General features: G+C 54.0%; 1 protein-coding gene across 1 annotated transcript; it reads left to right on the top strand.

Moving 5' to 3' along the window:
- Positions 1–33,350: 33,350 nt before the first annotated feature.
- Positions 33,351–61,873, top strand: LOC109776078 (inactive LRR receptor-like serine/threonine-protein kinase BIR2). Its single transcript, XM_073495963.1, has 3 exons — positions 33,351–33,606; positions 60,856–61,306; positions 61,364–61,873. Exons 1-3 carry the CDS (start codon positions 33,410–33,412, stop codon positions 61,502–61,504), a joined length of 789 nt encoding a protein of 262 aa, XP_073352064.1. The 5' UTR covers positions 33,351–33,409; the 3' UTR covers positions 61,505–61,873.
- The last annotated feature ends 9,250 nt before the right edge of the window (positions 61,874–71,123 follow it).

Here is a 71,123-nt window from a genome sequence, read left to right as displayed (position 1 = left end):
TTTTCAAACTGTAGTTAACAAGTCCCGGTTTGATCCTGAATTAATCCAAGTGCCTAGTATGACCAGGAGAAGCACTGTCTTTGCTCTTGACAAAGTTGTAGCTGTCTCTCTCATATGTCTTAGTTTTTCTAGCCTCATAAATCGGTGATGTGATGCATCAGCGCAGAAAGTTCTACCACTATTTTCTCTTTGGTGTTGAGTTTCGTTGACGAGTGCGGCGAATCTGCACCCGGGCTCAGCTGCACCCACGCTTACGGAAAAAATCAAAACAAATGCAAAAAAATTCAAAAAATTCCAATTTTTTTTCTGTGGTAGATAATTAGATGCGTGAGGTTCGCTGAAAAATTCAACTCGTTTGGACATTTGAGCAAGTCTGTGCAAAAAAGACAAAATCGGGGTCTGTAAAAAAGTTTACTGTTCATGAACTGTTTTGACCCGCTTTGTATTTTTTTCCGAGACCTACTCAAATATCCAAATGAGTTAAAATTTGGTGCGGATCTCACGCATCAAATTATCTACCACACAAAAAAAAATTGGAATTTTTTGAATTTTTCTAATATTTGTTTTGAATTTTTTACTGACCGGGAGCAGCTGAGCCCGGGCTCCAGGATGAATTACCGTTCGTTGACTGCTTACTTGCTTGGAGTGGGATAGTGAGCTGGTCAATCTTTATTCCTTGTGCTAGCTACTCACCCATTCAGTAGGACCCGAGGAATTAATTGGCTGAAGAAAAAGTCTGCGTTCCAGTGGAGGGGTTGCCCCTTTAAGAGCTATATATGCCCCTTCAAGTATTGCAGGTCGTAGCTTCTGCTTTGGATCGATCAACTGGTGAGTTTCTGAGTAAATTATTTCTGTTTTTTCCAAGTAGAGTGATCAAGTATTCTTACCCAAGTTTTGATCAGGTGACGCTGGAAGTTATAAGCTGCAAGATTTGGCTGACAAGTTATTTGTGTTACTCCACGTATTTTTTCAGCAGGAATCAACTTTTCTGTGTTGGAACTTGTCCACAGGATCGATCACATCAAATCACAATAAATACACAAAAACTTTTATAGCCAAGGGCCCTTGTCGTGCCCTTCTTTTATCCTTTTTATTTTCACGGTGTTTTTCTCTTCACGACTTGATACAAACCTGCCGAGGTGCTGCATATAAATATATGCAGGACCAGACCGACCTAGACGTACTTGCTGTTAGAGTTGTGTCGAATATTACGTACAACGTAGGTTACAGTTGGACTCTGAGTAGTATTGTGTTTAGATAGGATATGGAGTCGCGTCCTACTAGGACACTTGTATCCTAGATCTCTCATATATAGTGGGGGTAGACACACGATGTAACCTATGCCAACATAATAGCACAGGCACGCGGGGGAGCCGGCAACGTGTGCCGGCACCCAGGTGGCCGGGGTGCGGTATTGTAGCGGTGTCATGGGGTGGAGCGCCCGTAGTCAATGCCCCGGGGATGTAGCCATGATGGTGAACCTCGTTAACAAATCTCGATGTCGTGCTTGTGTGATTGCTTGGTCCTTGGTAGATTAACTGAGCGCCTCAGATTTATTCAAACAAGTGGTATCAGAGTCAGGTTACGAAGATGCCGTGGAAGTTGATCTTGAGGAGATGAGCGAAAAGATTTGTCAAATCGATCGTGCAGAAGTCGGACAATTGAATCGGCGGCCGCGGAAGGTCGATGGTGCGGTGTGGTTCTATTCGGGTTCCTTAAAGTGATCGAAGGCATCAGGTTCGTGCAGCGTACTCAAAGGGCCGTCTCGCGAGATCGATCAGATCGGGTACAGGCGGCGGCAACGTAAGGCAGTCGTCCGGCTTAGGATCGTCGTTCAGAATCGACAGCGGTACAAGGGCAGGCGTCATAGCCAGGCAGGCAGCGATCGTCAGGGGCCACGCTCGATGGCAGGCGGCCCAAGCAGTGCTCTAGATGCTGGTGATGGGCTGTGAATAGTTGTGCTGACCACGGGGCGGTGTGCAGCCAGGGCTGGCAGGCCAGGCCCAGGCGCTGCGCGGTTGGAGGCGTGCCGCGTGTGTGCGTGCATCGCGCGAGGGAGCTGCCCACTAGAGATGATGTGCCTTGCTGTGTTGCGGCTGTGCGTGGTGCAGTATGGAGCTGCAGACACGAGTTTTGTTGAAAAAAAGGAAGCGTCTGGACTAGTGATTGCTAGCGTTCGTTGGTGCTATTCATCATGAGCAAGGAGAGGGAGAGGCAAAGTCAAGCATACATGAAGACGTGGTGGAGTTTTGGATCTCTATGACCTCATGCATATGGAAAGGCTGCTAGATGGATTTCCTCATTGGTTCTCTTTGCTTGGTACTGAAGGAAATATGCCCTAGAGACAATAATAAAGTTATTATTTATTTCCTTATATCATGATAAATGTTTATTATTCATGCTAAAATTGTATTAAACAGAAACATGATACATGTGTGAATACATAGACAAACAGAGTGTCACTAATATGCCTCTACTTGACTAGCTCGTTGATCAAAGATGGTTATGTTTTCTAGCCATAGACATGAGTTGTCATTTGATTAACGAGATCACATCATTAGGAGAATGATGTGATTGACTTGACCCATTCCGTTAGCTTAGCACTTGATCGTTTAGTATGTTGCTATTGCTTTCTTCATGACTTATATATGTTCCTATGACTATGAGATTATGCAACTCCCGTTTACCGGAGAAACACTTTGTGTGCTACCAAACGTCACACCGTAACTGAGTGATTATAAAGGTGCTCTACAGGTGTCTCCAAAGGTACTTGTTGAGTTGGCGTATTTCGAGATTATGATTTGTCACTCCGATTGTAGGAGAGGTATCTCTGGGCCCACTCGGTAATGCACATCACTATAAGCCTTGCAAACATTATAACTAATGAGTTAGTTGCGAGATGATGTATTACGGAACGAGTAAAGAGACTTGACGGTAACGAGATTGATCTAGGTATTGAGATACCGACGATCGAATCTCGGGCAAGTAACATACCGATGACAAAGGGAACAACGTATGTTGTTATGTGGTTTGACCAATAAAGATCTTCGTAGAATATGTAGGAGCCAATATGAGCATCCAGGTTCCGCTATTGGTTATTGACCGCAGATGTGTCTCGGTCATGTCTACATAGTTCTCGAACCCGTTGGGTCTGCACGCTTAAAGTTCTGTGACGATTGGTATTATGAGTTTATGTGATTTGATGTACCGAAGGTAGTTTGGAGTCCCGGATGTGATCAGGGACATGACGAGGAGTCTCGAAATGGTCGAGACGTAAAGATCGATATATTGAACGACTATATTCGGACATCAGAAAGGTTCCGAGTGATTCGGGTATTTTCGGAGTACCGGGAGTTACGGGAATTCACCGGGAGAAGTATTGGGCCTTATTGGCCCATACGGGAATAGAGGAGAGAGGCCAAAAGGAAGAAGCCGCGTGCCCCCCTCTGGTCTGAATTGGACAAGGGGTGCAGCTCCCTTTCCCTTCTCCCTCTCCCCCTCTTTCCTTCTCTCCTACACCGGAAAGGAAAGGGGAATCCCACTAGGACTTGGGAGTCCTAGTAGGACTCCCCACACTTGGCGTGCCCCCTCTAGGGCCGGCCTCTCCCTCCCTCCTTTATATACGGGGGCAGGGGGCACCCCATAGACACAACAATTGATCTGTTGATCTCTTAGCCGTGTGCGGTGCCCCCTCCACCATAATCCACCTCGATAATATCGTAGCGGTGCTTAGGCGAAGCCCTGCGTCGGTAGAATATCATCATCGTCACCACGCCGTCGTGCTGACAAAACTCTCCCTCAAAGCTCGGCTGGATCGGAGTTCGAGGGACGTCATCGAGCTGAACGCGTGCTGAACTCGGAGGTGCCGTACGTTCGGTACTTGATCGGTCGGATCGTGAAGACGTACGACTACATCAACCGCGTTGTGCTAACGCTTCCGCTTTTGGTCTACGAGGGTACGTGGACACACTCTCCCCTCTCGTTGCTATGCATTTCCATGATCTTACGTGTGCGTAGGATTTTTTTTGAAATTACTACGTTCCGCAACAGTGGCATCCGAGCCAGGTTTTATGCGTAGATGTTATATGCACGAGTAGAACACAAAGTGAGTTGTGGGCGATATAAGTCATACTGCTTACCAGCATGTTACACTTTGGTTCGGCGGTGTTGTTGGATGAAGCGGCCCGGACCAACATTACGCGTACGTTTATGCGAGACTGGTTTTACCGCCGTGCTTTGCACACAGGTGACTAGCGGGTGTCAGTTTCTCCAACTTTAGTTGAACCGAATGTGGCTACGCCCGGTCCTTGAGAAGGTTAAAACAACACTAACTTGACAAACTATCGTTGTGGTTTTGATGCGTAGGTAAGAACGGTTCTTGCTCAGCCCGTAGCAGCCACGTAAAACTTGCAACAACAAAGTAGAGGACGTCTAACTTGTTTTTTGCAGGGCATGTTGTGATGTGATATGGTCAAGACATGATGCTACATTTTATTGTATGAAGTGATCATGTTTTGTAACCGAGTTATCGGCAACTGGCAGGAGCCATATGGTTGTCGCTTTATTGTATGCAATGCAATTGCCATGTAATTGCTTTACTTTATCACTAAGCGGTAGCGATAGTCGTAGAAGCAATAGTTGGCGAGACGACAACGATGCTACGATGGAGATCAAGGTGTCGCGCCGGTGACGATGGTGATCATGACGGTGCTTCGGAGATGGAGATCACAAGCACAAGATGATGATGGCCATATCATATCACTTAAATTGATTGCATGTGATGTTTATCTTTTATGCATCTTATTTTGCTTAGATCGACGGTAGCATTATAAGATGACCTCTCACTAAATTTCAAGGTATAAGTGTTCTCCCTGAGTATGCACCGTTGCGAAAGTTCTTCGTGCTGAGACACCACGTGATGATCGGGTGTGATAAGCTCTACGTTCAAATAAAACGGGTGCAAAACAGTTGCACACGCGGAATACTCAGGTTAAACTTGACGAGCCTAGCATATGCAGATATGGCCTCGGAACACTGAGACCGAAAGGTCCAGCGTGAATCATATAGAAGATATGATCAACATAGTGATGTTCACCATTGAAAACTACTCCATCTCACGTGATGATCGGACATGGTTTAGTTGATATAGATCATGTGATCACTTAGATGATTAGAGGGATGTCTATCTAAGTGGGAGTTCTTAAGTAATTTGATTAATTGAACTTTAATTTATCATGAACTTAGTCCTGGTAGTATTAGCATATCTATGTTGTAGATCAATAGCTCGCGTTTAGCTCCCCTATTTTAATTTTGATATGTTCCTAGAGAAAAACTAAGTTGAAAGATGTTAGTAGCAATGATGCGGATTGGATCCGTGATCTGAGGATTATCCTCATTGCTGCACAAAAGAATTATGTCCTTGATGCACCGCTAGGTGACAGACCTATTACAGGAGCAGATGCAGATGTTATGAACGTTTGGCTAGCTCAATATGATGACTACCTGATAGTTTAGTGCACCATGCTTTTTGGCTTAGAACCGGGATTTCAAAGACGTTTTGAACGTCATGGAGCATATGAGATGTTCCAAGAGTTGAAGTTAATATTTCAGACTCATGCCCGTGTCGAGAGGTATGAGACCTCTCACAAGTACTTTGCCTAAGAGATGGAGGAGAATAGCTCAAGCAGTGAGCATGTGCTCAGATTGTCTGGGTACTACAATCACTTGAATCAAGTGGGAGTTAATCTTCCAGATAAGATTGTGATTGACAGAATTCTCTAGTCACCATCACCAAGTTAGTAGAACTTCGTGATGAACTATTGTATGCAAGGGATGATGAAAACGATTCCCAAGCTCTTCGTGATGCTGAAATCGACGAAGGTAGAAATCAAGAAAGAGCATCAAGTGTTGATGATTGTAGTTTCAAGAAAAGGGCAAAGGGAAAGAAAGGGAACTTCATGTAGAATGGCAAGCAAGTTGTCACTTCCATGAAGAAGCCCAAAGCTAGACTAAAGCCTGAAACTGAGTGCTTCTACTCCAAAGGAAATGGTCACTGGGAGCGGAAATGCCCTGAATATATGGTGGATAAGAAGGATGGCAAAGTGAACAAGGGTATATTTGATATACAGGTTATTGATGTGTACATTACTAGTGTTTATAGTAGCCCCTGGGTATTTGATACTTGTTCGGTTGCTAAAAATTAGTAACTCGAAATAGGAGCTACAGAATAAACAGAGACTAGTTGAAGGTGAAGTGACGATGTGTGTTGGAAGTAGTTCCAAGATTGATATGATCATCATCGCACACTCCCTATACTTTCGGGATTAGTGTTAAACCTAAATAAATGTTATTTGGCGTTTGCGTTGAGCATGAATATGATTTGATCATGTTTATTGCAATACGGTTATTCATTTAAAGTCAGAGAATAATTGTTGTTCTGTTTACATGAATAAAACCTTCGATGGTCATACACCCAATGAAAATAGTTTGTTGGATCTCGATCGTAGTGATACACATATTCATAATATTAATGCCAAAAGATGCAAAGTTGATAATGATAGTGCAACTTATTTGTGGCACTGCCGTTTGGGTCATATCGGTGTAAAGCGCATGAAGAAACTCCGTAAAGATGGACTTTTGGAATCACTTGGTTATGAATCATTTGATGCTTGCGAACCGTGCCTTTTGGGCAAGATGACTAAAACTCCGTTCTCTGGAACAATGGAACGAGCTACTGACTTGTTGGAAATAATACATACCGATGTATGCGGTCAAATGAGTGTTGATGCTCGTGGCGGGTATCGTTATTTTCTGACCTTCACAGATGATTTGAGAAGATATTAGTATATCTACTTAATGAAGCACAAGTCTGAAACATTTGAAAAGTTCAAAGAATTTCAGAGTGAAGTGGAGAATCATCGTAACAGGAAAATAAAGTTTATACAATCTGATCGTAGAGGGGAATATTTGAGTTACAAGTTTGGCCTCATTTAAAACAATGTGGAATAGTTTCACAAACTCACGCCACCTGGAACACCACAGCGTAATGGTGTGTCCGAACGTCATAACCGTACTTTATAAGATATGGTGCGATCTATGGTGTTTCTTATCGATTTACCACTATCGTTTTGGGGTTATGCATTAGAGACAGCTGCATTCACGTTAAATAAAGGCACCATCTAAATCCATTGAGACGACACTGTATGAACTATGGTTTGGCAAGAAACCTAAGTTGTCGTATCTTTAAGTTTGGGGCTGCGATGCTTATGTGAAAAAGTTTCAACCTGATAAGCTCGAACCCAAATCAGAGAAATGCGTCTTCATAAGATACCCAAAGGAGACAGTTGGGTACACCTTCTATCAAGATCCGAAAGGCAAATTCGTTGCTTAGAGTGGATCCCTTCTAGAGAAGGAGTTTCTCTCGAAAGAAGTGAGTGGGAGGAAAATAGAACTTGATGAGGTAATTGTACCTTCTCCCGAATTGGAGAGTAGTTCATCACAGAAATCGGTTCCAGTGATGCCTACACCAATTAGTGAGGAAGTTGATGATGATCATAAAACTTCGGATCAAGTTACTACAGAACTTCGTAGATCAACCAGAGCACGATCCGCACCAGAGTGGTACGGTAATCATGTACTGGAAGTCATGTTACTAGACCATGATAAACCTACGAACTATGAGGAAGCGATGATGAGCCCAGATTCCAACAGATGGCTTGAGGCCATGAAATCTGAGATAGGATCCATGTAAGAAAACAAAGTACGGACTTTGGTGGATTTGCCCGATGATCGACAAGCCATAGAAAATAAATGGATCTTCAAGAGGAAGACAGACGGTGATAGTAGTGTTACTATCTGCAAATCTCGAATTGTCGAAAAAGGTTTTTGACAAATTCAAGGTGTTGACTACGATGAGATTTTCTCACTCGTAGCGATGCTTAAGTCTGTCCAAATCATGTTAGCAAATTGCCACATTTTATGAAATATGGCAAATGGATGTCAAAACTACATTCCTTAATGGATTTCTTAAAGAAGAGTTGTATATGATGCAACCAGAAGGTTTTGTCGATCCTAAAGGTGCTAACAAAATATGCAAGCTCCAACGATCCATCTATGGACTGGTGCAAGCATCTCGGAGTTGGAATATATGCTTTGATGAGTTGATCAAAGCATGTAGTTTTATACAGACTTGCAGTGAAGCTTGTATTTACAAGAAAGTGAGTGGGAGCACTACAACATTTCTGATAAATATATATGAATGACATATTGTTGATCGAAAATAATGTAGAATTTTCTGGAAAGCATAAAGGAGTATTTGAAAGGAGTTTTTCAAAGAAAGACCTTGGTGAAGCTGCTTACATATTAAGCATCAAGATCTATAGAGATAGTTCAAGACGCTTGGTAAGTTTTTTCAATAAGTACATACCTTGACAAGATTTTGAAGTAGTTCAAAATGTAACAGTCAAAGAAAGAGTTCTTGCCTGTGTTACAAGGTGTGAAATTGAGTAAGACTCAAAGCCCGACCACAGCAGAAGATAGAAAGAGAATGAAAGTCATTCCCTATGCCTCAGCCATAGGTTCTATAAAGTATGCCATGTTGTGTACCAGATCTATTGTATACCCTACACTGAGTTTAGCAAGGGAGTGCAATAGTGATCTAGGAGTAGATCACTGGACAACGGTCAAAATTACCCTTAGTGGAATAAGGATATGTTTCTCGATTATGGAGGTGACAAAAGGTTCGTCGTAAAGGGTTACGTAGATGAAAGTTTTGACACTGATCCAGATGACTCTAAGTCTCAATCTGGATACTATTGAAAGTGTGAGCAATTAGCTAGAGTAGCTCTGTGTAGAGCATTGTAAACATAGAAATTTGCAAAACACTTACGGATCTGAATGTGACAAACCCATTGACTAAAATTATCTCACAAGCAAAACATGATCACACCTTAGTACTCTTTGGGTGTTAATCACATAACGATGTGAACTAGATTTCTGACTCTCGTAAGCCCTTTTGTGTGTTGGTCACATGTCGATGTGAACTATGGGTGTTAACCACATAAAGATGTGAACTATTGATGTTAAATCACATGGCGATGTGAATTAGATTATTGACTCTAGTGCAAGTGGGAGACTGAAGGAAATATGCCCTAGAGGCAATAATAAAGTTATTATTTATTTCCTTATATCATGATAAATGTTTATTATTCATGCTCGAATTGTATTAACCGGAAACATGATACATGTGTGAATACATAGACAAACAGAGTGTCACTAGTATGCCTCTACTTGACTAGCTCGTTGATCAAAGATGGTTATGTTTCCTAGCCATAGACATGAGTTGTCATTTGATTAACGGGATCACATCATTAGGAGAATGATGTGATTGACTTGACCCATTCCGTTAGCTTAGCACTTGATCGTTTAGTATGTTGCTATTGCTTTCTTCATGACTTATACATGTTCCTATGAGTATGAGATTATGCAACTCCCGTTTACCGGAGGAACACTTTGTGTGCTACCAAACATCACAACGTAACTGCGTGATTATAAAGGTGCTCTATAGGTGTCTCCAAAGGTACTTGTTGAGTTGGCATATTTCGAGATTAGGATTTGTCACTCCGATTGCCGGAGAGGTATCTCTGGGCCCACTCGGTAATGCACATCACTATAAGCCTCGCAAGCATTGTAACTAATGAGTTAGTTGTGGAATGATGTATTACGGTACGAGTAAAGAGACTTGCCGGTAACGAGATTGAACTAGGTATTGAGATACCGACGATCGAATCTCGGGCAAGTGACATACCGATGACAAAGGGAACAACGTATGTTGTTATGTGGTTTGACCGATAAAGATCTTCGTAGAATATGTAGGAGCCAACATGAGCATCCAGGTTCCGCTATTCTTTATTGACCGGAGATATGTCTCGGTCATGTCTACATAGTTCTTGAACCCGTAGGGTCCGCAGGCCTAAAGTTCTGTGACGATCGGTATTATGAGTTTATGTGATTTGATGTACGGAAGGTAGTTTGGAGTCCTGGATGAGATCGGGGACATGACGAGGAGTGTCGAAATGGTCGAGACGTAAAGATCGATATATTGGATGACTATATTCGGACGTCGGAAAGGTTCTGAGTGATTCGGGTATTTTCGGAGTACCGGGGAGTTACGAGAATTCACCGGGAGAAGTATTGGGCCTTATTGGGCCATACGAAAATAGATGAGAGAGGCCAAAAGGAAGGAGGCGCCCCCCCTCTGGTCCGAATTGGACAAGGGGTGCAGCCCCCTTTTCCTTCTCCCTCTCACCCTCTTTCCTTCTCTCCTACACCGGAAAGGAAAGGGGAATCCTACTAGGACTTGGGAGTCCTAGTAGGACTCCCCACACTTGGCGCGCCCCCTCTAGGGCCGGCCTCTCCCTCCCTCCTTTATATACGGGGGCAGGGGGGCACCCCATAGACACAACAATTGATCTCTTGATCTATTAGCCATGTGCGGTGCCCCCCTCCATCATAATCCACCTCTATAATATTGTAGCGGTGCTTAGGCGAAGCCCTGCGTCGGTAGAACATCATCATCATCACCACGCCGTCGTGCTGACGGAACTCTCCCTCAAAGCTCAACTGGATCGGAGTTTGAGGGACGTCATCGAGCTGAACGTGTGCTAAACTCGGAGGTGCCGTACGTTTGGTACATGATCGGTCGGATTGTGAAGACGTACGACTACATCAACCGCGTTGTGCTAACGCTTCCGCTTTCGGTCTACGAGGGTACGTGGACATACTCTCCCCTCTCGTTGCTATGCATCACCATCCCCAACAGATACACGTACAGATCATGTACGGGATGACAACGGTTGTATGCTGCAATTAATAAAGACACGGAGTCGCAGGTCCAGATGGAGATTGCTGGTTCGATGTCGGAGTAAATGTCCATGGGTAGCCTAACCGACTCCCCCTGGCTCTTCGAAAAATTGGTTGTAGGCTAAGCATCAGCACGGAGACCCCGCAGAGCAGGACTAGGGGTGTTATCTGCACGGAGAGCCCCGACCTTGGGTAAGATCCGCCGGCGTGCATGTCTTCGCCTCATCCCGTTTCCAGGCATCGGCGATGTTTTACTGGCTCTCACAATGATAAGCCACCCATTGGCATATGTCGCACCTACCACCCGACATTCGATCAGCTACGTGTAATCAAGTGTTGCATCAAGACGTGTATGGTATTTTTCACATCATATGACCATGACGTTGGGGGAAAACAGAGAACTTTCGTAATTGGCATTTGTGGGTGAATAATTTGCTGAAGCAACGAGATGCTTGATGGTGTAGCGGGATGCCAAGTCAATAAAGATGGACCATCTGCGGCGGATGGCAGCGTGCGTATAAGGCTTGGAGGAGTCTGGAGCATGTCGTGGTAGGGATCATGCAAACACAGGGCGTCAAGCAATGCATGGAGATGTGCGGGCGGACACGACGCAAGGTGGAGTATGGTTGCAGTCGGATAGTTTCGGCTGGGTCGGACTGGACTGTCTGACGGACCGACATGGATGTTGGTCAAAGCAGAAGACGGCGGTGATTTCAGCGACGACGACATAGGAGCGTGATGCTGATGGTGGCCGACTTCTGGGGCGTGGAAACATGTGGTGCAGGCCTGAGGGCTTGTGCGACTTCGACAGACTATGGCGCAGGGTTGATTCAAGACGGTGCACATGAGAGCTTGGAGTTGACAGGGCACGGGAGGGTGGCACGTACAACCACCATGGAGTCATGTTGAAGGTGGAGTTGGAATCTGATGGAGGACTACACTCTGTGCTGATGGAGTGGCTATGGCGTAAATGCATGGAGAGTCGAAGCCTATTTCAGCGGGATAGCGAGAGACACGTGGATCGGACTGGGGCCCAATGGTCTGATGGAGATGCGATACTCGGCATCGGTCGGTGATGATCGGTGGTTCTCTCCAGTGGGTGTCGGGTGGTAGGTGCGACATATGCCAACGGGTGGCTTATCATTGTGGGTGCCAATAAGACGTCGCCGGTGCCTGGAAACGGGATGAGGCGAAGACATGCACGCCGGCGGATCTTACCTAGGTTCGGGGCTCTCCGTGGAGATAACACCCCTAGTCCTGCTTTGCGGGGTCTCCGCATGATCACTAGATCAGGAAAAGTAGCTACAATCGCTCCTAGGGCTGTTGGGTTCAAGGGAGAAGAAGAACAAGGCTAGCTCTTGCTTCTCTCTCTCTCTATGGTGTGTGTGTGCTATGCTCAGAAGCCAACCCTTTGCATGGGTGCCCCGGGGAGTTTATATAGGCCTACCCCCCGGGGGTACAATTGTAATCCGGCTGGGCACTGGTCCCAGCCGTCAGTGTCTACGCTCGTCGGCTTCTCCGCCGGCTGTTGGGGCCCGCCGACTGGTGGGTCCCGCCGGCTGCCGGCCTCTTGGTCGACAGACCGACCCCACCGCCTAGGATCTTGTCGGCGGCTACTTACTGTAGCCTCGCCCCTGATGACGAGGGCTTCGTTGAGGTAAGCGTGGCTACAGTGGGCCGCCTCGAGGGCTCTCACTGTAGCCTTACCTCGTCTTGTCTCCTTAATGTGGCACATGCTTCGAGGGAGGGGGTAGCCGACTTCTGGGGGCCGGCTACGCCCTTGGCCGACTGGGGGAGGCCGGGCCGCCTCCGTGCCTCTCTCTGGCTGAAGGGGCCCGCCGCCCGTGGGCCGTACCGACGTCTGCCGTGAGTGACATCGAGGCTAGCATGGCTACAGTGCTGAGCCGGACGGGAGATGGCCATCCCGTACGGCGCACTGTGGCCATGCCGGCCTCGGGTTTCGGGGGTAGTGGGCCGCACTGCGGACACACCCCGTCTTGTCACCGTTATGTGGCGTAGCTTTGGTGGTCGCGGTCTTGGCCGGCTTCTTGGAATCGGCGTTCTTCGGGGCCGGCTTCGGGGAAGTCAGCATCCTTTACGGCCGACTTCCCGGAGTCGGCCACCCCATGGTTATCCCGGGGGGGGGGAGGTTGCTGAGGCTGGGCCGCCTTCCATGAGTCGGCTTCAGAGGTAGCCGGCCAGGGAAGATGGTCCGATGCTTGGAGCGCTTGAAGGCCCAAAGGCCTGATAATTTTTTGGAAGAGCCAGGGGCAGTCGGTTAGGCTACCCGTGGCCATTTACTCCGACAGTAGTCCCCTAAGCTGATTGGGCTTCGAGGTTGGGTAGGAGTTGAGAAGCTCGGTCAGCTTCCTATCTTAACAAGTCGGCAGCTAGGAGCCGGCTTTGGTTAGGCGCGCCGCCTAGGTCGAAAATTCCGGAGTCGGAGGGCGGGGGCTCGCCAGTGCGTGCACCGGGCCGCGGGCCGGCCACTTGCCGTCTGCGAACCACGTGGCCCCTCTCGGCCAGAAAGCCTGCCAGCCCACGCGCGCGACGGGATGTTGCCGCAGGGCGGGGGCCCGCCACGTCCACGCCCGGGCCCAGGCGCGGATTCTCTGCAGCCCGAAACCGCCCGCACGTCTCCTTGCGGCAGTTTCGGCACGCCTTTAGGGCGTAATAATCGCGAGGCGTGGGGGGAGTGGGTGCAGTTAATCCCACGTCTCACCCCACGTCTGGCCTCCCCGGCTTCACCTCGCGAAGCTATAAGTAGGGGGAGAGGGAGGGCGGCAGGCTCTCGCACGCTCCTCCTCCTTCCACCATCTTCTTTCTCTTGCCGTTTCTTGCAACAGCGCCTCACCGCCGCGCTCTTCCACTACTCGTTCCTCCACCGCCGCGCTCGTGTTCACCATGCCTCCCGCCACGGAGCAATATGGCGGGGATTGGGATGGCTCCAATGTCCATGAAGATCACATCGAATTCCTCCGCAAGACGCGGCGGCTGCCCAGCGCGGACAAGGTGGAGGTCCGTCTCGCGCCGGCGAAGGAGCTTACGCCGGTGCCGCGGGAGGGCGAGCGGGTGGTCTTCCGCTCGCATTTCTTGCGCGGAATTGGCCTGCCTGTGAGCGCCTTCTTCCGCTCTTGGCTCGAGTTCTACCAGCTCCAGCCGCACCACCTCACCCCGAACGCGGTGGTGCTGCTGTCTGCCTTCGTCACCCTTTGCGAAGGCTACCTCGGCGTCCTCCCCACCCTCGAGCTCTGGGGGGAGTTCTTCCAATCCAAGCTGGGCACGCGCTCACGGGGCGTGCCGGCTCAGACTGGCGCCTTCATCGCGGGGCAGAGGGTGGCTGCCGACAACCCCTTCCCCATCATCACGCTGATCCAGTCGGTGAAGCTGTGGCAAAAGTCGTATTTCTACGTCAGGAGCATCGGCCCGCAGGGCGACTACATCAACCTGCCAGCTTACGGAGCTGGCCCACCGGAGGGCAGGCGGCCCCAGTGGTCCTACCGGGCCGTGACTCTAACGCCGGCTGGATCCGCAGCCGTTGCCCGAGTGCGAGCGATGACCCAGTCGGAGGGCTTGACGAGGCCCGACCTGCTGGCCGCCTTCGTCACGCGCCGGGTACTTCCGCTCCAGAGCCGCCCTCATCTGATCTGTCAGATGAGCGGCCAGCTCGATCCGAGCCGGATGTGCACCAAGGACATGCCGCACGCGGAGGTTGCCTATATGGTGAACTACCTCGCGAACTGCAAACTCTCCGAAGAGTGGCAGTTCGGCAAGGAGCCATATAGCCGAGCCAATCCACCGCCCACGGTGTGTTCTCCTTGTCTCTTCTTTTTCTCTTAGCTTTGTCGCCGAGTTCCTTTGGCCGACTCTGACTAGTCGGCTTGTCTTCGACAGAGTCCTCTCCTTCGGCCTGCCAGCGGGTCAGATGCGGAGCGCCGGTTCGTCCCCGACCATACGCAGCACGACCTGGAGGACCCCGACTTGGGGGCGGCCGCCATGGACGACAACACCGAGCCGGGTGGTGGCCAAGCCGGCGGCCAAGCAGGCGGCTCCGGGCATGGGGTCACCTTCGACGACTGGCCGGACGACGATGAGGTCGAAGTCGTCCCGCGCCGCCGGCCGGCATCTGGACGCGGCACGGGTTCCTCCGCTGCACCGCCTGCTCGGGGCGGCGGGCAAAAGCGTCGTGCCGCCCAGGGTTTGTTCGGCAGTCGGACGAAGAAACCCAGGGGCAGGGCGGCGGCGACCAGGCGGGAGGTGGCAGCCGCGAAGGCGGCTCGCTTCCGCAAGACGGTGAAGCAACCACAGACTGTGTCGGCGTAAGTTCGAATTCTTTTGTATACTCTTTTTTCTTTCTTTTCTCTGGTGGTTCCTGAACCCTTGTCTTTTTGTCCAAACAACCGAGCTCCATTGTCGCTTGTGCGGGCGGCTGCCGCCTCCGTCGTCGAGTCGCCGAGGGGGTCTGGGAGCACCACTCGCTGCGTGGACCCCCGTGCCGACCTTCAGGAAGCAACAGAACCGAACGCGCGGGAGGCGCGGGAGGCGGAGGCACGGAAGGCGGCCGCCGTCCAGGCGGCGCAGGAGGAGGAGGCGGCGAAGGCACGCGCCGACACCGCAGCCAAGGCCCAAGCGGAGGCCGCAGCTGCGGCGGCGGCGGAGGGGGCCTTCTTGGTCACCCCGCTGCATGTCGTAGCGCCTGGGGCCCCGGAGCCCTCGCCAGAAGGAGCCGCCGGCGACCAGCCAGGGCTGGAGAGGGACGACGACGTCGTCGTCCTGGAGAGGGCGCCGGTGCCGACCCCGCCGACTGGGGCGGCTCAAGGCGGCCGGCCTGATCTGCCGCCTGCGCAGTCGGCGGGGGGCGAGCCGGCCGCGAGGACTGAGCTGGCGGTCCGGATGCCGCCGAGTCGGCGCGCAGGGAAGGCTGCGTCAGAGCCACAGAAGGCCGCATCGGAGCCGCAGCCGGCCGCGGGCTCCAGCTCGTCGGCCCAGGATGTGGAGGTGGCCAGCGCTACCTCGGGGTGGACGCCGGGCGGAGGGACGGCCGTGATGAACATGGCCGCGCAGGACGTCCAGACCCGGCTCCAGGCTCATGCTACGGCGCTGAGGCAGTACACCGACGAGTTCCTTGCGACGCGGGCGGCCATCCGGGTTAGTCTTCTTATCTTGCTTCTTCTTAGTCTTGATTTCTTCTGTGGGGGCGCGTCAGCGCACCCACTGGGTGTAGTCCCCGAGTTCTGAGTCGGCTGCTGAGCAGGCGGCTTGGAACTTCTTAGTGGATTTGGCTTTGCTATTCTTGTTCTTACTTCGATCTTCTGTCTATCTTGCAGGACTACCACAATCTTCGTGCGGCCGCCTTCAACTCCCAGGCTCGGGAGCTGACCCAGAAGACCGCCGACCTTACTGAGAGCCGGGGTACGTGCTTTGTTCTTTATCTCATGTGGGGGCGCGTCAGCGCACCCACTGGGTGTAGTCCCCGATATTCGGGCCGACTGCTGAGCAGTCGGGTCGGATCTTCCTTGACGACTTCCTCTTACTGTTCTTTCTTTTTCTGCCGTTTCTGCAGCGGCCAACGCCGGTCTGAGGGCATAGCTGGGAGAGTCTCAGACTGCCCTTCGTGCCAAGGATGCCGAGCTCGCCGCCTTGGTGCAGGAACGCGACCGCCTGGCCAAGAAGTTGGCCGACCAGGAGGAAGGCCACAAGGCGGCTCTGAAGGCGGTGCAGGACCGCGAAGCCGCCCTCCAGGCCGAGTACGAGACGGAGGCGTCTGGCTGGGCTGAAGCAAGGCAAACTCTGATCTCTGGCTATGGTCAGATCGAAGATCTGGTTGACGGTAAGCCGCCTACTTCTTCGTCCTTTTTTGTCATCTGCCACTTTTGGCTCGCTTTCTGACTCGGTGTTTTTCTCTTCTTTCCTTCTTCTTTCTTGCACAGAGTATTTCCCTGGCTATTCTACCGCCGCCAACCAGATCATCGAGGCCCGCCGCCAAGCGCGAAGGCAGGCTGGCTTCGAGATTTCGCCAACCGTCGGCCGTTCGCTGGAGGAGCAGCTCTTGGCGATCCAGGCCCGCATCCAGCCGGCTCACCGACTGCTCCGCCGGCTTCAGCGTGCCGGGGTGCAAGTATTGGCCGCCCTCTGGCCCGGCCAAGTGGTTCCTCGCACCCCCAGTCGAACTGCCGACTGGCTGGAGGTGGCAGTCGGCCGCTTCGAAGCCTGGAAGGCCTCGGCGGCTCGGTCCGGCGCGAGGCGGGCGCTGGAGTTCATCAAGGCCTGGTATCCCGGCCTAAGCCTGGATCAGCTAGCTACCTGGCGGCAGCAAGCCGACACGGAGTTGGAGCCGGCGCGGCCGGCTATCATCTGGCGGGCTTCGGCGATCGCCGACTACACCGACACCAGCGTCTTCGCCCCCGAGGTAGATGACAACGGTGTCGCCCAGCCGGAGGAGTGGTTCGGGCTGAACCCGGCGGACGGTGAAGACTCGGCGGAGGAGATCGACTCCAGCGACGAGGGCAAAGAGGAGGAGGGTGAAGACGCCGAGCCGGCTGGTGGGGCAGCCGACCAGCCTCAGCCTGACCGCGCCTCCAGCACCACGTCGCGCGCGAGTGCGTCGCCTGCCACTGGTGGTGACCAAGCCGAGACCCGCTAGGCGGCCACTCTTTCAGCCGGCGACGCCGTCTCCACCGACCAGCCTGGCTCCCACATCGCGCCCTAGTCTAGTCTGCTATCTTTTGTTTTTCTGTCTTGTCACTTTTGGAACAATATTCTGTTAAGTCTGCACAATTCCACCCACTGTGGGTGTATTCGAACTATGTCGATTGCTGGCCTGTTGGGGGCTTTATATGTATATATAACTTATGCATGCATTTGGCCTTTCCTCGTACTTTGCTTTTCATCCTTCTACTGTTTCCTTTGCCGCCCTCCCTTGGTTGCCGCCTCCCCAGTCAGACAGTTGCTCTGTAATCTGTAGCTGGAGGAGTGCTTGGCCAATTGGGGGGGGGGAAGTACTCTAGCTTTGCTGGACTAAAGCTAAGTGTTTAGGAAGCCGGCCAGCCGGCTGTTCTGACAGCCGGCAAGCGTGGTTGGAGGCCGTCTTTTTGCTATATAAGTTCGTTGGTCCTTAGCCGTTTTTCGTGTGGGCATCCTTTCTGCCTTGCCTCTTGCTAGTCGGACAGTCGGTTCTTCGAGCTGCGACTTTCAGCAAGAGAGGACTCGGGAGTCGGCACACTACTTGTCTGACTTCAGGTAGAACTTTTAATATAGCTCAAGGCGGCCAGTCCCCGGGCCGACTAGTCGAACCCGGTGCCCAACAAGAAATCAAATGTAATAATACATTCATGGATATGACACTTGTCATTCATAGATAAACAAAGGCAGTCCCGGAGTACTGTTCGGGGGGCCTGTTGGTTTGTACTTAATACAAAAGGGTAGCATGATACATACTGCTTTCAACTGTAAAATCTTCTCAGGAGGTTTGCGTTCCATGATCGCTCTGACTCCTTGCCGGAGTCGTCTCTCTTGCGTGCTCTTGGTTTTTGCGCGTCGATCAGGTAGTAGGAGTCGTTGCCTAGTGCCTTGCTGATGACGAAGTGGCCTTCCCAAGGGGCCGAGAGCTTGTGCTGGCCGGCTGTTCGCTGGATCAGCCAGAGCACAAGGTCGCCCTCTTGGAAGGATCTTGGCTTGACCTTGCGGTTGTAGTAGCGGCGCAGCCCTTGCTGGTAGATGGCGGACCGGCTGAGTGCTAACAGCCGGCCTTCTTCCAGTAGGTCGACGCCGTCTTCTCTTGCTTCCTTGGCCTCCTCCTCCGTGTACATGGTGATCCGAGGCGAGTCGAACTCGATGTCTGTTGGGATGACAGCCTCGGCACCATACACGAGGAAGAATGGAGTGAAGCCGGTTGACTTGTTGGGTGTAGTGCGCAGACTCCAGAGGACGGCCGGCAGCTCATCGAGCCAGCAGCCGGCTGATCGCTCCAGTGGTACAACCAGTCGGGGCTTGATGCCGGAGAGGATGTGTCCATTTGCTCGCTCGACCTGGCCGTTTGACTGCGGGTGGGCAACGGACGCTAAGTCCAGTCGGATGCCCTGCGTCGCGCAGAAACGTGCCAGTCCTCCTTTGGCGAAGTTCGTGCCGTTGTCGGTGATGACGCTGTGCGGCACGCCGTACCGAGTAGTGATGTCAGTGATGAATGTCACGGCAGTCGGCCCGTTCAGCTTCTTGATCGGCTTTGCTTCGATCCACTTTGTGAACTTATCCACAGCGACAAGTAGATGCGTCAAGCCGCCGTGGGCTGTCTTGAAAGGGCCCACCATGTCCAGTCCCCAGACGGCAAAAGGCCAGGTGAGGGGAATGGTCTTGAGTGCAGAAGCCGGCAGGTGTTGCTTGGAACTAAAAACTTGTCATCCTCTGCAGCTCTTGACTATTTCTTTAGCATCCTCCAAGGCAGTCGGCCAAAAGAAACCATGGCGGAAAGCCTTGGCCACAAGTGATCTTGAGGCTGCGTGGTGGCCGCACTCGCCTTGGTGGATATCCTTGAGGATTGCCACTCCTTTTTCTGGCTCGACACAACGCTGGAAGACTCCAGTGACGCTGCGCTTCACAAGCTCTCTGTTGATTATTGCATATGTTGCGGCTCGTCGTTGCACTAGTCTTGCTGAGATCTCATCAGCCGACAGCTTTCTGCTGACTAGGAACTTTAGGATGGGCTGGGCCCATGACGGAGCTGTGACTTCTTCTTCTGTTAGTGTAGCCACCATGACTCGGGTGGGTGGGTTGGGTGGCGTGGAATTGGAGTCGGCCACCGCTTCTTGTGTCGTTGCAGTCCCCGGGCCGACTGTTGCAGTCCCCGGGCCAGGTTCTGAAGTCCCCGGGCCGGGTGCGACTACGACAGTCCCCGGGCCAGTTGTCGAAGTCCCCGTGCCGCCTGCGGGGTTCCTCCAGTCGGATCTGGCTGTATCTGGCGCAGGCGGTACGAAGATAGAGTCCGACTATGGAGACGGCTTGATGGACGGCTTGAGGAGGCGCTGGAGGGAGACGCCAGTCGGTATGGCTTGTCGGGTGGAGCCGATCCGTGCTAGGGCATCTGCTTGGTCGTTGTCGGCCCTTGGCACGTGGAGGAACTCGCACCCTTCGAAGTATCCGCTGATCTGTTGGACAAGGAATCGATAGCTCGCCATGTTCGCGTCTTTGGCATCCCAGTCACCAGATGACTGCTGGACCACTAAGTCTGAGTCGCCGTAACACAGGATCCGGCGTATGCCAAGTTCTTTGGCTAGCCGGAGCCCATGTACGAGCGCCTCATACTCGGCCACGTTGTTGGAGGCGGCGAAGTGGATCTGCAGCGTGTACTTGAGCTTGTCGCCTTTGGGAGAGGTGAGGACGATGCCGTCTCCCAAGCCGGTGCGCATCTTGGACCCATCAAAGTGCATCCGCCAATGGGTAGAGTCGGGAGCCGGCGGTAGGTACAGGGTCTCGGCCCAGTCGACGAGGAAGTCGGCCAATGCTTGGGACTTGATGGCGGTGCGGGGTTGGTAGAAGATTGTGTAGGGCGCCAGTGCAATAGCCCATTTAGCCACCCGGCCGGATGCATCCCGGTTGCCTATGATCTCGGCGAGCGGGGCGGTGCATACGACCGTGATGGGGTGTTCTTGGAAGTAGGACTTCAGTTTCTTGGCGGCGAAGTATAACCCATAGCACATCTTCTGGTTGTGTGGGTAGTTCTACTTTGAGCTGGACAGCACTTCGCTTAGGTAGTACACCGGCCTCTGGACTAGCTGGGCTCGACCTTCTTCCGGGCGCTGGACCACAACAACAGTACTAACTACTCGGCTAGTCGCAGCGATTTAGAGGAGCATGGGCTCCTTTTTAGTCGGCGCTGCCAGGACAGGCGGAGTGGTCAGCATTTTCTTCAACTCATGGAAGGCTTGGTCGGCTTGGTCGTTCCACTCGAAGTGAGTGGACTTCTTCATGAGTCAGTACAGGGGGAGAGCCTTCTTTCCTAGACGGCTGATAAAACGATTCAGGGAGGCCAAGCAGCCGGTGAACTTCTGCACATCTCGCAGTTTGGTGGGAATCTCCATCCTCTCGATGCCCTTGATCTTGACGGGGTTGCACTCGATGCCGCGTTCGGAGACCAGGAAGCCTAGCAGCTGGCCGGCTGGTACTCCGAACACGCACTTCTCGGGGTTGAGCTTGATTTGGAATCGGCGCAAGTTGGCGAATGTCTCTTTCAGGTCTTCCAGCAAGGTACCACGCTTCTCTGTCTTCACCACAATGTCGTCTACATAGACGTGGGCATTTCTGCCGAGTTGTTTCAAGAGGCATTTCTGCATGCAACGCTGAAAAGTGGCACCGGCATTCCTCAAGCCGAATGTCATAGTCAGGTAGCAGAAAGCTCCAAAGGGTGTGATGAAGGCAGTCTTCAGGCGGTCAGCTGGGTCCAACTTGATCTGATGGTACCCTGAGTATGCATCCAAAAAACTCAACAGCTCGCATCCGGCTGTGGAGTCTATCACTTGGTCAATCCGTGGCAGAGCAAACGGATCCTTTGGGCAGGCCTTGTTCAGGCTGGTGTAGTCTATACACATACGCCACTTGTTATTCTTCTTCAGAACCAGAACTGGGTTGGCAAGCCACTCTGGAAAGAACACTTCCATGATAAAGCCAGCGGCAAGGAGCCGGGCTATCTCTTCTCCCACGATTCTTCGCTTCTCTTCTGACAGTCGGCGGAGGGGTTGCTTGACCGGCTTCGCGTCGGCGCGGACATGTAATTTGTGCTCGGCGAAATCCTTCGGGACACCGGGCATGTCCTTTGGGGACCATGCAAAAATGTCTCGATTCTCACCTAGGAAGTCGACGAGCTCGCCTTCCTATTTACTGTCCAAGTTCGCCCCGATGACAGCGAACCTCTCCGGGTTCTCCGGGTCCAGAGGTATCTTCTTCGTCTCTTTGGCAGGCTGGAAGGAGCCCTGCGCATCACAATCTTTGGGGTTGGGGGACAGGGCCGGCTGCTTGCCGGCCATGGCCACAACCCGCTCCAGCATCTTCTTCTCTTCTGCCACCACGAGGGACTCGGCCAGCCGGCTGCTGGCCATGGCACACTCGATGGACTTCTTGTAGTCGCCGGCTACCGTGATGATTCCCTTCGAGCTCGGCATCTTCATCTTCAGGTAGGCGTAGTGGGGCACGACCATGAACTTGGCCAGAGCAGGTCGGCCAAGCAGAGCATGATAGGGGCTCTCCAAATCCACTACCTCGAACCAGATTGCTTCTCGGCGAAAATGATCTTTGTCTCCGAAGAGAACATCCATTTTAATCTTGCCGATTGGGGAGCAAGACAAGCCGGGGACGATACCATGGAAGACGGTGTGGCTCGGCATAAGCTGCTTTGCTTTGATGTTCAGCTTCTCCATGGTATCGCGGTACAGTATGTTGATACTGCTTCCGCCATCTATCAGGACGCGGGAGAATCGGGCAGCTCGCCTCTCCGTCGCGAGGGTGACATCCAAGACCATTGCATAGGAGCCAGGAGAGGGCATCACCTCTGGGTGGTCGGCCTGGCTCCAGCTGATTGGCTTCTCTGACCAGTGCATGATCTCGGGGGCGCTAGAGGCGACTGCATTAACTTCTTGATGCTGTCGGCGCCGACTGCGCTTGTCGTCGGCTTGACTGGTGAAGACGACGTAGGCGGCGTGCTCTTCAGGGAATTCGTCTTGGATGGCACCGACCGCCAGCCGAGCCGCCGGCTGTTGGGGGACTGGAGGCGGCGGGCCGGGAGGCGGAGGCGGCAGCAATCCCTCGCCCTTGGTGATTCGCGTGAGCCAGTGGCATTTTTGGGTCGTGTGGTTAGACGGCTTCGCGCCGCTGTGGAACTTGCAGGGGGCGTCAAGAGCCTGCTCGTAAGAGAAAGCCGGCTACCAGGCCGGCCTGCCGCCCTTCTTCTTGGGAGCAGGCCGCTCTTCGGGCTGCTCATCTTCAACTGTGGCCACCTGCCGACTGGTGGAAGTCGGCATGGGGGCCTTGCGCTTGTGATCGTTCTGGTAGGGGCGCCGATTAGGGTCGCCAGCCGGCGTCTTGGGAGCCGGAGCAATCACCTTTCCCGAGGCGTCTACTCGAAGCTCGGTCTTCATCGAGGAGTCGGCCGTGGCGTACTTGTCCGCGATGACCAGCAACTCGTCGAGGGTAGCCGGCTCGTCGCAGAGGAGTCGGTGCTTGAGGAGGGTGCCCACTCGGCACCCGGCGGTAAAGTACTCGATGACCTGAACCTCGTGCACCCCCTCGCAGGAGTTGCGGAGCTCGGCCCACCGCGTGAGGTAGTCGCGGGTCGACTCGTTGGGTCCTTGGACGCAGAGGGAGAGCTGGCGAGGCTTGGGAGGCCGCTTGTAGGTGCTGGTGAAGTTGCGGACGAAGACTTCCGTGAAGTCCAGCCAACTGTTGATGCCATAGGGCTTGAGGCTGTTGAGCCATGTGCGCGCCGTGCCTTGCAGCATGAGGGGGACGTACTTCACGGCGACGCGCCGATTGCCGTTGGCTATGCTGACGGCCGTGGAGTAGTCGATGAGCCAATCTTTCAGCTTCACTGAGCCGTTGTACTTGGGCATGTCTCTGGGGAGCGAGAACCCTTTGGGGAAGGGCTCGTCGCGGATGTGGGGGCAAAACATGGCGGGCCGACATCGTCTTCTTCTTCTAACGCCAAGGATCGAGCAAGGCGGTCGATCCGGTGGCAGGCGTCATTCTCGCCGACTCCTTCTCGGCGGCCGAGTCGGTCACCAAGAGTCGGGTGCGTGATAGGCGGCAGGGTGAGATGTCTTTCTCTTCGAGGCGGGGGAGGAGGCAGATTTCCTTGGTGCTCCACCGCTCGCGGGCGGCCTTCCCCGTCGCGCTCGATGGTGATGCGAGTCCGGCTGCGGCTAGCAGCCGGCTCCTTGTCTTTCTTCTGGCAGGCGCCGCTCGCAGTCGGCGAGTGGGATGTCGCGGTGTGCTCCCGGCGCGGGGGATGACTATCAGCACGGGCGCCGGCTTCGTGCCGTTCTGCAGCCGCGTCGATCAACTGCTGGATCCGTCTTGTCATGTAGGGGAGCTCATCGGCTCCCAGCCCATTGAGCTCTTCTGCGGCCGCCTGAGCGGCTCGCAGTTTCTTGAGCGGGGTGGCGTAGACGGGGCGATCTGCCCCCAGCATGCTGGCGACGGCCGCGCCGCGCTTCTGGACGGAGCCGGCTCGGCTCGGGCCGCTAGGCGGCGGCGTACCGAAGGCGGCGCGGTCGACTTCGCGCTGGTGGGCCTCGGTGAGGCGTCTCATGGAGGCTATCTTCTGGCCTTCCGCGATGAGGGCGAGGCGGCGTGCCTCCAGGGTCTCGGCGTCGGCATTGGCCGGGATGGGGACGGAGAGGTCGTGCATCGCCGCTTGCAGGGCGTCGTGGGCGTTCTCGCCCGAGTTGGCAACGTGGCTGATGACCAACACTTCGGTGACAGCGCTGCTGCCGCTGTCAGCTCGAGGGAGAGGATCGTCGAAGACCACCACGTCGGAGGGGTAAGCGTCGAGCGATGCCGTGTCGGAGTCGACGAGCATCGGGTCGGTGGAGCCGACTGACTCCACATCTGCAGCAGGCTCGCTGGAGACGTGAAGCTGGTCGAGGAGGCTGACGAGGCGACTCTCGGGGTAGTCCGTGCCTGCGTCGGACGCAGGCTCGTCGGAGATGCGAGTCTCGCCGAGCAGATCGGCGAGGCAACTCGCTGCGCAGGCGTCGTCGACGCCTTGCAGCGCGTCGAGGCAAACGCCATCGGGCGCAGCAGGCTGGCTGCGCTCGCGGGGGAGGAAGAGGGTTCCCGTCCAGAACAGGTCTCCGGACGACGGTGCACCTGGCCCCATGGTGGGCGCCAAATGTCGGGTGGTAGGTGCGACATATGCCAACGGGTGGCGTATCATTGTGGGTGCCAATAAGACGTCGCCGGTGCCTGGAAACGGGATGAGGCAAAGACATGCACGCCGGCGGATCTTACCCAGGTTCGGGGCTCTCCGAGGAGATAACACCCCTAGTTCTGCTCTGCGGGGTCTCCGCATGATCACTAGATCAGGAAAAGTAGCTACAATCGCTCCTAGAGCTGTTGGGTTCAAGGGAGAAGAAGAACAAGGCTAGCTCTTGCTTCTCTCTCTCTCTATGGTGTGTGTGTGTGCTATGCTCAGAAGCCAACCCTTTGCATGGGTGCCCCGGGGAGTTTATATAGGCCTACCCCCCGGGGGTACAATTGTAATCCGGCTGGGCACTGGTCCCAGCCGTCAGTGTCTACGCTCGCCGGCTTCTCCGCCGGCTGTTGGGGCCCGCCGACTGGTGGGTCCCGCCGGCTGCCGGCCTCTTGGTCGACAGACCGACCCCACCGCCTAGGATCTTGTCGGCGGCTGCTTACTGTAGCCTCGCCCCTGATGACGAAGGCTTCGTTGAGGTAAGCGTGGCTACAGTGGGCCGCCTCGAGGGCTCTCACTGTAGCCTTACCTCGTCTTGTCTCCTTAATGTGGCACATGCTTCGAGGGAGGGGGTAGCCGACTTCTGGGGGCCGACTACGCCCTTGGCCGACTGGGGGAGGCCAGGGCGCCTCCGTGCCTCTCTCTGGCTGAAGGGGCCCGCCGCCCATGGGCCGTACCGGCGTCTGCCGTGAGTGACATCGAGGCTAGCATGGCTACAGTGCCGAGCCGGACGGGAGATGGCCGTCCCGTACGGCGTCTTGTGGCCATGCCTGCCTTGGGTTTCGGGGGTAGTGGGCCGCACTGCGGACACACCCCGTCTTGTCACCGTTATGTGGCATAGCTTTGGTGGTCGCGGTCTTGGCCGGCTTCTTGGAATCGGCGTTCTTCGGGGCCGGCTTCGGGGAAGTCGGCATCCTTTACGGCCGACTTCCCGGAGTCAGCCACCCCATGGTTATCCCGGGGGGGAGGTTGCTGAGGCTGGGCCGCCTTCCGTGAGTCGGCTTCAGAGGTAGCCGGCCAGGGAAGATGGTCCGATGCTTGGAGCGCTTGAAGGCCCAAAGGCCTGATAATTTTTTGGAAGAGCCAGGGGCAGTCGGTTAGGCTACCCGTGGCCATTTACTCCGACAGTGGGGGTTGAGGCAGTGTGGGCAAGCTACCCGGGAGACTCGACCAGGACAGCAGAGGCTCGACGCGGTGATAGCGGCGAGGCGTGCGGTAAGCACGGGACATAGCGACATGCCAAGGCACTGGTTGTCAGACATGTGGTCAGATAAATTGTGCAGGCGGTGCTGAAGCAATGTTGACGAGTACCAGATTCAAGTTGGTGACTGGGTCTATCGGTGGTAGTTGATGGACAAGAGTTGAGCATGGAGAATCTGATAAAGTGGCGGAAAGTCTGAATTTGTCAAAAGCTGAGAGAGTACATCGCCGTATATTCTGTGGTGTTCAGTGCACATGGCAAAGTGCAGATGACAAGTACAGACGAAGACATAGTGCTATAGCTATGCGACATGTCAGAGACTATCCGGAAAAAGGGTTAGACTACTGTGAATTTGACTCAGGGTGGCACAGGGCGACGGTGAAATTCCTTCAAGTTTCAGACGGACGGTCATGAAAGAGGCGATGTTGAGTTCAGGTAACTCTTATAAGTGGCGTCCAATATGTGAGTTGTTCATTTTCATGCAGACGGTGATCGGTGTGTGATAGCGTTGAACGGATACTCCGGAAGTTGGGAGCACAAGGTAGAGTAACGAGGAACTTAATTTTCCTCCAGTGTTGACTGCGAAGAAGAAAAGAAGGGACTACAAGTTACAGGTGGAGCCATATGGAGTCTCTGAAGTAGCAGCGGTGCTCACGGGATAAGATTAAGTCCAATGTACATGGAAGTTTGATGCATTGACGAACTCAAGGTGGTGGAGAATATTCGCCAAGGTGGAGTTTGTTAGAGTTGTGTCGAATATTATGTACAAGGTAGGTTACAGTTGGACTCTGAGTAGTATTGTGTTTAGATAGGATATGGAGTCGTGTCCTAGTAGGACACTTGTATCCTAGACCTGTCATATATAGTGTGACACCCAAGTTTTTATTTGGATTTTTCAAAAGATTTTATTTGACTTGAAGGGAGTGATTTAAATTTTTTTCTTCAAGAGAACTCTCACTCTCAAATATTTTTCTTTATGGCAAAAATTTTATTTGAATTCACCCAAGATCCTCCTTTGGTCTTGGAGGTTCTTGCTTTTCATTGGACTCAAGACAAAATGTTTTTCATTTGAGAAAATAACCTTTGAAATATTTTTGAGAATGCACTATGGCTTTTGGAAAGTCCTTTGCCACTTTCAACTATTCCTTCTTGCCATGGCATTAGTGCAAATCCTCTCTCCTAACCCTTCCCTCACCTTTGGATCATGATTTGCATCAAATCCAGCAAGTTGAACCTCCTCATGTGATCATTTCCATTCAAATTCTACTCAAATAAATTTCTGTCTTCTCTTATAGCACTTGGAGATTTACAAAGGAACTCCATTTTCTGTTTGGACTTTTACCACCAAACTTCTTTCCCCTCCTAGTCCTTTGAACCCTCAACCTAGAACCATGAAGATCCACTGGTCTCCAGTTCAAAATTTTCAAACTACATCAGCTGCAAGTTTGGACCAGATTTGCCAAATTTGGTGAAATTCATTCAAAACCTTCTCCAAAAATTCCAAGTAAATTCAGGCAGCCCCTGGGTGCTTTGAGTGATCGTCTCACCAAGTTACAGCTCCAGAAAAATTTATCTCTTTACCAAAACCTACTGTCGAACACCTGCAATACTTGGTCACTGTCAAGATTCAGTAAGTTCAGAGTTCAGTCAAGTGGCTGCTGTCGTTTTCTTCAGAGACGGGCGTCGATCTCGCCAGTACCCTCGTGTCGCCTTGCTCCTCGTCCTCGCCCTCTCGTTCCTGCACCACACGAGTGCCTGGCATCTTGCGGGCGTCGGCGACGAGTAGCAGAAGGTGCGCCGCCCCGTGACCGACGCCGGCGGCGGCTTTGCGGACGCCAGCGGGAGACACGGCGCCGCCGACTCCACCCAGCGCCGCCCAAACCACCGGAGCCCGCCGCGTGGCCATCCACTCCCCCGAATGCGCTGCCACTCTCGTCGTGAACCCCAGGGCGCGGAGCGCGCTCTCTGCCGCCGTTGAGCCCGTGCGGTCACCTCACCGTGGGCAGGCGCCATTACGCCAAGACCAACCCCGTTCAGCTGCAAAACGAGTCCAGTAACATCCACTGATGCTGCTCGACCGCTCAAACCCCCTGCCAACCCACTGCTCCGCCGTAATCGCTCGCCGGAGATTCTCCGTTCACGGCCACCCCGTCGACCTGCCTATAAATAGGGGCCCCGAGCTTCAACTCGAGCACCCACCAGCCCTACACTTCCCCTAGAGCACGCCCAGCCACTGGAAGAGCCGCGAGGGGGTCTCCTTCCTCGACTCCGGCCGCCGCGATCCGCCACGGGATCCAGCCCGATTCGCCCCCGTGTGTGCTCCACAGCCCCCATTCTGTTGCCAGTAGCTTCTCCTTGCATCACCCGTTCTGACCCGCGCCTCAATTCGTACTTTGCAGCCCTCCACCGGAGTTCCCCAACCTCACCCGAACCGCCGTCCGCCGGAGATAGTGTCGCCGCCGACGTGGTGCTCCCCGTTGGACGAGTCCACCACCCACCGACGCGGAAGAAGACACTGAAGCTCTTGGTACCCTCCGTTTCTCCTAACTCGCCGTGGTTCGACGCCGGCGTCCATCGCCGTCTTCGGGCGCCGGCGAGCTTTCAAACCTGACATGCGGGCCCCGCGTGTCAGCCTCTGTTTTATTTCCCCGAACCGTTTTCTGTTGGCGCCTTCGGGCAAAATACGTTTTCTCCTTGCGCTTGCGCATTCCCAGCCGAAGCGTTTTCTGTTTTCTCAGTTAAAACCCTGGAACTTTTCTGTTTCATTACAGAAAGGTCCCTGGACAGAAACCTTTATAACTTTTTAATGAAAAGGTATTTTTGAGTGATTCTTTTTCTGTCAATCTCCAAATTTTGTCTAGTTTTTTATGGGATTTATTTGAAAAATATTTGGCAAAGTTTCTGTGCATGTGTTGGTTTTCACGTTAGTACCCCGTTTCGTGATTGCCGTAGGTTCCGGGAGAGGGGACGGAGCCGCGAACTTCGCCGAGCTAGACTCCGACTTCTCCGAACCTGGCAAGCATGTTTGAACATTTGATATGGCAGATGTTTTGCATGTCCATGTGAAAGTTTGTGCGTGGCATGTGAGTGTCGATAAATACCTCGTTGCTTGTAAGGCAACGACCCGGTTGTTCCGAAGTTGCGATGACCTCTGATGAGAGGTGGCCTAATCATGTAGTGACATGAAGGGCAGCAAGGTGGTACTGTTGTAGCATGCCAGCCTTGCGTCATCCGACTCTTTTCGACGTTAACGTGGTTGGAGCCACGTTATCGATCTCTTCCCGCATGTTCCAAAGTTGCGATGACCTGTGATGAGAGGTGGCCTAATCATGTGGTGACATGAAGGGCAGCAGGGTGGTACTGTTGTAGCATGCCAGCCTTGTGACATCCGACTTTTCCGACGTTAACATGGTTGGAGCCGTGTTATCGTCCCTTCCCCTTTCCGTGCTACCACATGTCTCATTGCCAGGATACGGTTTAGTAAGTTGGTAACCTCTTTCCGTGTACACACCAAACAGAGAGGCCGGGATGATGGTACCTTGGCCCAGGATTAAAGCCAGTCATTCGGTCAGGGGGCATGGGTGTTTCCGGTTGGGACCGAGAGGGGGGGCACCCCCTTATAGCGCGTGTATAGAAATTTGATCCCATGCTACGCGAGGTTGTAGCCTCCCCGACTCAGGGTTTTTCCTGAATGTTGCCGAGGGTGATCCCTGGCTTCGGATGGTTAAATTGGGTGTGTACTGGTTAGACGTGTTCCTTCCAGAACACCGTAGACGGAACTAGTCCCCGTGACTACTGAAATCCGTTGGCTGTGGTTAAGTACAAACTCTGCGGAGTCAATTCTTTCCAAATCATCGTATCCATGATCAGTAATGTAGACTTTACATCCAAATCTATCCGTGTGAAAATCTTGCCCCCGGTGAACAAGCTCAAGCGGTAAAATCTCAGATTTATTGTTATTCCAGTTGATGGACTAACTTTATTTTGTGTCTCATGCTTGTGATAATTTATGTCTCCGAGCTATTGTATTAATGAGTTGTGACATAAGCCCTTTATGTGACGTCGCGCAGACGTCCGACTGTGGCGTGTACTCGTTTCTCACTTTCGATATAAGCCCTTTATGTGATGTCGCTCAGACGTCCGACTGCGGCATACACTGTCTTTACTTTCTGTTATAAGCCCTTTATGTGGTGTCGCCCCGACGCCCGACTGTGGCATTATTATTCCGCATTTTCCTCTCGAGGAGTCTTTCAGACACTCGTTTGGCACCTGTATTTTTATTCCGCATTTTCCTCTCGAGGAGTCTTTCAGACACTCGTTTGGCACCTGTATTATTATTCCGCATTTTCCGCTCGAGGAGTCTTTCAGACACTCGTTTGGCACCCGCATTACTATTCTGCAGTTTCCGCTCGAGGCGTCATTCAGACCCTCGCTTGGCACCCAGTATTTATTATCTCTATGTCTGATCGCACTGGTTAACTTATTCATGTGCTTCATGTTTGCATTTGTTATACTTTATGTTCGAACTGTCTTGCGAGTACTTTCATAGTACTCACCTGGCTTGTTGATTTGGCCAGATGTTGACGAAGGCGATCTCTTGGATGAAGAGTTTGATAGCGCGTCCGACGCCTAGAGGAGTCCCAGTCAGTCCTGCGCGATCCCGGATATTGGTCACTTGTATCGTTTACGCTTCCGCCACCCGCAATAAGTATTCTCGAGCCTCACTCCGACGCTCGATGAGTTGTAGTTTTCTGGAATCATGTCACTCGCTTCGCGATGATATTTCCACCACCGTTATTATCGTGAGTTAGAAGTTTGCCACCCTATCCGCCGTATTGTTTTATCGGCGTGCATGAAATAAATTGTTGGGCAGTCTCTGCTCAACTTTGTATTATATTTAGTACTCCTGGTATTTTTCTTCTGTGACCAATGTATTGTCTATCAGTGAGAAGGAGTTCTTCCTCGCTGGTCCGTAGCAGGGATTGGTTTCTCAATAATTATTTTATTGAAAAACCGGTCGTGACATATAGTGGGGGTAGACACACGATGTAACCTATGCCAACATAATAGCACAGGCACGCGGGGGAGCCGGCAACGTGTGCAGGCACCCGGGCGACCGGGGTGCGGTATTGTAGCGGTGTCATGGGGAGGAGCGCCCGTAATCATGCCCCGGAGATGTAACCATGATGGTGAACCTCGTTAACAAATCTCAGTGTCGTGCTTGTGTGATTGCTTGGTCCTCAAAGATTAACTGAGTGCCTCGGATTTATTCTAACACTTGCTTTGAGTCCAAACCGGACTCAGCCAGCCAAACTAATCTACGACTTGGACACGTACTAACCTACGCGACCAGGGACTCCTACTTGCTAGTACGTATAGCACTAGGACATGTCCAATAGCTATACTCCTAATTAACTAGCATACTAGTACATGAACTCATGTACTACGTGCTATCTTCTAACTTGACTCAAGATTATTGCTAACATTCTCTCCCTAATCATGACACAATATCTTCTGTGCTTTTCCGGACTTGACTAGTTGATGAACTGCCCCTTGTCTACTCATTCATCTCGCACCACGACAAGTTAAATTGATAGGCTTCATTGATCGCAACAATCTCTCCTCAATTTCAACTTGGCAAATTTACGGACCTCCTCAAATATGCCTTGGACTACCCAGCCTCGCTAGTAACCTATGGAATACACCACCCGATGGACTACACCATCCATCCTAGCGAGATACATGCCGGCTCCTTGTGGATCACACCACCCCGTGCACTACACCATGCACTCCAGCCTCATGTAGAGACATGATCTCATTGAAGAGACTCACCTTCACTGGTTTACCGCCCCCACATACTTGAACTTGATCCTCTCGTCAAGACACATAGATGACCTGGGCTTCATCTTCAACGCCTCCTCACAGAGACGAGCACTTGGACATGACGATACTGACGACGACGACCAAACGTGCAAACTAGCACACACTTGACTCCTCTATCTTCCCCGGAACACGATCTTGATGAGCTCCTGCACCGCACCTCGGCACCATTGCATCCATCAACGATCACCTTCCACCACCTTGCCGATGACATCCCGCTGTCTTCCTCCTTGTCGTTTCGCCGAACGACAATCGCCTGATCCTCCTCGACACTGCATCACCCAGCGACTCCATTGCCCGCCTCGAGGCGCTAGTAGATCGCCTCCCCGGGGCAAGCGCGGCTTCAAATCCGAACCTAGCTCAGATACCAATTGTTGGAACTCGTCCACAGGATCGATCACATCAAATCACAATGAACACGCAAAAACTTTTATAGCTAAGGGCCCTTGTTGTGCCCTTCTTTTATCCTTTTTATTTTCACGGTGTTTTACTCTTCACGACTTGATACAAACCTACCGAGGTGCTGCATATAAATATACGCAGGACCAGACCGACCTAGACGTACTTGCTTTGAGTCCAAACCGGACTCAGCCAACCAAACTAATCTACGACATGGACACGTACTAACCTATGCGACCAGGGACTCCTAATTGCTAGTACGTATAGCACTAGGACACGTCCAATAGCTATACTCCTAATTAACTAGCATACTAGTACATGAACTCACGTACTACGTGCCATCTTCTAACTTGACTCAAGATTATTCCTAACATTCTGACGATAGCAAGGCACATGTGATGACTTCTTCAATCTTCAAGCTCCGCAAGTCTAATCCTTAATTGACGCTGTGCGTGTCTATGCTCTACCGGTGTTTCTTATAAAACACATGGTTGCTCCTCCGATCCCCCAATTTTCTTTCATGTTTCTATATATAAAAAATCACCTTGCACAATATGATTGAACTCCTAACATAGTTAACTCCCCAAACCTAGACTTTATAAGAGAATACAACAATAATTCCCTTGGTACCTAACCTGCTGACCTTGACTTGCTTGCCCGGCCGGCAGCGACCGTGTTTCGGTTGCCTTGGTGCAATGTGCTAGCGTCTACAAGACTTGGGAAATTAACAGGAAAAACGTTGTGTAGTCTATTGGAGGGATTGTCCGTTAAAAAAGTGTCGTGCCCGTTATCACTTGCAGTACAGGACTACAGGTGGTGGTGGGCTGGTGGCTTCTGCCTTGGCTAGCTAGATCAGCTGGTGAGTTTTCCGAAACACCTCAACCTTGTGTAAGAACTTGTACATCAAATCAACAAAGCAAGTAAAACATGTCTTACTATTTATTTATTTTTGCCTTTTTGAAGCCTGCTTTGTAGTGTCTCCATGTCTTCTCTCTTATTTTAGTCGGAGTTTATAAGTGTCCTTCTTACACGAATTTTGATCAGGTGATGCTGGGATTGACAAGCTGCTAGATTCGGCCGAGCATAGCTGTTGTTTGTTTCATTCCTCGTTTGTGATGGCTGATAATACCAAGTTCGTGCTTTTCTTTCTCCTCTTGAGCAGCTCATCACCGTGTTTTGGTACTAAACAAGATATCCGGTGCCTCAAGTCTGTACAAGGCTCATTGGCTGATCCTGGCGGTGTACTCAGATCTTGGGACTTTGAAAATGACACCGACGGTTACATATGCCGGTTCACCGGCGTGGAATGCTGGCACTGTCGGATTTCGGGTTCCGGCAAAAACCTCGAGGTTCGAACACTGGGGTGCGCACGAAGATTTCCCCCTACCAGATCATGCCCTCAGGCTCACCGGGATCTCTAAGCTCAGCTCAACGAACTCGCAAGACAAGAGACATAAGATTTATACTGATTCGGGCCACCGTTGCGGTGTAATACCCTACTCCAGTGTGGTGTGGTGGATTGCCTCTCGGGCTAAGGATGAACAGTACAAGGGGAAGAACAACCTCCTGAGGTGAGGTGCTCTTGTGCTTGGTGGGTGTGCGGATGAACTGAATGAGTTCGAGACCCGTTGCCTCCCACAATGGTGGCTAGCCCTATTTATAGAGGTCCTGGTCCTCTTCCCAAATATTGAGCGAGAAGAGATGCCACAACGGCCAATTTGAAAGAGGACAGCTAGTACAAGCTATCCTGGCTAAAGGTGGTCTTCGCTTGCCAAAGGCTCTGGTGGTGACGCCGCCTTGGGCTCCACGATGACCTCCGTCTTGCCGTCCTGCTGGTCTTGGTCTCGTTGCACCGATATGGAAACCTTTGCTTGATGCCTCGGTACTCATCGCCTGCGCTTGCCTCCTTAGCACCAAAGAGGAAATGAGGACGCTGTGCGCGCTGGCGCCCGCCTGGTCTCGATCGTCATGGCTTGCATCATTGGAACCTCACGAGGTTTGTCTTGCCTTGATCTCTCCGCCCCTCGCGAGCCAGCCTGGTGAGGCCGCTCCCGAGGAGGTCTTGTGTCGTCCGCCTCACGAGACTTGGCCCCTCGCGAGGGTATCGAATGCTTGTTGGTGAAGATGGGCCGTACGGGCCCCCTCGCAGAGCCACGCCGTGGGCCGCAGGTAGGCAAGTCTGGGGACCCCCGTTCCCAGAACACCGACAGTAGCCCCCGGGCCCAAGGCGCGCTCGGACTTGGCTTCGAGGCGAAGCCAAAGGGCAAGTGCGGAGCGCCGCGGGCCCCAACAGCCTGCGGCCTTGGTCGACGCGTGGCGGTTGATTGGACGTGGGCTTCTCCACTTCTGCACGCTGCCTCGGCAACTGCCCGACTGTCAAAAGGCTGGCGTAGACAGCGCTTGCATTCATTGCTTCCTTTCGCCTTGCTCCAGATCCCCTTTCTTGCTCCTTGCTTCCGAAATCTCCAGATCTGCTCCCATCCCCTTCCGCATCAGCGACCAATGGCGTTCCGGAAGGTCAAGCCTGCCTCGTCGCCGGCTTGGTATGAGCCAACTCTCGACGCGCCCAACGTCTCGGAGAAGAGCCTTGCCGCCACACGCCTGCTGACGGCGGGGGAAAGCAACGAGAGGGGGAAGACCGAGCTCCGGGCGGGCTCCACCGTGCTGGAGCCCGAGGGAAGCACCTTCTTCCCTTTCTTCATGAGTAGCATCGTCGCGGGGCTGGTTCCCCCTTTCTTCGACTTCTTCGATGAGGTCCTTGGCCACTACGGGCTGCAGGCGCTGCATCTTCATCCCAACTCTGTCCTCCTTCTGTCGATCTTCGCCTTCTACTGCGAGGCGTATCTCGGCGTGATGCCGTCCGTGGCTTTGCTGCGCCACTTCTTCTTCCTCCACGTTAACGAGGGTCGCGCCTCCGGGTGTGCCAACTTCATCATGGCCGGCAAGGCCAACTCGATCTCAAAGGCTGGGAAGAAGGCCGACAGCTTCAGGAGCAAGTGGGTCATGATGGACGTTAAGTGCATCCACCCATGCTTGGTGCTGCCAATGGAGGTGCCCCTGTCCGACAAGGGGTGGTTGTCGGTTCAATATCCGGCGTATCTCGTAGTATGGGTCCTGAGCTAGGCGTCTTGGAGCGATGGTAACATGGACACGGGGTTTTACCCAGCTTCGGGCTCTCTTGAAGAAATAATACCCTACATGCTGCTTTTGATTGTATTCATATGAGGTGTAGTCAGAGTACATATGTCTACCATGAGGTTGTAGTAATGAATATGAGATTGTCTATTGACTAGCCTGGCCTCGGTTTATATATGCACCGTAGGCCTAGGGTTTAGAGGAGTCTTTGTCTTGGGCCAAGTCTTGTGGAATCCTCCTTGTATGCGGCATGGGCTGTCCGAACTGGCCCATGAGTAAACGGCCATGGGGGTCCTCGGCCCAATCCAACTGATCGGGAGACGACGTGGTGAGTACCCCCTAGTCTAGGACACCGTCAGTAGCCACCTGAACCGGTCTTCAAGTTGGGGACGCTCCTTGATTCTTCCGAACTGTTCTCCATCTTCGGTCGTCGGTCTTGAAAACTGGTTCAACAAATCTTCGATCTTGAGGATTGCTGAGGTTAATCCGAAGAGTTTACACGTCGGGTATCCGAGGAGCCCTTTAAATCTTCGGCCTTTATCAATGCCTTGTTATTATTTATGCCACACCTCGGGTTTGAAGTGGTTCCCATGCGGCGGTGTCCTCCTGCATCCGAACTCCAACGCCGGACTGCATCCGAGGTATCTTTTGTAGCCGAGCACCAACGTCGGACTGCTTCCGAGCTCCAACGGTGGAATGTATCCGAGCTCCAACGCCGGACTGTATCCGAGCTCCAACGCCGGACTGTATCCGAGGTGTCATAGATCACCTCGGCCCAAAAAGGTTAAAGGGGTTCAACCGAGCTTAATGCCGAAGATGCCCTCTATGGATTTACTTTCGATTTGTGAAATGTATCCTCTACTGAGATGTATAGTCAGTAGCCCTCAAGGTGTCTGTCGGCCTGAAATCCGAGATGCACCTGAAGGAAAATATGAAACCGTTGATCCTAGTAGCTCCTGAGACTCAGGTTGTGAAATCGTCTTGAGGATGAACTCCTAGCTCGGCAGAATACATAGGAATGGAAACGCAGTGTATTATATTAGAGGTAATAGTGATCGGCGGACGGGCCCCTGAGAGTGGGTCATGAGAAGCCGCCGTGATATATCAGCTTGATGCCGGATAAGTCCCAGACGGTACTTATTATTATCCGAAGACGCGCTTGCCCATAGTTTGGTCATGCCGAACACTGTGCACTTTGAATTTTTTGCATTGAATAGGCAATGCAGTAGCCCCCGAGCCACTGGTCGGGTGGCAACACCAGGTCAGGGGATTGATGTGCCCCTATAATATTTATAAATAATGAGCACGAAGCCCAGTAGCCCCCGTGCCTTAGTGTGGGCACAGGTGGCCAAATTAAGTATCGATATCCGGAGTAAAATCACAAATTTTGATTCTATGTGTCCAAGTACTTGACATCATTAATGCTCGGATCCGCATTGTACATAACTTTGTTGACCGACCATCGGCTTCCACCTCCTTGGCCAATAGCTGAGGAGTGTTTGTCCTACTTTATAAAGCCTTTGTAATGGCAAAGATTTACGGCAAACAAGGCAATCCGGCCATACAGTTTTATAAACAAAGGTACGCGGAGAGATATGTTATATTACTTGTTAAAGTAAGAAACATCTTCCAAAGAAAATAGTCCCGCTATCGGCTCCTTTCTTTGGGTCGTCATGCTTATCATGATTATGAAAACCTCAACTCCAATCAATGTAGGAGGAAAATATTGAGGATTTAGTTCGGGGAAAGTTCCCAAACTCTATGGTATTACTGAACCAAAATTTTCACTTCCGTCGTTGCCGACCAATGTGATACTATAAGATTGCTAGCTTTCGGCTTCACCCCGTCTGAGGTACTTACTCGGATGAACCAGTAGTAACAATCACAGAGGTGCTCCCTTTACCACCTAGCCGAACAATCGGAAACGTAGGGGTAAGCACAGGAGCCAGGCAACCCAGCTTGGCCAAAATCTTAAGTCAAATTGATGCATATTTATTGCTTTATAACGATGATTACGGAAGGCAGCCCTTGTATATTAAATACAAACGCCGATGATATGTTTATTTTGACTCCGTTGCGACCGTTTATCAGTTGAAAGTGACCCATCGTCGGCTTCCACCCCCTTGTAGATGCTACGCAGAGTGTTTCCGCAATAACAAAACAACTCTTAGCCGATGTCTCGGTACCCGAAGGCGGCCGTGTTAGTAGAAACGAGGAAATCGGATATGCGGGCTTTATAACTTTCACTTAGTCATAGGAGCTTAAAGTTGGGAGGCCAGCTAGTAGCCCCCGGTTAGTGTTCGGCGACAGTCGAGGTCAAGCCGTAAACACTTCGGCCAATGTTATGAACGGCCCGTCATTTGACACAGTCATCAGAACGCTGACCGGTTTGCGCTTATTGTGACAGTCAGTTTTCGGCTTTCTCCACTGAGGTGCCTAACCATGCGAGCTGGAAGCACAATCGCAGTGGTTCTCCCTTTGCACACCTAGCCGAAAAAAGCGGAACGTAGGAGGCAAGCACAGGAGTCGGGCAACTATTGACCAAAGACACAATTCGAAACTGATGCATATAAATCAATATCCGAGAATGTTTTTGCCGAACCTCTAAAGGTGTCCGGCGTTGCACTGCGAGACTTATGATGAAAACACAAAAATTGTTTAAAAGTACCATAGGCTTGGAAAACCAAAAAACCTCAGGAAAAACTTCACGTCCGAATTAGATCAAGTGTTCGGTGCCAATCAAAAAATTGGTCTTAGAGAAAAAAAGTGCTTCTGTCGTGCTTTAACATGACACATCCTATATCAAGACTTCAAGCGGGTCTGCCTTCGGCTTCAACCTCCCTATCCCGAAGGCGGAGTGTTTCTCGTGAGGCCATTTTAGCGAACTAAAACTCGAGCGACTTGAGAGAGAAATCAGGCTACCCGGCTATTGACCACACAATCGTGTCAAAAAAGGAGTGATAGAAAAAGATTTGTAGCGACTGAGAAGAAAAAAATATTGTAAAATGGCTCATGCAAATTTAAGAGCCCCCGAGTGACTTGGGTAAAAGAATTTTATGTATAAGATTGTATGTACTGAAGTACTTATATCATATATGTGTTCACCCGAACTTTAAACGCGTCTTAACCGACCATTGGCTTCTCCCTCTTCGGTCAAGGGCCGAAAAGTGTTATGTACTCCACCTGTCCAGAATATTGACGGTGTTTCCAATAACCAGGCAATCAGGTCATAAGGCTGTAACAGACAAAGCGCGCTTAGGGAACTTATGCTATATTACTGACGAAGTGTAAGAAGCGTCTTCGAAGAAAATAGTACCTCCACCGATACCTTTCTTCGGTTGCTCATTGTTACTATGAGTCTTGTGCAATAGATTTTTTGTATTCATGAGTTTCGTTGTGTGCCGACCATGATTGAAAACAAGAAGAGCGCTAGATTTCGGCTTCACCCAGTCTGAGGTCCGAACTCGGATGACCCGATTGTGACAATTGCATAGGGGCTCCCTTTACTCCCTAGCCGAACAATCAGGAACGTAGGGGTAAACACAGGAGCAAGGCAACCCATCTTGCGGAACACTTAAGTCAATATGGTGCATATTGCGGCGTAATACATGAACAAGGAACGAAGCCATACAAGTATAATCATTTGCAAGAGGAAATGCTTCATAAAGGAAGCCCCCAAGTAAACGGGGTATTTGAATCTGTGTGTCACAAACAAAGTTTTGACAAGAAAGTTTTTCGCAAACAACTTTTTGCAAAAAGGTATAATGCTTGGTCGAACCGAATAAATTTTAATACTGAAAGTTTTTGAGCATGAAAGCGACTTAGCTGGTTAGTGTGCTCGGTGTCGATGATGAGGTCCGAACTTACGGCGGGACGAAGACATAGTCCTCGGCCTGGCCGAGGTCCCAGCCCCCAAGTCGGCCCCGAGGGGCCCGAGCAAAGAGCTCGGCTTGATGAAGTGACAACACAACACTATGATGTAGCTTAGGCGTAGCCCCCGGTCCAGCTGAGGAGATAGAGTAGGTCGACAGGGTGACGCCAAAGCCTCCGGAATAGGCCAATAAAGTGACGGCAAAGGCCCCGGTCCAGCCGAGGCGTGATGATGACGCCGATACGTAGAGGTGGCCGCGTGACGCAACCGAAGTCGTTAACCTGCGCACATAGAATAGTGCAAGTAAGAAACAATAATAATAGAAAGAAAAGAAAAAAATGCATTATTAATTTATGTGAGGTGAATAATTTGGTGAATATGGCCTTATCACCGAGGTCGGCTCGATGGCATGATAACATTGTGGCGCGGCGATGTTGACCTAGGTCCGCCAGTCGGGCTGACGCCGCGCAAGTATCGGTAGAATATCTCTGCAAAAATAATGCAATGCAAAACAACAGAAAATATTCTGTGTGCAATAATTTTTGCGAGCTAACCGAATAGTTTAGGAAAAGTAAAACCTGTTTGGGGGGCGATGGCTGTAGCCAATCAATGCGAATAGAAGAACTAATCCATACTGAACGTGGTATGCGGCCCTTTGTTGAACATTGATGCCAATCAATATTAATACTCGCGAAGGATCGACAAGGGGTCAAATCCTACGACCCACGCATCGTTGGTCTCTTACGACTGGATGTCTCTGGAAGATTTTGGATGGGCTTCCCTGGTTGTCTGGCGTCCCTCTTCTTGGTGGTAGCAGATTGGACTGCTTCCGAGCAATATCTGGGCGACAAGTTTGGCTTGATGACCACGGTGCCGCGAGGTCCGTATACATATATAGAGCAATAGCGGATTGAAACACCGACGAAGAGGCCGGCTTGCTGCAGTACGGGGAACGCCGTACAATCGTGTCACCGCAAGGAAATCTCCTGCAAAAAGCGATACAGTGAAGGCCCCGAAAAACCAAAGCAATCGAACTAAGTACTTGCATAAACGAAAAACATCACCTGGATGTTTAATGTGAAGAGGACGACACTTTGTTTTTCTTTGATCATCCTTGTAATCCGTGCTTGCGAATTAGTACTAGGCACGTGTGCCGTGCTCCGATGATGCTTCGGTCGATCTCATATGTGGTACGTGAGTACTAGTACTGGTACTTGTTACTTTGATGCCATAACCAGCGCATGCTCAAATCAAAAACCTGTGCCGGTTAGGCTGGCTGTCTCTATATAATTATTTTATGCAGAAATAATTTATTAAATGGATGCGGCCTGGCGTCGGAGTCCATGTCGATGCTGGGTGTATGCGTGACGCGGTGAAGGCACAACGAAGTCCGAATCCTTTGGGCAGTCCGACTGCAGATGCGGCGTTCGACGGACCGCGGACATGAAACTGACGGACCATCACATAGGCTGTACTGCGATCTATATACACAAAATAGTGCAAAACTAGCAAAAATATGAGGGGATAGGTAATTTATACAGTATGAAAATATTAGGAAGAATAGCACCTGATTTACTCAAGCGGTGGATGTAATGTTCCGAAGAGAAAAATGACAACCGGCGTTGTCATGCATGCCTAGGTCACGTTATGAGTACTACTTTTCCTAGTAGTGAGTACTAGGTTCCTATGTGAGAAGGAATCAACAAGACCAAGATGGACTATTAATTAATTAGATTAAGATGTACTATTCTCAGTAGTACTCGACTCCCAAGGAATCAGCAGGTATGACGCCGCTGGCGCACACTGGGGTTTGATTAGAACGGTGCTCGTGTGTGTCCGTTTGGCCAGCAGCCGTAAAAACATGAAGATACCAGACAGCGGCCGCCGAATAACAGATCGGAATGGCAGAGTAGGACAGACTACAATCAAAAACTACATGCGAACCGACAAGAGTAATTCTCATCGAAATTAACTCGTACGAAAACAGATCTGATTGAACAAACATCACCTGATTATCCCATCGATCCATGGTGATTACCTAGCAGGCTCTCAATGAAAGCACCAATGTCGGTTCAATATCCGGCATATCTCGTAGTAGGGGTCCTAAGCTAGGCGTCTTGGAGCGATGGTAATATGGACACGTGGTTTTACCCAGCTTCGGGCTCTCTTAAACAGATAACACCCTACATGTTGCTTTTGATTGTATTCATATGAGGTGTAGTACAGAGTACATATGTCTACCACGAGGTTGTAGTAATGAATATGAGATTGTCTATTGACTAGCCTGGCCTCGGTTTATATATGCACCGTAGGCCTAGGGTTTAGAGGAGTCCTTGTCTTGGGCGCCAAGTCTTGTGGAATCCTCCTTATATGCGGCATGGGCTGTCCGAACTGGCCCATGAGTAAATGGCCATGGGGCTCCTCGGCCCAATCCAACCGATCGGGAGACGTCGTGGTGAGTACCCCCTAGTCCAGGACACCATCAGTGGTCTCGCGCGAAGCTTACTGTTGAGCGGGCGACGTTGGTGTTGGAGCGGATGAATTTCGACCTGAAGCCGGGCAACGCGAAGGCGGCAAAGGTGCCAGGGGCCATGCTCCTGAGGGATTTCTTGATGCTGTGTGTGGCCCCGCTTCAGACGCGTATGTCCCCCTTGTGGAGGCATGGGGATGAAGAGGACAAGGTTCGCCTGAGTCCGGAAGCCTTGCCTGACGATGAGCTGGATGCGGCTCTCCGCCTCTTGGTCGGGGACGACCAAGAGTACCCACCGAGCGTCTTCGTTCCCTTGTTCCGCCGCAAGGATGGGGCACAGGTCGTGGCCGCCAGGCCGACCTTTGACGGGCGCGGGCTGGTGTCGCCGGCGCCCACCGGGGCTCCTGTGGCATCGATGCCGGTGGAGCTGTCTTCTGATGAGTCCCGCGGGGAGGAAGAGGAGCACGACTCGGAGGTGACCCCTGAAGGGATGGGGGAGACCTCCCCCTTGAGCAAGGCCGACTGCCTCTGCACCCTGCCAGATGACGACGAGGCCGGTGCACGCCAGGAGAAGGGAGAGCCGCCTGTGATCCCGACAAGGGGCAGGTCGGCGTTGGTCCTCCGAGATGCTGCTCCTACTTCGACACCGCCTGGGGCTGCCTCTGTCCCCTCGGCTACCCCGTCTTCTGCTCCTGGAGCCCGCGCGCCCGCGCCTCAAGCTTCGAGGCTCTCAGGCTTCAAGCTCAGCAAGCAGAGGGTGGACTACGCCGCAGTGGACCAGTAAGTGCTCGTGCTTTGCCTTGTTCTTGCTTATGCTACTGCTTCTTGATGTTCATCGTCGGTTGGTTAGGCCGCCGCCTGCGGCGAAGAAGAGGAAGGAGGATGCAGCGACCCCGCCCGGGACTGAACCATCTGCAGCAGCCGCACCCCCTCCGTGAAGAAGGGAGGGGACGTCACTCGCACCTCCCCTGCCCGGTCGTCCTTGCGAGGCCTGGGGGAGCATCCTCGGAGGGAGTCAGCCCCCGTGGACCCGCTGGCTCCGGAGGTGTTGGTGTCCGACCCGGCTGCTGGGGTCCCCAAAGCTCAGGAGCCCCCGGTCTCCCAGGCCCTGGTGACGACGCCGTCTCCTCCTCCTGCTACGCCAGTGCTTCCAGGTCCTTCTGCCTCCCCTGATGTCTTGGAGTGTGCTCTTCTTGAGATGACCCAGCTGCGAGAGGATCTTCAAGGCCCCGACCGCCACCTGGCGGCCGGTCGCCTGGAGCTGGTCTTCGGCTGGCTTTATTCTGATGCATTTGTTTGAGCGGCTTGGGGATGATGCAGCCCGAGGGGCGCCCCCAACAAGGTAAGATAAAGACATAAAAAGGGATACATGCCACAGGGACGGACCCACGCGGCATGGGAATGATGCAGCCCTGGGGGCGCTCCCAGCTAAATAAACTTGGAAAATGTCACCTGGTTCCGTTGTAGAAGGGGTGTTGGGGCAGCTGAAGATGCGTGACGAAGGGGTTGCTCCTCACGAGCCACCGGGGCCCTGAGCCTCGGGGGGCTCTAGGGGTCCAGGCGGCTCCTCGAGGACCGTCTTCATCTCCGCCAGGACTGCGTGGTGCCTGGCCTCCTGAGCCGCCAGGACGTGCTGCAAGTTGCGCTGGTAGGCGGATGCCATGCTCGGCAGGCCGAATGGCATGCGAACGTAGCTGTGCGGTGGGCCCTCGCAGCGTCCCATGCGCGAAGGCCAGAAGAGCTCCTGAGACGCGGCCCTGTTGAGCCCTGGGACATCAATGCAGACACGCAGCCCAGCATCCTCGCCTGGATGTGGGGCTGCGCCAGGTGAGCGGCGATCGCCGCGCATGGCGCTTGCATCCTGCTGTTCCTGAGTGGTCTTGGTAATGAACTCCTGAGCGATGGGCGCTCCTCGCCCTGTGTCCTCCTGAGGGGAACGTGCCATGAAGCACGCCTCCAAATGGTCCCCGAGCGCCTCCCTCGTAATGTTGGCAAGGTCTGAGGCCCTCTAGAAGAGAGCCCCCGAGCCCTACCCGAGGAGGGCGCCGGGCACGCCTTCCTATGCGATAGAGGGAGGCGCTCCAGGCGTGGGCGCCGATCCTGACGCGGCACCGCTTGAGGCGCCACTCCCCTGAGGCCCTGTGCGGAGCAGCAGCTTCTTATTCTTGGGGATGGCCTCAGGAGGGTACTCGCCCTTGCTGTCGGGGTCTTCGATTGCTACAGCTTGGAAGGCAGGCTCGAGGGAGCACACCGCATCTCTTTCTTCGCAAGGGGACTGTGATGGTTCCGCCGCTTCCTCGCATCTTGAGGACGTTGTACCCGTGGTGGGTCACCGCCATGAACTTGGCAAGGGCTGGATACCCGAGGATGGCATTGTATGGCAGACGGATGTGGGCGACGTCGAAGTCGATACGCTTGGCGGTAGTGGTCGCACTGTCTGAATGTGACTGGGAGGCGGACCTGTCCTATCGGGGTGGTGGAGCCGTCGGTCACTCCTGAGAAGGGCTTGGTAGGCTGAAGCTGATTGTAGGGCGCTTGAAGGTTGTCAAACATCTCGATGGACAGGACATTAAGCCCTGCGCCGCCATCGATAAGAGTCTTGGTGACTTGCACGTTGGTGATGACGGGTGAACAGAGCATCGGGACGGCGCCAGCGATGGCCGCGCACTTGAGCTGGTCTGCCGAGCTGAAGGTGATGGCGCACTTGGACCACCTGAGCGGGCGTGTGGCCTCGAGCTTGGGGAGGACCGTGTTCACCTCGCGAGCAAACTGCTTGAAGATACGCTGTGAGGCCGGGGCTTGAGCTCCGCCCAAGATGCAGGCGATAGCACGTGGCTCCTGGAAGCCCCCAGCCCCCTCGTCTTGATGGTGGTCGTCGTTCCTTCTTGGTGGTGGCGGCAGAGGAGGAAGACCGGTGTTGCCCTGAGGGCGATCCTCACGAGGCTGATCCCTCCAGGCGCCCTCGCGAGGCTAATCTTGCCAGCGGTCCTCACGAGGCCGGTCGCGCCACTCCTGGCATGGGCCACGGTCGTCGCAGCGTCCTCCTCCTCGGTCGTAGGCCCTGTCGTTGCGCTCGGGGCGTTGTCGGAGTAAATGGCCACGGGTAGCCTAACCGACTACCCCTGGCTCTTCAGAAAAATTATCAGGCCTTTGGGCCTTCAAGCACTCCAAGCATTTGGGCCGCCTTCCCTGGCCGGCTACCACTAAAGCCGACTCCCGGAAGGCGACCCAGCCTCGCCAACTCCTCCCCAGGGCGACTACGGGGTGGCCGACTCCAAGAAGCCGGCCAAGAAGGACGCCGACTCCTAGGAACCGGCCAAGACCACAACCACTCCCACATAACGGCGAGGTGATGGGGTATGGCCACGGTGCGGCCCACTACCCCCGAAGCCCGAGGCTGGCGTGGCTACAGGAGGCCGTACGGGACGGACGTCCCCCGAACGGCTCGGCACTGTAGCCATGCTGGCCTCGACGTCATCCACGACCCACTCCTGTACGGCCCAAGGACTGCGGGCCCCTTCAGCCAGAGAGAGGCGTGAAGGCGGCCCGGCCTTTCCTAGTCGGCCAGGAGTATAGCCGGCCTCCAGAAGCCGGCTACTCCCTTCCTCGAAGCAGGAGCCCCATTAAGAAGACAAGACGAGGTAAGGCTACAGTGATAGCCCCCGAGGCGGCCCACTGTAGCCACGCTTACCTCGACAAAGCCCTCGACATCAGAGGCGCGGCTACAGTAAGCAGCCGCCGAAAAGACCCTAGGCGGTGGGGCCGGCCTGTCGACCAAATAGCCGACAGCCGGCGGGACCCAGCAGCCGGCGGAGAAGCCGGCGAGCGTAGACACTGACGGCTGGGACCAGTTCCCAGTCGGATTACCATTGTACCCCCGGGGGGTAGGCCTATATAAACCCCCCGGAGCACCCATGCAAAGGGTTCGCACCCAAGCATAGTTGGCCTCTGAGCATAGAGCTGCCTTCTGAGCATAGCCCACACACACACCATAGATAGAGAGAAGCAAGAGCTAGCCTTGTTCTTCTTCTCCCTTGATCTCAACAGCTCGAGGAGCGATTATAGCTACCCTTTATCGATCTAGTGATCATGCGGAGACCCCGCAGAGCAGGACTAGGGGTGTTATCTCCTCGGAGAGCCCCGAACCTGGGTAAGATTCGCCGGCGTGCATGTCTTCGCCTCATCCCGTTTCCGGGCACCGGCGACGTTTTATTGGCTCCCACAATGATAAGCCATCCCTTGGCATATGTCGCACCAACCACCCGACATTTGGCGCCCACCGTGGGGCCAGGTGCACCATCGTCCGGAGACCTGTTCTGGACGGGAACCCTCTTCCTCCCCCGCGAGCGCAGCCAGCCTGCTGCGCCCGATGGCGTTTGCCTCGACGCGCTGCAAGGCGTCGACGACGCCTGCGCAGCGAGCCGCCTCGCCGATCTGCTCGGCGAGACTCGCATCTCTGTCGAGCCTGCGTCCGACCCAGGCACCGACTACCCCGAGAGCCGCCTCGTCAGCCTCCTCGACCAACTTCATGTCTCCAGCGAGTCTGCTGCGGACATGGAGTCGGTCGGCTCCACCGACCCGATGCTCATCGACTCCGACACCGCGTCGCTCGACGCCTACCCCTCCGACGTGGTGGTCTTCGACGACCCCCTCCCTCGAGCTGACAGCGACAGCAGCGCTGTCACCGAAGTGCTAGTCATCAGCCACGTCTCCAACTCGGGCGAGAATGCCCGCGACGCTCAGCAAGCCGCGATGCACGACCTCTCCGTCCCCATCCCGGCCGACGCCGACGCCGAGACCATGGAGGCACGCCGCCTTGCCCTCATCGCGGAGGGCAAGAAGATAGCCTCGATGAGACGCCTCACTGAGGCCCACCAGCGCGAAGTCGACCGCGCCGCCTTCGGCACGCCGCCGCCTAGCGGCCCGAGCCGAGCCGGCTTCGTCCAGAAGCGCGGCGCAGCCGTTGCCGGCATGCTGGGCGCAGACCGCCCCGTCTACGCCACCCCGCTCGAGAATCTGCGAGCCGCTCAGGCGGCTGCAGAGGAGCTCAGTGGGCTGGGAGCCGATGTGCTCCCCTACATGACAAGACGGATCCAGCAGCTGATTGACGCGGCTGCAGAACGGCACGAAGCCGGCGCCCGTGCTGATAGCCCTCCCCCGCGCCGGGAGCACGCCGCGACGTCCCGCTCGCCGACTGCGAGCGGCGCGCGCCAGAAGAAAGACAAGGAGCCGGCTGCCAGCCGCAGCCGGACTCGCATCACCATCGAGCGCGACGCGGAGGGCCGCCCTCAAGCTGTAGAGCACCAGGGAAACCTGCCTCCTCCCCCGCCTCGAAGAGAAAGACGCCTCACCCCACCGCCAGTCACACATCCGACTCTTGGCGACCGACTCGGCCGCCGAGAAGGAGTCAGCGAGAACGACGCCCGCCACAGGATCGACCGCCTTGCTCGATCCTTGGCGTTAGAAGAAGAAGAAGATGTCGGCCCGCCATGCTTTGGCCCCCGCATCCACGACGAGCCCTTCACTAAAGGGTTCTCGCTCCCCAGAGACACGCCCAAGTACAACGGCTCGGTGAAGCCGGAAGATTGGCTCATCGACTACTCCACAGCCGTCAGCATCGCCAACGGCAATCGGCGCGTCGCCGTGAAGTACGTCCCCCTCATGCTGCAAGGCACGGCGCGTACATGGCTCAACAGCCTCAAGCCCTACAGCATCAACAGTTGGCTGGACTTCACCGAAGTGTTCGTCTGCAACTTCACCAGCACCTACAAGCGGCCTCCCAAGCCTCGCCAGCTCTCCCTCTGCGTCCAGGGGCCCAACGAGTCGACCCGCGACTACCTCACGCGATGGGCCGAGCTCTGCAACTCCTGCGAGGGAGTGCACGAGGTCCAGGCCATCGAGTACTTCACTGCCGGGTGCCGAGAGGGCACCCTCCTCAAGCACCGACTCCTCTGTGACGAGCCGGCTACCCTCGACGAGCTACTAGTCATCGCTGACAAGTACGCCACTGCCGACTCCTCAATGAAGACCGAGCTCTGAGTGGACGCCTCGGGGAAAGTAGTTGCTCCGGCTCCCAAGCAGCCGGCCGGCGACCCTAATCGGCGCCCCTACCAGAACGACCACAAGCGCAAGGGCCCCATGCCGACTTCCTCCAGTCGGCAGGTGGCCACAGTTGAAGACGAGCAGCCCGAAGAGCGGCCCGCTCCCAAGAAGAAGTGTGGCCGGCCGCCCTGGCAGCCGTCTTTCTCCTACGAACAAGCACTCGATGCTCCCTGCAAGTTCCACAGCGGCGCGAAGCCGTCCAACCATACAACACGAAAATGCCACTGGCTCACCCGCATCACCATGGGCGAAGGGATGGTGCCGCCTCCGCCTCCCGGCCCGCCGCCTCCAGCTCCCCAGCAGCCGGCGGTTCGGCCGGCAGTCGGCGCCATCCAAGACGAGTTCCCCGGAGCGCATGACGCTTACGTCGTCTTCACAAGTCAAGTCGACGACAAGCACAGCCGACGCCGGCAACACCAAGAAGTGAACGCAGTCGCCTCTAGCACCGCCGAGTTCATGCACTGGTCAGAAAAGCCAATCAGCTAGAGCTAGGCCGCCACCCAGAGGTGATGCCTTCGCCTGGCTCCTATGCTATGGTCTTGGACGTCACCCTCGCGACGGAGAGGCGGGCTGCCAAATTTTCCCGCGACCTGATAGACGGCGGAAGCAGTATCAACATACTGTACCGCGATACCATGGACAAGCTGAACATCAAAGCGAAGCAGCTCATGCGGAGCCGCACCGTCTTCCATGGTATCGTACCCGGCCTATCTTGCTCTCCAATCGGCAAGATCAAAATGGATGTTCTCTTCGGAGACAAAGATCACTTTCGCCGGGAAGCAATATGGTTCGAGGTGGTGGATTTGGAGAGCCCCTATCATGCACTGCTTGGCCGACCTGCTTTAGCCAAGTTCATGGTTGTGCCCCACTACGCCTACCTGAAGATGAAGATGTCGAGCTCGAAGGGGATCATCACGGTAGCCGGCGACTACAAGAAGTCCATCGAGTGTGCCATGGCCAGTAGCCGGCTGGCCGAGTCCCTCGTGGTGGTAGAAGAGAAGAAGATGTTGGAACGGGTTGTGGCCATGGCCGGCAATCAGCCGGCCTTGTCCCCCAACCCCAAGGACTGTGATGCGCAGGGCTCCTTCCAGCCTGCAAAAGAGACAAAGAAGATACCTCTAGACCCGGAGCACCCGGAGAGGTTCGCCGTGATTGGGGCGAACTTGGACAGTAAATAGGAAGGCGAGCTTGTCGACTTCCTCCGTGAGAATCGAGACATCTTTGCATGGTCCCCAAAGGACATGCCGGGTGTCCCGAAGGATTTCGCCGAGCAAAAATTACATGTCCGAGCTTATGCGAAGCCGGTCAAGCAACCCCTCCGCCGACTATCAGAAGAGAAGCGAAGAATCGTGGGAGAAGAGATAGCCCGACTCCTTGCAGCCGGCTTCATCATGGAAGTGTTCTTTCCAGAATGGCTTGCCAATCCAGTTCTGGTTCTGAAGAAGAATAACAAGTGGCGTATGTGTATAGACTACACGAGTTTGAACAAGGCCTGCCCGAAAGATCCGTTTGCTTTGCCACGGATTGACCAAGTGATAGACTCCACAGCCGGATGCGAGCTGTTAAGTTTTTTGGATGCATACTCAGGGTATCATCAGATCAAATTGGACCCGGCTGACCGCCTGAAGACTGCCTTCATCACACCCTTTGGAGCTTTCTGCTACCTGACAATGACATTCGGCTTGAGAAATGCCGGTGCCACCTTTCAGCGTTGCATGCAGAAATGTCTCTTGAAACAACTAGGCAGAAATGCCCACGTCTACGTAGACGATATTGTGGTGAAGACAGAGAAGCGCGGTACCTTGCTGGAAGACCTGAAAGAAACATTTGCCAACTTGCGCCGATTCCAGATCAAGCTCAACCCCGAGAAGTGCGTGTTCGGAGTGCCAGCCGGCCAGCTGCTAGGCTTCCTGGTCTCCGAACGCGGCATTGAGTGCAACCCTGTCAACATCAAGGCCATCGAGAGGATGGAGATTCCCACCAAGCTGCGAGATGTGCAGAAGTTCACTGGCTGCTTAGCCTCCCTGAACCGTTTTATCAGCCAACTAGGAGAGAAGGCTCTCCCCCTGTACCGACTCATGAAGAAGTCCACTCACTTTGAATGGAATGATCAAGCCGACCAAGCCTTCCATGAGTTGAAGAAAATGTTGACCACTCCGCCTGTCCTGGCTGCGCCGACTGAGAAGGAGCCCATGCTCCTCTACATCGCCGCGACAAGCCGAGTCGTCAGCACTGTTGTTGTGGTCCAGCGCCCGGAGGAAGGCCGAGCCCAGCTAGTCCAGAGGCCGGTCTACTATCTCAGCGAAGTATTGTCTAGCTCAAAGCAAAACTACCCGCACTACCAGAAGATGTGCTATGGGGTGTACTTCACCGCCAAGAAATTGAAGCCCTACTTCCAAGAGCACCCCATCACGGTCGTGTGCACTGCCCCGCTCGCCGAGATCATAGGCAGCCGGGATGCATCCGGCCGGGTGGCCAAATGGGCCATTGCCTTGGCGCCCTACACGATTTTCTATCAACCCCGCACCGCCATCAAGTCGCAAGCATTGGCCGACTTCCTCGTCGACTGGGCCGAGACCTAGTACTTACCGCCGGCTCCCGACTCTACCCATTGGCGGATGCACTTCGACGGGTCCAAGATGCGCACCGGCTTGGGAGCCGGCATCGTCCTCACCTCTCCCAAAGGCGACAAGCTCAAGTACACGCTGCAGATCCACTTCGCCGCCTCCAACAACGTGGCCGAGTACGAGGCGCTCGTACATGGGCTCCGGCTAGCCAAAGAGCTTGCCATACGCCGGATCCTATGCTACGGCGACTCCGACTTAGTGGTCCAGCAATCATCTGGCGACTGGGACGCCAAGGACGCGAACATGGCGAGCTACCGTTTTCTCGTCCAACAGATGAGCGGATACTTCGAAGGGTGCGAGTTCCTTCACGTGCCAAGGGCCGACAACGACCAAGCAGATGCCCTAGCACGGATCGGCTCCACCCGACAAGCCATACCGACTGGCGTCTCCCTTCAGCGCCTCCTCAAGCCGTCCATCAAGCCGTCTCCAGAGTCGGATTCCATCTTCGTACCGCCTACGCCAGAAACAGCCGGATCCGGCTCAAGAAATCCCGCAGGCGGCACGGGGACTTCGACGACTGACCCGGGGACTGACGTAGTCGCACTCGGCCCAGGGACTTCAGAACCCGGCCCGGGGACTGCAGCAGTCGGCCCGGGGACTGCAACGACACAGGAAGCGGTGGCCGACTCCAATACAACACCCAACCCACCCACCCGAGTCATGGTGGCCACATTAACAGCAGGAGAAGTCACAGCTCCCTCATGGGCCCAGCCCATCCTCAAGTTCCTAGCAGCAGAGAGCTGCCGGCTGATGAGATTTCAGCAAGACTAGTGCAACGACGAACCGCAGCATACACAATAATCAACAGGGAGCTTGTGAAGCGCAGCGTCACTGGAGTCTTCCAGCGTTGCGTCGAGCCAGAAAAAGGAGTGGCAATCCTCAAAGACATCCACCAAGGCGAATGCGGCCATCACGCCGCCTCAAGATCCCTCGTGGCCAAAGCTTTCCGCCACGGTTTCTTCTGGCCGACTGCCTTGGAGGATGCTAAAGAAATAGTCAAAAGCTGCAGAGGATGTCAAGTCTTCAGTTCCAAACAACACCTGCCGGCTTCTGCCCTCAAGACCATTCCCCTCACCCGGCCTTTTGCCGTCTGGGGACTGGACATGGTGGGCCCTTTCAAGATGGCCCGCGGTGGCATGACACATCTACTCGTTGCCGTGGACAAGTTCACAAAGTGGATCGAAGCCAAGCCGATTAAGAAGCTGAACGGGCCGACTGCTGTGACATTCATCACCGACATCACTACTCGGTACGGCGTGCCAGACAGCATCATCACCGACAACGGCACGAACTTCGCCAAAGGCGCACTGGCACGTTTCTGCGCGACGCAGGGCATCCGACTGGACTTAGCATCTGTTGCCCACCCGCAGTCAAACGGCCAGTTCGAGCGAGCAAATGGACTTATCCTCTCCGGCATCAAGCCCCGACTGGTTTGTACCACTGGAGCGATCGGCCGGCTGCTGGCTCGAAGAGCTGCCGGCTGTCCTCTGGAGTCTGCGCACTACACCCAACAAGTCAACCGGCTTCACTCCATTCTTCCTTGTGTACGGTGCCGAGGCTGTCATCCCAACAGACATCGAGTTCGATTCGGCTCGGATCACCATGTACACGGAGGAGGAAGCCAAAGAAGCAAGAGAAGACGGCGTCAACCTACTAGAAGAAGGCCGTATGTTAGCCCTCAGCCGGTCCGCCATCTACCAGCAAGGCCTGCGCCGCTACTACAACCGCAAGGTCAAGCCAAGATCCTTCCAAGAGGGCGACCTTGTGCTCCAGCTGATCCAGCGAACAGCCGGCCAGCACAAGCTCTCGGCCCCTTGGGAAGGCCCCTTCGTCGTTAGCAAGGCACTCGGCAACGACTCCTACTACTTGATCGACGCGCAAAAACCAAGAGCACGCAAGAGAGATGACTCCGGCAAGGAGTCGGAGCGACCATGGAACGCAAACCTCCTAAGACGATTTTACAGCTGAAAAGCAGTATGTATCACGCTACCCTTTTGTATTAAGTACAAACCAACAGGCCCCCCAAACAGCACTCGGGGACTGCCTTTGATTATCTATGAATGACGAGTGTCATATCCATGAATGTATTATTACATTTTGAATTTTTGTCCGGCACCGGGTTCGACTAGTCGGCCCGGGGACTGGCCGCCTTGAGCTATATCGAAAGCTCTTCCTAAAGTCAGAAAAGTAGTGCGCCGGCTCCCGAGTCCTCCCTTGTTGAAAGTCGCAGCTCAAAGAACTGACTGTCCGACTAGCAAGAGGAAAGACAGAAAGGACGCCCACACGAAAAACGGCTAAGGAACAACTAACCTATATAGCAAAGAGGCGGCCTCCAAAATATGCCTGCCGGCTGTCAAAACAGCCGGCTGGCCGGCTTCCTAAAAAACTTAGCTTAAGTCCGGCAGAGCTAAAGTACTTCCCCCTCCCCAATCGGCCAGGCACTCCCCGGCTACAGATTGCAGAGCAACTGTTTGACTGGGGAGGCGGCAACCAAGGGAGGGCGGGAAAGGAAAAAAGCAGAAGGACAAAAAGCAAAAGTACAAGGAAAGGCCGATTGCATAACTTATATACATAAAGCCCCCAATAGGCGGCAACAGACTTGAGTTCGAATACACCCAGTGGGTGGAATTGTGCAGACTTAACCAAAACATTGTTCAAAAGTAACAAGACAGGAAAACAAAAGAAAGAAGACTAAGGCGCGACATGAAGGCCGAGCTGGTCGGTGAAGGCGACCTCGCCGGCTGAAGGAGTGGCCGCCTAGCTGGTCCCGGCTTGACCACCTCCTGCGGCAGGAGATGCACTCGCACGCGACGTAGTGCTGGAGGCGCGGTCAGGCTGGCCGGCTACTCCACCAGCCGGCTCGGCGTCTTCACCCTCCTCCTCCTCCTCTTCGCCCTCGTCGCTGGAGTCGATCTCCTCTGCCGAGTCCTCGCCGTACGCCGGGTCCAGCCCGAACCAATCTTCCGGCTGGGCGACTCCATTGTCGTCCACCTCGGGGGCGAAGACGTTGGTGTCGGTGTAGTCGGCGATCGCTGAAGCCCGCCGAATGATGGCCGGCCGTGCCGGCTCCTGCTCCGTGTCGGCTTGCTGCCGCCAGGTAGCCAGCTGGTCCAGGTTCAGGCCGGGGTACCAGGCCTTGACGAACTCCAGCGCCCGCCTGGCACCGGAGCAAGCCGCTGACGCCTTCCAAGCCTCGAAGCGGCCCACTGCCACCTCCAGCCAGTCAGCGGTCCGACTGGGAGTGCGCGGGACCACTTGGCCGGGCCAGAGGGCGGCCAAGACCTGCGACCCGGCACGCTGAAGCCGGCGAAGCAGCCTGTGAGCCGGCTGGATGCGAGCCTGGATCGCCAGGAGCTGTTCCTCCAGCGAGCGGCCGGCGGTTGGCGAGATCTCGAAGCCGGCTTGCCTCTTCGCCTGGCGACGGGCTTCGATGGCCTGGTTGGCGGCAGTTGAATAGCCAGGGAAGTACTCTGCGCGAAGAAGAAAGGAAGAGAAGAACATCAAAATCAGAAAAACAAGCCAAAGTAGCAGATGGCAAGAAAGGACGAAGAGATAGACGGCTTACCGTCAACCAGATCCTCGATCTGGCCATAGCCGGAGACCAGAGTCTGCCTGGCCTCTGCCCAGCCGGCCGCCTCCGTCTCGAACTCGGCCTGGAGAGTGGCCTCGCGGTCCTGCGCCGCCTTCAGTGCCGCCTTGTGGTTTTCCTCCTGGTCGGCCAGCTTCTTGACCAGGCGGTCGCGCTCCTGCACCAAGGCGGCGAGCTCCGCGTCCTTGGCACGAAGAGCAGTCTGGGACTCCCCCAGCTGTGCCCTCAGACTGGCATTGGCCGCTGCAGAGATGGAAGAAGAAGAAGAACAATAAGAAATCATCAAGGAAGATCCGAGCCGACTGCTCAGCAGTCGGCCCGAATCTCGGGGACTAAACCCAGTGGGTGCGCTGACGCGCCCCCACATGAGATAAAAATCAAGTCACATACCTCGGCTCTCAGTAAGATCGGCGGTCTTCGGAGTCAGCTCCCGAGCCTGGGAGTTGAAGGCGGCTGCTCGGAGGTTGTGGTAGTCCTGCAAGGCGGACAGAAGACCGAAGTGAGAACAAAAACAACAAAGACAAAATCTCCAAGAAGTTCCAAGCCGCCTGCTTAGCAGCCGACTCGGAACTCGGGGACTACACCCAGTGGGTGCGCTGACGCGCCCCCACGAGAGAAATTAAGATCAAGAAAGAACAAGATAGGAATACTAACTGGGATGGCTGCCCACGTTGCGAGGAATTCGTCGGTGAACTGCCTCAGCGCCGCGGCTTGGCTTTGGAGCCGGGTCCGGACGTCTTGTGCAGCGACATTCACCACAGCTGTCCCTCCGCCTGGCGTCCTCCCCGAGGTAGCGCTGGCCGCCTCCGCGTCTCGGGCCGACGAGCTGGAGCCCACGGCCGGCTGTGGCTCCGACGCGGCCTTCCCTGCACGCCGGCTTGGCGGAACCCGGACCGCCACGTCAGCCCCCGCGGCCGGCTCGCCCTCCGCCGACTGTGCGGGCGCAGGCTCAGGCTGGCCGCCTTGGGCCGCCCTAGTCGGAGGAGCCGGCTCTGGCGCTTTCTCCAAGATGATGACATCGTCGCCGCTTCCTCCAAGCCCTGGCTGGGAACCGCTGGCTCCCCCTGGCGAGGGCTCCACGTCCCCAGGCGCCATGGCGCGCAGGGGGGTGACCATCAAAGCCTCCCCTGCCGCCGCCTCGGCCTCAGCCTCCGCCTGGGCCTTGGCTGCGGCCTCGGCGAGCGCCTTCGCCGCCTCTTCCTCCCGAGCCGCCTGGGCGGCGGCTGCCTTCCGTGCCTCCGCCTCCCGCGCTTCCTGCTCCTCCCGCACCTCCCGCGCATTCCTTTCCGTCGCCTCCTGGAGGGCGGCACGGGGAGCTACGCGGCGGGTGGTGCTCCCAGAGCCCCCTGGCGACTCGACAACGGAGCCGGCAGCCGCCCGCTCGAGTGACAGCGGAGCTCTGATCGTTGAAAAAGAAGACAAAGGTTTAAAACCACCAAAGAAAAGAAAGAAAGAAAGTACATAGAGAAAGAGAACTTACGCCGACACGGTCTGTGGCTGCTTCACCACTTTGCGGAAGCGAGCCGCCTTCGCGGCCGCCTCTTCCCGCCTGGTGGCGGCCGCCCCGCCCCTGGGCTTCTTCGTTCGGCTGCCGAACAAAACCGGGGCGGCGCGACGCTTCTGGCCTCTACCCCGAGCAGGCTGCGCGCCGGAGGAGCCCGCGCCGCGTGCGGATGCCGGCTGGCAGTGCGGGACGGCTTCGGCTTCATCCTCGTCCGGCCAGTCGTCGAAGGTAGCGGTGAACCCGGAGCCGCCTGCTTCGCCGCCGGCTTGGCCACCGGCCGGCTCGACGGCGTCCTCCATATGGACCGCCCCCAGGTCGGGGTCCTCCTGGTCGTGTTCGGTCCGGTCGGGGACGAAGCGGCGCTCCACGTCTGTCCCGCCGGCCGGCCGAAGCAGAGGACTCTATCAAAAGAACAAGCCGACTAAGTTAGAGTCGGCCCAGAGGAACTCGGCGACAAGGCTGAGAGAGAGAGAGAGAGAGAGAAAGAGACGAGGGGAGCGTACCGCAGGCGGAGGATTGGCATGGCTATATGGCTCCTTGCCGAATTGCCAATCTTCAGAGAGTTGGCAGTTGGCGAGGTAGTTCACCATGTAGGCGACCTCGTGCTGCGGCATCTCCCTGGTGCACATGCTGCTCGGATCGAGCTGGCCGCTCATCTGACAGATCAGATGAGGCCGGCTCTGGAGCGGAAGAACCCGGCGCGTGACGAACGCGGCCAGGAGGTCGGGCCCCGTCAGGCCCTCCGACTGGACCATCACCCGCAGTCGGGTGATGGCGGCGTTTCCTGCCGGCGACAGCGTCACAGCCCGGAAGGACCACTGGGGCAGCCTGCCCGCCGGTGGGCCGGCTACGTAAGCCGGCAGGTTGATGTAGTCGCCCCGCGGGGCGATGTTCCGCACGTAGAAGTATGATTTCTGCCACTTCTTCACCGATTGGATTAGCGTGATGACGGGGAAGGGGTTGTCGGCGCCCGATCTCCGCGAGGCGATGAAGGCGCCAGTATGAGCCGGCACGCCCCTGACGCGCGTGCCCAGCTTCGACTGGAAGAACTCCCCCAGAGCTCAAGGGTGGGGAGGACGCCGAGATAGCCCTCGCACAGGGTGACGAAGGCCGACAGCAGCACCACCGCGTTGGGGGTGAGATGGTGCGGCTGGAGCTGATAGAATTCCAGCCAGGAGCAGAAGAAGGCGCTCACTGGCAGGCCGAAGCCGCGCAGGAAGTGCGAGCGGAAGACCACCCGCTCGCCCTCCCGCGGCGCCGGCCTGATTTCCTTCTCCGGCGCGAGACGGACCTCCACTTTGTCCGCGCTGGGCAGACGTCGGGTGTCACGGAGGAAGTCGATGTGTTCGTTATGGACGATGGAGCCGTCCCAATCCCTGCCAAGCTGCTCTACGTGAGGAGGCATGGCAAGGGCTAGCGCGGCGGCAGAGGAGCGTGCGGAGGAAGAGCACGGCGGCGAGGTGCTGTCGCGAGAACGAGCAAGGGAAGAAGACGGTGGAAGTAGGAGGAGCGTGCGAGGGCCTGCCGCCCTCCACCTCCCTCACGAGGCCGAAGAGGCCGGACGTGGGGAGGAGACGTGGGATTAACTGCGCCCACTCCCCCCACGTCTCGCGTTTATTACGCATAAGTGCGAGCCGAAACGGCCGCACGGAACGTGCGGGCGGTTTCGGGATGCAAAGGATCCGCGCCTGGGCCGGGGCGCGGACGTGGCGGGCCCCGTCCCTGCGGCGACGTCCCGTCACGCGCGTGGGCTGGCAGGCTTTCCGGCCACGTGGCACGCCGACGGCCCGTGGCCGGCCCGCGGCCCGGTGCACGTGCCTGCGGGTTCCCGCCCCCCGACTCCAGAAGATTTCGACTAAGGCGGCGCGCCTGACCAAGGCCGGCTCCCAGCTACCGGCTTGTCACGATAGGAAGCTGATCGAGCTTCTCGAACCCCACTCCACCTCGAAGCCCAATCAGCTTCGGGGACTACTGTCGGAGTAAATGGCCACGGGTAGCCTACCCGACTACCCCTGGCTCTTCAGAAAAATTATCAGGCCTTTGGGCCTTCAAGCACTCCAAGCATTTGGGCCGCCTTCCCTGGCCGGCTACCACTAAAGCCGACTCCCGGAAGGCGACCCAGCCTCGCCAACTCCTCCCCAGGGCGACTACGGGGTGGCCGACTCCAAGAAGCCGGCCAAGAAGGACGCCGACTCCTAGGAACCGGCCAAGACCACAACCACTCCCACATAACGGCGAGGTGACGGGGTATGGCCACGGTGCAGCCCACTACCCCCGAAGCCCGAGGCGGGCGTGGCTACAAGAGGCCGTACGGGACGGACGTCCCCCGAACGGCTCGGCACTGTAGCCATGCTGGCCTCGACGTCATCCACGACCCACTCCTGTACGTCCCAAGGACTGCGGGCCCCTTCAGCCAGAGAGAGGCGTGAAGGCGGCCCGGCCTTTCCTAGTCAGCCAGGAGTATAGCCGGCCTCCAGAAGCCGGCTACTCCCTTCCTCGAAGCAGGAGCCCCATTAAGAAGACAAGACCAGGTAACGCTACAGTGATAGCCCCCGAGGCGGCCCACTATAGCCACGCTTACCTCGACAAAACCCTCGACATCAGAGGCGCGGCTACAGTAAGCAGCCGCCGACAAGACCCTAGGCGGTGGGGCCGGCCTGTCGACCAAGTAGCCGGCAGCCGGCGGGACCCACCAGCCGGCGGGACCCAGCAGCCGGCGAGCGTAGACACTGACGGCTGGGACCAGTTCCCAGTCGGATTACCATTGTACCCCCGGGGGGTAGGCCTATATAAACCCCCCGGAGCACCCATGCAAAGGGTTCGCACCCAAGCATAGTTGGCCTCTAAGCATAGAGCTGCCTTCTGAGCATAGCCCACACACACACCATAGATAGAGAGAAGCAAGAGCTAGCCTTGTTCTTCTTCTCCCTTGATCTCAACAGCTCGAGGAGCGATTGTAGCTACCCTTTATCGATCTAGTGATCATGCGGAGACCCCGCAGAGCAGGACTAGGGGTGTTATCTCCTCGGAGAGCCCCGAACCTGGGTAAGATTCGCCGGCGTGCATGTCTTCGCCTCATCCCGTTTCCGGGCACCGGCGACGTTTTATTGGCTCCCACAATGATAAGCCATCCCTTGGCATATGTCGCACCAACCACCCGACAGGCGTCGACCGAAGCGTCCGTCGCGAATCGCCCTGAGCTCTTGACAATCGTTCGTGTTGTGGTCGTGCACGTTGTGGAAGGCGCAGAACGGTCGGCTGCTCTTGGATGACTCAGGTTGGTCCCTGCCGCGCTTCGTGTCCGGCTCCGCTGCGAGCACGGCGACTACCTTGCGCTTCACCCGCGGCCGGTGGGCGGTCGCGAGTGCCCTGGAAGTTGGCGACGAAGCGGTCACGCATCTCGTTCCAGGAGGAGATCGAGCCTGGAGGCAGGTATTGGAGCCATGAGCGTGTGCCATCCTTGAGAGCCATGGGGAACCAGTTCGCCATGACTTACTCGTCGCCGTTGGCCGCCTCGATGCTCAGCTCGTAGAGCTGCAGGAACTCCGCAGGGTCGGGGGTGCCGTCATAGCACGGAGGCAGGTCTGGCTTGAACTTGCCCGGCCATGCGATGCTACGCAGCTCAGGAGTGAAGGCGCGGCAGCCCGCGGTGGCCACTGCGGCCCTTTGCTAATGTGGAGCCTGGCCTTGATGCCCGCGCACCGCCGCTGCAGGCGGCGCACGGTCTTGTCATAGTGGTGCCGGGAGTGCAGGAGCGTTCTCCCGCGGCCGTGGGACTTCTTGGCAGCTTCTTTCTTCTCGCGCGGGTGCCGGACGTGGCGGGTCGCGCCGGGGGGGCGCGTGTCTTAGCGCCAGGACGCCGTCTTGGGGCAGAGGTGGTGTAGGCGCTCCATGAGCCACATCACCTATAGCTGGTGGAGGGCGAGGCAGCGAGAGGGACGGCACATGAGAGCCCCCTGCGGTGCTGACAAGCTCGGCGATGCGGTCAAGCCAATCCTCGTAGAGTTCGTCGACGGGGCGGTAGCGCAGGAGCTCGCGTGCCATGAGCAGCATGGCCTGCGCGTCCGTGGGAACGCGACGAGCGTGGGACGACGAACCGGCCGGGGTCAGCGATGGAGTGGCGGTGCGGCCATCCCACCGCACCAAGGGGTGCAGCGAGGATGCTTGCTACTCGTTCCCGGCCGGGTCGGCGGCGGCGTTGGCGGCAGGCGACGGGGAACGACGGGGTGGCCCGCTGACAGGAGCCGTCTGAGCAACGCGGGCGGCGAGGGCGGCCCGGCGCTCAGCGCGAGCTCGGCGAGCATCCGCCATGGAGATGACGAGGTGACGTAACGCGGATCAACGGAAGGAGAGCTTTGACGCACACCTACCTGGTGCGCCAAATGTCGGATTTCGGGTTCCGGCAAAACCCTCAAGGTTCGAACACTGGGGTGCGCATGAAGATTTCCCGATACCAGATCACGCCCTCAGCCTCACCGGGATCTCTGAGCTTAGCTCGACAAATTCGCAACACAAGAGACACAATATTTATACTGGTTCGGGCCACCGTTGCGGTGTAATAACCTACTCCAGTGTGGTGTGGTGTATTTCCTCTCGGGGGCTGAGGATGAACAGTACAAGGGGAAGAACAGCCTCCTGAGGTGAGGTGTTCTTGTGCTTGGTGGGTGTTGGATGAACTGAATGAGTTCGAGACCCGTTGCCTCCTACTATGGTGGCTAGCCCTATTTATAGAGGCTCTGGTCCTCTTCCCAAATATTGAGCGGGAAGGGATGCCACAATGGCCAATTTGAAAGGGGACAACTAGTACAAGCTATCCTGGCTAAAGGTGGTCTTCGCCTGCCAAAGGCTCTGGTGGTGACGCCGCCTTGGGCTCCACGATGACCTCCGTCTTGCCGTCCTGCTGGTCTTGGTCTCGTTGCACCGATATGGAAACCTTTGCTTGATGCCTCAGTACTCATCGCCTGTGCTTGCCTCCTTAGCACCAAAGAGGAAATGAGGACACTGTGCACGCTGGCGCCCGCCTGGTCTCGATCGTCATGGCTTGCGTCATTGGAACCTCGCGAGGTTTATCTTGCCTTGATCTCTCCGCCCCTCGCGAGCCAGCCTAGTGAGGCCGCTCCCGAGGAGGTCTTGTGTCGTCCGCCTCGCGAGGGTCTCGAATGCTTGTTGGTGAAGATGGGCCGTACGGGCCCCCCCTCGCAGAGCCACGCCGTGGGCCGCAGGCAGGCAAGTCTGGGGACCCCCGTTCCCAAAACGCCGAGAGGCACCCTGATCAGAACAGGGTTCTTGGGTTGCGTCTCGGCAACATCGGACTCGAAGGTCCATTCCCTCGAGGCCTCCAGCTTTGCAGCTTCATGACCGCCTTTGACATGTCTGGCAACAACTTCTCAGGGCCGCTCCCGGAACACATCTTCGAGCAGATGGCATACATAACCTACCTCGACCTCTCGAACAACAGTCTCTCGGGCGTGATCCCTGCAGGCATCGCGAACATGACATACCTGAGCACCCTCGCCCTTCAGCACAACCAGTTCGACGGCGGAATTCAGGCGCAGCTAGGCAACGCTTCGCAGCTCATTTCGTTCAATGTCGCCGATAACTCACTGTCGGGCCCTGTCCCGGACTCTTTGCATCGCTTCCCGGCTGCCAACTTCACGGGCAACCCAGGGCTTTGCGGGGCGCCGCTCGACAAGAAGTGCAAGAAGAGCTTCATGGTGCGGATACACGTCCGTCTTGTTCGGATTCGGGAGATGTTTGTCCGGATTCATAAGCTGCTGCATAGGATCAACGACGCGTCCATCATCGGGGCGTCGGCTGGGTTCATCTTGGGGTTCGTGTTGGCCTTCTACTTTCCGCACAAGTTCTTGTTCTGTGGGAGGCTCCAGCCCTACACCTTTCGTGTTTGTGGGTGACAGTGTGTACATGAGCGTTGGGCTAGAGAATGTGCCAGCTGCCTTTATTGGTCTATCCTGTGGTAAATATGTGGGCAAACAAGTCGTGTGTGTGGTCACAAGAGTGAAGTACGTCTACATTCTGATGAATATTTATTACGAATATCGCATGACCCAAATAAATAATAAAAAATGTGAAACTTCTCATGTTGATGTACGTTTATCTGATCTTGTCCATGCTTTGCTCAATATCAAGTGTTTTTCAAACTATAATTAACAAGTCCCGGTTTCACTACAAAAAAAATACACTTCGGTGATGATACGTGTTTGTCACGGTAGGTCACGTTTTCTGTCATGCATGTACATCCATGACAAATTATGACAGAATCAAGATAGTCATACCTGTGCTGTCATAGAAGTGTTCCATGACATTACCAAAATTATCATCACGGAAGTGTCCACTTCCATGATGATAAATCGCGCGTCACAGAGGTGCTTTCGTCAAGGGTGAATAACACATGGCATCCACCGTAACGGAATGCCGTTAAGCTATCGGGTCCTGTTTTGGATCCGATAACCCGTTAACAGCCCCGACCAATGGGGATTTTCCACATGTAAAATCATCATTGGCTGGAGGAAACATGTGTCGGCTCACCGTTGGGACAGATGTCATCCACTCATTGGACCCAAAGCGCCTATGATACGTCGACATGTGGCACGACCCAACAGAGGCCCATATAGGTTAAAAAGGCCGGCCCAGTCAAAGGCCCGTAGTACTTACTCAGGTACTAGTGGGCCAACCCAATAACGGCCTGCTTAATAAAGGCCCATTTACGGCCCGAAGCCAGATCTGGCCCGTTAATTATTCGCCGAATATTTGGGCCCATTTACGGCCCGAAGCTAGATCTGGCCCGTTAATTGTTCATCGAATATTTGGGCCCAATTACAGCCCAGGGACTTTCGGCCTGTTAGAGGCTCGATGTAGACATGGGCCCATTTCAGCCCGGTGTGACTTTCGGCCTGGGAATGGCCCGTGCTGCCCATGGGCCATATATGGTCCGACGGGACATCGGGCCCACTAACGGCCCGTGATAAAGGTGGCAACAGTTAAGCCCAACGTGACTTTGGGCCTGTTAAAGTCCTGTCGCATAATTCGGCCCGTTGATGTCTGTACTAAGCTTTCGGCCTCTTAAAGGCCCATGATATCAGTGGGCCAACTAAGGCCCGAGATATGTTTCGGCCTGGTAACTACCCATGATATAACTGGGCCCAAAAAGGCCCGGTCTACATTTCAGCCTGGTGAAGGCCCGTCGACGACTAGTGAAAATTGAAGCCCAATTTGCATTTCGGCCTGCTAAAGGACCATGGTTTCATCTGGGCCGTAACAGGCCTGTCCAATATTCAGCCTGTTAATGGCCCAACGCTACCTGGGCCAAACTAAGTGCTGGGTCCACAAAAGGCCCAACTAAAATATAGGTCGGTGTAAGTTGTGGGCCTTGCGCAAAGTGTGAAGGCCCCAATCATTCGGGCCCAAGAAAGATGCAGGCCAGCCCAATTGTGGCCCGCTAAACACCAGGCCCGTTAGAGGCGAATGTTTCGGCCCGGTCGAGTACATCTGATTTTTTTTTAGATAGCGAATGATGGCAGTAACTAGTAGGAATGAAGAACAAACCTTCTCTATACAATAAAGAAATTACGGCATAGTAACTAAGAATAAACCTACACTATACAATAAAGGATTTATGGTATATTACATCCACTGGGCATCGAAGTTCGCCACCAGTGATCATAAAGCGCAACGAAGAAGCAGATTACAAAAACTGGGCACCATTGCAGTGTAACAAAATAATACTGAACCGAGACCACTTCCAAGATAGTTCAAGAAAGGTTAGCCTTGCGCGGGAACTGCTGCGCAAGCTGCTGAGCAAGGCTATGAGACCGGCCTAGCATGTCGGTCATAGCTTCCAGGTGTAGCTGTTTAGCGATGAGGTTCTCATTGGTGTTCTCCGCAATCTTTCTTAGACATAGGACTTCAAGTCGAAGTTGAGTTGTAGAATGCCTTTCTGCTAGAATTTGGGAGTGAAGAAGTCGAACTGATTCAGACAACAAATTCTGTGAGCTTGTCTGACTGCTAGTCTCAAGTAACTTGAAAACTGCATCAAGACAAGACTTTGGGGTTGTCTCGCTATCTTCAAGATGTTTTGCCTTCTTTCCTGCAATATATGTTGGGTTTGTCGCACAGCCTTCAGCAGACTTGTGCATGCCATCAGGCATATCACCCTGAAACAAAGCAGAGAGATGACAGGTTTTGCACGTGTATAAACAAAGATGATAACCGTGCTGTCAATTCCATCCAATTTCAAATTCGAAAATAAAGAGTAAGTTCAAAATATCAATAGCATAATTTGGCATTGTTCATAATGCGGGGAGCTTCACCACACTACTGGATTACCATGTCAACATAACAAGCATAGATGAAGGGCAAAGAAAATCATTGTATCTATTTTGGTTAATGTGCATGGCATGTTTTTTTGACTATGAACGACAGTGGGAGAGGCTCCCACTGACTTTGTATTACTCACAAACCAGTTACATCAGGTGTTACAGGTGGGTGTTTAGTGGCCCCCGGCCGTAACCTTAAACTAAACAAACGGCTCACAGGCCTTGTATATAAGTAGTTAAGAAGGGGCGCAACCCCTCTTTACAATTGTGCACAAGAAGACCCAACAGGTCTTTGAATCTAGCCAACCATGAAGGGAAAGAATGCGGGACCCCTCTGAAGTGCTCATTGTTCCTCTCTATCCACAGGCTCAATGCCGCCATCAGGAAAATGTCCATAAAAAGTGGACGGCTCCAATTCCCTTTGCCATCGTGCAGCAATGCAAGTCTGTTCCCCGACGTCGGCCATCGCATGCCAACCTTCTCCCAACAGCTCTAGCTAAAGGGGCAAAGGAAAATGAGGTGCTTGATGGTTTCCTCCGGGGGGTTTTCGCAAAGCAAGCAATTGTAGTTATTGCCTGCAACAACGTAGTGTCCACGTCTCAGCATGCCTCTCGTGTTTAAGTGGTCCACAAGCAGCAACCACCCAAACATTTTGAACTTGATTGGACTTCTAGCCTTCCAAAGCCAGGATAAGGCAGCATCAGCAGTAGTCTCAGATTGGAGGAGAAGCAGTGGTCATAGAATTTCTTGGAGGAGAAGCCACCCCAAGATTGCATTCCCAAGTGTCCTTGCAATCCCTTTCCAAGAACACATGCATCGATCCTTGCTGGATCGCTCTGACTTCACCTCTTGCCTGAGCAGATAGGGGCAGATGGAAGAGGGCGGCCGGGTCCGTAGCAGTGAGAACGTTAGCCACAGATTCATCTTCATTCAGGCAGAAGGAGAATGCCCTAGGGTAAAGCTCCGCGAGGGGGGCATTTTGCTCATCGACAAGCCATGCGTCTTTCCAGCAGAGCGAGGAGGATCTGTCCCCAACGGTGATGCTGGTGATCCCTCGAAAAACATCGATAAGTTGCATGACATCATGGGACCAGAAAGAGCCAACAGGGGCAACTGCGTGCGGGACTTTGCCAGAGTAGTATGTATCCCAGATCAGGTTCACCCATGGTAGATCCTCGTGGTTGTAGAACTTAAAACAGGTGTTTAAGCAAGAGGGCCATATTTTGTGTTTTTATGTCAATGACTCCCAGGCCTCCTTTGCGTTTTGGTCTACAAACCAACTCCCAAGCTGCCAACGAGTTATTTTTGACCCCATCATCAGAATTTTTGGCCCAGAGGCAGTATCTTCGCAATTTATCCAGGTGCTCAATCACCTTAGGGTGTAACTTGATTGTGCACATGGCATAGATGATCATCGAGGTAACAGCTGAGTTGACCAGAGTGAGTTTGGCTCCTGACGACATGAGGGACAGTGCTGTGGACATCTTCCTCTCCACACCATGTACTAGCGGCATGAGGTCAAGCAGAGTTGGCCTCGTTGTACCCATCGGGAGACCAAGGTAGGTGAACGGGAGCGAGCCAACTGAGCAGCCAAAGACCCGCGCCAGATCCATAGCACGCCGGTTGTCTATGTTGATGGGGATCAACGTAGATTTATGGAAGTTGATTTTCAGCCCAACCGAGGCCGCATAATCCTCCAGGATGAGCTTCATACTAGCAGCTTGCTCAGGGTAGGCAGGCATCACTAGAATTGTGTCGTCGGCGTATTGAACCACTGGAAAGTCACCATTACGGTTAGAGGGAATTGGTAGATCAATCAGGCGTCGATGAAAAGCATCATTAATGGCAGCTTGGAGGAGATCCGTAGCAAGGACAAAAATCAGTGGTGAAAGAGGATCACCTTGACGCACCCCACACTTGCATTGAAACTCTCTGCCGGCAACTCCATTAAGGAGGACCGAAGAGACACCAGAACCGAAAATAGTTTCCATCCAACCCATCCACTTGTCATCAAAACCCATATGTCGCTTGATCTCTAGCATGGGGGCGTGCTCAATTGTGTCAAAAGGTTTCGCAAAATCAAGTTTAAGAAGTATGATCTCACGCGAGGAAGCCTGACATTGATGGATATATTTGAATGTCCATGCCAAGCAGTCTTGGATGGTCCTCCCCATAATGAAGCCGTACTGATTCCTGTGGATGATTTTCAGAATAACTTTCTGCAGGCGATTAGGCAAAATTTTCGTGACTATTTTCAGGCAGCAGTTAAGCAAAGTTATAGGTCTGTAGTCATTGGCAGTCTCAGGAGAAGAAATTTTCGGGATCAAGGTAATGTATCCTTCACTGATACTGGTGATATCAAGATTTCCTTCATGAAAGTCTCGACACATCTTGTAGAAATCCTCTTTGATGATCTGCCAGCAAGTCTTAAGAAAGCAACCGTTGAAACCATCCGGACCAGGAGCCCTGTCAGCCGGCATTTCTTTAACCACTGCATCAATTTCCTCATTCGAGAAGGGGGCTGATACCTCAGCTAGACCATCAATCCTCTTAATGATTCGTGCGAGGTGAAAACGCATATTAGAAGGCTTAGAAGAGCCCAAGCGTTCTTTATAGGCTTTGTACAAAACCCCTTCTTTGCCAACATGATCACTAACCACAATATCTCCATCATGTAAGCTTGCAATAGAATTGTGTCTGTACCTATCAGTCGCAAGCGATTGAAAGAGTTTAGTGTTTTCGTCAATGAATCTAAAGTATCGGATGGTGCATCTCTTCCTCTAGTATTCATTCTGATATTTAAGCAGTGTATTCAGATGCAGTTTCAGGATACGCCTGAAATTTGTTTCTTGGACGAAAAGCGGTCGCTTGTCTTCAAGATCATCAAGATGAGTAAGAGCCTCATTACTATTATGGATTATGGTTTTCATGGCCGAGAGCCCTCGACACCAGTGCTTGAGATCATAGCGCAGTAACTTGAGATTTTTGCAGATAAGCGCAGCAGAATTAGGAGCATGACATGGCTTGGACCAAGAACCAGCAACCACATCATGAAAGCCCGTGTGATTAACCCAAAAGTTTTCAAAACGAAACAATTTAGACTTTGGGATTTTGGATTCGATGGCCACCACAAACGGGATATGATCAGAGACAGGTTTGCCGAGCGGTAGGACCAGCGTGTTCGGGAAAACAGTCGTCCAATTGGAAGAGGAGAAAAACCAGTCAAGTTGCTCAAGCAAAGGATCATCCTGCATGTTGCTCCAAGTGAACGATCTACCCTTGACAGGGATTTCCATCCAAGATTGCGCTCTGATTAATTCATTAAAGAGGAGCATATCAGCGGCATCTCCACCCGGTTTGTTTCTATTCGACGTGGAACGAATGAAATTAAAATCGCCCAGAATCAACCAATTTTCGTCATCAGGGATATTAAGATCAAACAACCAGGAGGTAAAATCCACCTATCTCTGACCAGATCAGGGTCCATAAACATTGACCAGGTTCCAAGCTTCACCGGACTGCGTGGCAACAAAGGATACCCCCACAGCAAAAGACTCAACGTGCCAAGGTGTGCCCACAAACACATAACTATTCCATATAGTAATAATCCCACCAGAAGCGCCTAAAGAGGGCGCAAACACAAATTTATCAAATCGTTTAGGGCAGAAGGTTTTAATGAAAGCTAAATCAAAAGCTTCACGCTTAGTCTCCTGGATACAAATCACAGAGCAACCACTAGATTCAATAGCGTTTCTAAGAGCCAAAAGCTTGCTATCAGAGTTTATGCCCCTGATATTCCATGATAACACATTCCACGATTTATTCATTACCGAAGAAAAGATCAGTTTCCTCCGTCAGGAGCCGAGTGCTGGCTATCCAGCAACTTCTTAGTATATAACACTTCAGGAGGGATCCTGCATCGGCCACCCAGCTGTTGGAGTTCCTCAATGGAAGTAGGGGGCGGGCAAGATGCAGTAACATCTTGCACAGGAGCAGCCGCCGTAGAGATGGCTCTGACAGAAGGCACCACGCGAGCACGCACCCTGGATCTAGCTTGCTTGGCACCACGCGAGCACACACCCACGGTGGTGTCCAGCGGTATCTTGGTATTGCGTGAGGCACCTGGCATAAACTGAGACGAGGAGGCAATCAACTCAAGCGCAGTCCCTTGGTCATGCAAAGTATCTGAAACAGAAGCAAGCTGGGCGCCAGCAGAGACATTAGCAAGATGCATAGTAATGGCTTTAAGACCAGGCGATTGACTCTCTAGATCCCAATCAACAGCAGCAACATCAGAGATGGCAACTTTGTCCACAAGTAGCAGATTGCGAGGGATTAGATTAGCACCCACCTGAAAGTTAGAGGAGAAAGTCACTGACATAAAGTCAGGTTCAGGTGTAACACTCAACATCCAGGCAGCACAAACCGAATTCAGTTGACGCTGAATTGCCCTAAATTGGTTAAGAGGGAACATGACCTGCTCTGGTTGAGCATTGGTAAGGGCCGGTGTGTATATGCATTTGAGCATGCCTCCAATCCAGAGCAGAAATTCAGAGTCAAGCGCGACAGTGAGACTGATCGAATTGCCCCCAGCTCTGACAAACGCCAACCGAGCAACCGGATCCCCAAGAAGAAAGCTGTTAGCAAGGGCTTCAACCGCTTCAATTTCTCCCTCAAAAGACCACATGTCCGACAAGTTGTCCTGAACATTGTGCTCCGGGTCGACACCATCCATCAGAGACGGCCCATCATATTGGAAAAAAGATCTGAAGCTGAAGCCAGAGTAGGGTGGAGGAACCACTGGCCACATATGCCAGCCATTTTCCTGAATCTGTTCCTCAGCACGTGCAGGCGCATTCCATGCAGCTTCATTCAGAGCCTCCTATGCAGCCATCTCATCAATCCTGGCCTGTTGCTTGACAGTGTAGTAGGGTAGCTCATGAGGGTGTGGTGATGCATTAAGAAGTGGAGGAGCTTCCTCCGTGCCCATCAGACCTGGGATGATGTTTCTGCCATTAAGAACATACACCAGAACTGACCAAGAGCGACCAAGACCAGGCAGCATTCCGACTCTAGTGACCAAGAGGCTGTGTGGCACTTCAGCAACATCTTTGATATGACACTTTACCAAAACACGAGCCTTGTTCTGACCCGGGCGTGGCCAGACAAGGAGTTTACCAAAATTAGAGACAGCCCTGTGAACATAGTGGTCAGTCTGATAATCCATGGGGAACGCAAGGAGCATAATCCAAACTTCATACTCAAAAGCGGGCATGTGCATATTGATGCTCTCATCATGTGGGACTAACGAGAAGGTGGAATCATCAGTCAGGGTGTGAGGCCCTTCCCTAATCGCAACATCCCTACTCTCCATGTCCACGAAAACCACGCAACTAATGCCAAGCGGATAAATGAAATCATCAAGCAAGTCATACTCCAGATCCACAGTGATGATGCGGCAAACCTCGGCAAGCCAGAACTCCTTCTGATGATCAAGAACAGGAGGATCGACAGAGACTATGGCATACCTGTCATGGTTGAGCGGGGGGTCATCCACCACCATGACTTGGCGTTGGACGCGGTGAGCAGGGCCGCGGTCGAACGTCGAACCCGGCGGAGCAAAATCAAAGGGGCGCACCGGAAAGTTCACCATTGACGACAATGAAGGGGAAGTGGAGGAGGCGCAGCCGGTGAGGAAGAACAGACCGTGGTTTTTTGCAAGGGTGGGAGTGGCAGGTGTGGCAGACTCGAGGAGGACGTCGCCACGCTCGATTGGGGGTTTTTGGCAGGTGGAATTGACTACCCCTGGACGAGGGAGTCGTATCGTCAAGCAATGGGAAGGTGCCACGTCCGAGGGGCGGGGGATCTTCTGTTTTCGAGTCCAAACCATATGCACTCGCGAATCCCGCTTAGTATGGGCCATACCAACAACCATAGAATTACCCACCATAAAGGATTTCGGTGCACTGTTGTGCAAGATTACATTGGATTTAGATGCGTGAGGTTTGATCGGTATCCAGCATAGCTTGGGCAACTTGTGACATAAGTTGGGCTTATGGGCTCTATGGCCGACCTAGTGACAGAACGGACACCTGTGAAGCCCAGGACATTTGACAGATCGGTGCCCCAAGGATCGACAAACCAAACAAGTCATGGGGGAAGAATGACGGCCCAGTATGCCTGGCTCATGACGTGGAGAGGGTAGTGGGGCTTGATCAGCCCCTGATGGGGCCAGATTCTCCAAACATAAACATTTCCCGGTACTATCCCCACAACGTTGACAGAAGAGGCCTGTGCAAATTGCCGGTGGATGACCAAAACGATCACAAAGAGAGCAGTGCTTAAGCCTTCTGTATATGTATTCCTTCGTTGGTATTGAGCAAATATCCACCATTAACTTAACGCACTCATCATCATAACCAGCTTGCCAACCATCTAGGCTATGGAAAAGGGTATCATCCGGAATAGAATCCCATATACCTTGTTTGAACAGATGTCCCTGAAAATATGGCAACTTATCTATCGAAGCGGAAGGAATTGGTAAGTTGACGGCCCCAATACGAAAAAGATCCCGATTTTCCGAAGAAACCGTAACCATAAACCTGCCAAAAGAGATCTCCGATGAGGAACTGACGCCGGAATATCCCTCCATCGGCGTTGAAGTCAATCCCAAGTTCGCAAAGACAGATAATGAGGCCGGATCAATGTCATCAAAGGATTTGGATGAAAGCCATTTGGATTTGATTGCCGGGCCAGGTGACGAGGCCAGATCATTGATCTCAGTGTCCGGGTTCCAGCCCTGAGATCGGTGGCGAGACATTACTCCTCGGTGAAGATGAAAATGACATATGAAGTCCGGCCAAATACGATCCCATAAGCCATAAATAAAATGACCCACACGATTAGATGCCACCAAGAACCGAAAACGCCGATCACCCAAACGAATCACCTTAAAACCTTCACTGATTCCACCAATGCAAGATTGGAGGGCCAAACCCACTGAATTCACCGAGAGAGGAAAAGAGGCTGAGGAAAAAGAGACTTCAAGGAAGAATTCCTTGGAGTTGGGGTTGGGGACGAAATGGATCGTAGATCCAAATCGTGCATGCACCTGGCCCTCAACCTTGAGGTCGAGGGAGAAATCCCAATGGAGGAGGCCGTCCATTGGGGTCACCGGAGATGGAGACTAGGGCAGGGT

This window comes from Aegilops tauschii, chromosome 3, assembly GCF_002575655.3.
Source record: "Aegilops tauschii subsp. strangulata cultivar AL8/78 chromosome 3, Aet v6.0, whole genome shotgun sequence".
Taxonomy (NCBI): domain Eukaryota; kingdom Viridiplantae; phylum Streptophyta; class Magnoliopsida; order Poales; family Poaceae; genus Aegilops; species Aegilops tauschii.
This window is presented reverse-complemented; position numbering and strand designations above follow the sequence as displayed.

Coding starts and splice junctions, on each gene's coding strand:
- LOC109776078 (XM_073495963.1), top strand. CDS start 33,410: ATGGCTGATAATACCAAGTTCGTGCTTTTCTTTCTCCTCTTGAGCAGC. Junction 33,607..60,855: donor TTCACCGGCGTGGAATGCTG/GCACTGTCGGAT, acceptor AAACGCCGAGAG/GCACCCTGATCAGAACAGGG. Junction 61,307..61,363: donor AGTGCAAGAAGAGCTTCATG/GTGCGGATACAC, acceptor CGGATTCATAAG/CTGCTGCATAGGATCAACGA.